Genomic DNA, 55,463 nt, shown 5'->3' on the forward strand with positions numbered 1-55,463 from the left:
AAAGGAAAAAAGGGTATTTCTCCTGACCTACTAGCCTGGTCCTCACTGCCATGAATTCTCAGAGGAACAGAGATGCCCATGGAATTCAGCTGGCTTAAGCAACAGTTAGAACTGGACATGGAACAACAGACTGGTTCCAAATAGGAAAAGGGGTACGTCAAAGCTGTATATTGTCACTCTGCTTATTTAACTTATATACAGAGTACATAATGAGAAATGCTGGGAGGATGAAGCATAAGCTGGAATCAAGATTGCCGGGAGAAATATCAATAACCTCAGATATACAGGTGACACAATCCTTATGGCAGAAAGTGAAGAAGAACTAAAGAGCCTCTTGATGAAAGTGAAAGAGGACAGTGAAAAAGTTGGCTTAAAGCTCAACATTCAGAAAACGAAGATCATGGCATCTGGTCCCACCACTTCATGGCACATAGGTGGGGAAATAATGGAAACAGTGTCAGACTTTATTTTGGGGGGCTCACCGCAGGTGGTGAGTGCAGCCAAGAAATTAAAAGACACTTGCTCCTTGGAAGAAAAGTTAGGAACAATCTAGACAGCATATTAAAAAGCAGAGACATTACTTTATCAACAAAAGTCCATCTAGTCAAGCTATGGTTTTTCCAGTAGTCATGTATGGATGTGAGAGTTGGACTATAAAGAAAGTTGAGCACCAAAGAATTGATGCTTTTGAAATGTGATGTTGGAGAAGACTCTTGAGAGTCCCTTGGACTGCAAGGAGATCCAACCAGTCCATCCTTAAGGAAATCAGTTCTGAATATTCATTGGAAGGACTGATGCTGAAGCTGAAACTCCAATACTTTGGCCACCTGCTGTGAAGAACTGACTTATTGGAAAAGACCCTGATGCTGGGAAAGATTGAAGGTGGAAGGAGAGGGGGACGACAGAGGATGAGATGGTTGGATGGCATCACTGACTCAATGGACATGAGTTTGAGTAAGCTCCGGGAGCTGGTGATGGACAGGGAAGCCTGGCGTGCTGCAGTCCATGGGGTTGCAAAGAGTCAGACACAACTGAGCGACTGAACTGAACTGAACTGAATGAACAAATGAAGCTCAACCCTTGGCTCTGTGAAATAGCTTCTAATCAAAAACAACATCATCATTGAATCTCCTACCTCAAGCTCAGAAAATTTCAGTAGAACAAGTGCTCACCAGTAAAAGGGTTGAATAATTAAATCTATACTCGGTCAAATAAAAATTATTTGTCTGCTAAGGCTAGGGCTTCCCTGGGAGCTCAGATGGCCAAGACTTGTTCTGTGATGCAGGACACCTGGGTTCAATACCTGGGTCCTTTTTATTTTTATTAAGGTTAAGGGAGTGCAGTTGGATTAGTTCCTCCACTTACTTGCACAAATACACATTTGCTCTTAGTGTCTGAGGGCTGCTGACACTATGGACACCTGAGGACACAGATCAGGAGAAGAGGAAGTCACCTCAGAGTAACAGGGTCCTTCACACAAACACTACAGGGGAGAGGAAAGGGATTCTGGGCAATGAATTTTTTCTCAACAAGTAAACAGGCCCTCCATAGAAAGGAGATTTTCAAGTCCTCAGGATTCTGAAGATTGAGCCTGCTCTCAGGGAGGGTATACATCAGGTTTGGAAGCAGACCCTATCACTCTAGAGGACAGGGTGAGTCTCCATGTCATCTTTCCCTTACGAGGTGCTGCTGGGAAAATACCATTGTCCTACATTTAGAGTCTCCTCATCCATGTTCCCTGAGAAGAACCAGGATTCTGGTGGAATTATTGGCTCAGTCTGTGGAGGAAAACAGGTCTCCAGTAAGAAAATGGTGGAAAGAAAGGGTGATGTCTGTAACAGTCCTGACCTCAAGGAAAAAGGGACTGTCTGTAACAGTCCCTGACCACAACCACAGGGACCTGCAGGAAATTGTTCTAGAAAGAACGGATACATGGAAGAAGATCTTGGACTCATAATAATCAGCCTCTTCTATAAATCAAACACTGAAGAAAACCCATCATTTGTTTTAAAGAGCTTAATTGCCAGAGTGATCTGGTAAATTCCTAATAAATATGGAAACCACAGAGCTGAGACAGACTAGATTCCCATGTAAAGTATAAGGGGAAAATGGAGCCAAAGGTCAGGGCTACAAATGTGTTCCTGGATAAGAGGAGAGCAACATTTATGCATGAGAGACAGTGAGCAATAATGTGTGTAATTACAAAAGTACATCTGACTTAAGACAAAGACTTTTCTCAATTCATTGAAAAATTTCCATTTGGCTGGGAACATTTGAAGTTATTGGGAAATAGATAATAGTTTAGATTGTTTTCCTTGATCATACTGTGAATACATAAATGAAAATCAAAAAAAGGAAGTAAAAGTGTAGAGAAATGACTAGAAAATGAAAACTACCATGTTCCCTATTTAATGGCCTTGCTTAGAAAGCCTGGCATCAGAGAACCTACCTTAAGTTTTCACCAGACGCCGTCTCAGCCAGCCCAGCAGCAGCCGCATCTTCCCCATGGCCTTCGTGCTCTCTCTACTCATGGCCCTGGTGCTGGTCAGCTATGGCCCAGGAGGATCCCTGGGCTGTGACCTGTCTCAGAACCACGTGCTGGTTGGCAGGAAGAACCTCAGGCTCCTGGAGCAAATGACGAGACTCCGCCCTCGCTTCTGTGTGCAGGACAGAAAAGACTTCACTTTACCCTAGGAAATGGTGGAGGGCAGCCAGCTCCAGGAGGCCTAGGCCATCTCTGTGCTCCATGAGATGCTCCAGCAGAGCTTCAGCCTCTTCCACACAGAGCGCGCCTCTGCTGCCTGGGACACCACCCTCCTGGAGCAGCTCCGCACTGGACTCCATCAGCAGCTGGACCACCTGGACGCCTGCCTGGGGCAGGTGATGGGAGAGGAAGACTCTGGCCTGGGAAGGACGGGCCCCACCCTGACCGTGAAGAGGTACTTCCAGGGCATCCATGTCTACCTGAAAGAGAAGGGATACAGCGACTGCGCCTGGGAAATTGTCAGAGTGGAAATCATGAGATCCTTCTCTTCATTAATCAGCTTGCAAGAAAGGTTAAGAATGATGGATGGAGACCCAAGCTCACCTTGAGATGACTCTCACTGACTAAGATGCCACATCATCCTTGTATACTCACCTGGGGTCATTTCAGAAGACTCTGAATTCTGCTTTAGCCACCAAATTTATTGAATTAACTCAGCCAATACATGTCAGTAGTAATAAGCAAGTAGATACAAAAGTAATCAAGTATGGGGATATTAATCCATAAATGATGACTGCCCTGATGTTATTTATTTATTCTTTATTTAGTTAATGTAATATTTTATCTCATATTTATATTTTCATATAAAAGATGTGTATGTTTACACTGTATCAAAATTTAGAAACTATATTTCCCTATTTCATTAAAATTGTTATTTATTAAATAGTTATCAAGATAAATTTCTTGGGTTTTTATTTTGAAAACCTAAATCCTATTCTGTCTACATATACCTATCATAAAATAGTATTTGTTCACTTTATACTGTGAAACATTTCTATAATTTTCTAGGAAATGTTTGTCAAAAGGTGGAATTTTGAGAATCTTCTGTGGGTGCAGTTGTTAGGACTCTGAGTTTTTCCTCCAGGGAGCCTCGGTTGAGGAACTAACATCCTATAAGCTGTGGAGGGTGTCAAAAAAAAAAAAAAGTTAGAAAGGAGATTATGAAATTGTAGAAAATGGTTAGTCTTGATGTCACAGGTGTAACTAATTTGTACCCACTCATTAAAGAATGGTTGATGCACATATCTGAGGGAAGCAGTCACCTCCTGCTAGGAAGCTGATGCTATATGGTGCTGACTGGCTGCTCCTGACTCCTATTACTCGGCCTCCCACCTTCTCCTCAGTACTGCCTGCCTTGCTGAGCAATTCACTCCCTTCCACAGTAACTTCACTGCCTCCACACACGAGCTCTGTTCTGTGCTGGTTTCTAGCTGCATGGTGTAGTCAGAGTGGAAGCCACAGGAAGAGAGCCCAAGTGAGAGGAGAGTTCTTGCCTGGAGAATCCCAGGGATGGGGGAGCCTGGTGGGCTGCTGTCTATGGGGTCACACAGTCAGACATGACTGAAGCGACTTAGCAGCAGCAGCAGAAATTCCAAAACCTCTGAATCCCAGCTCTGCTATTTACCAACAATGTGACTCTGAAAAATCTCACAAACACAACCCGTCAGTTTCCTCATCTTTAATATGGGGACAATAAGAGTAGTTTTCACAGGATTACTGTTTGGATTCAGTGAGTCCATATCACACAAGAGGCATCACACGCTCCTGGCAGAAATCATTAGGACCGTGAGAATCACGGAGTGGCTGCCCTCAGGGAGGAAACAGGACAGCTGCTCTAAGACAGCGACTGGAGGGCAGCATGGAAAGGTGCTGGCCCCTGACAAAGGTATTTTCTTTTCACCTTGGGTGCTAGTTTCATAGTGTTTTCAGTGTGAGAACTTTCCTTTGCTGTATGTTGAAGAGCATTCCAATTTCTGGGTTTCATATCTCTAAAAGCACTCCTATGAGTTCATAAAGAGCTCTTTGAGAAAGATGAATTAGTAGAAAATGCTTAGAGATATCATAACAATCCAGAAAATCAAACACATGCAGAGGCAGGAAGGAAAGAGCAGGCAGTCTGAAATGTATTTCTGCCCTCCAGTCCTACGCTGTAAAGGTTGGATCCTAGTTTTCTTTTCAATAAAGTCCCTTGTCCATACTTGCTGGCAATGTCACCTCTTGGAGCCTCTGCATTGCTGCTGCTGCTGCTAAGTCACTTCAGTCATGTTCGATTCTGTGCGAACCCATAGATGGCAGTCCATTAGGCTCCTCTGCCCCTGGGATTCTCCAGGCAAGAACACTGGAGTGGGTTGTCATTTTCTTCTCCAATGCATGAAAGTAAAAAGTGAAAGTGAAGTCACTCGGTTGTGCCTGACTCTTAGCAACCCCATGGACTGAGGCCTACCAGGCTCCTCCGTCCATGGGATTTTCCAGGCAAGAATACTAGAGTGGGGTGCCACTGCCCTCTCTGCATTGCTACTGAAAGGCAAAACCCAACAAAGAGTTCAGAAACCAATTGTTACCCTTCTCATACTAAAGATGTGAGAAACATTATTAATGAATGAAGTGTGATTTTCTGAAACCCCCAGGGGACTCACACCGAGGGGCGCCTTCCAGGATTGCTGCTGCTAGTGCCCTTGTCCCCACGGCAAGCCCCTGCTGACCCACCTCCACAGGAGACTCCACCTTTAGCAGGCAGGTCTGCTTCAGTCTCCTGTGGGGTCACTGCTGCTCAGTTCCCCTGCATCTTGGTGCTCGCAAGATTTTGTTTGTCCCCTTTGAGAATGGAGTCTCTCTTCCACTCAGTATTGTGGAAAACTTGTAATCAAATATCGCTGGCCTTTAGAGTCAGATTTCCTGGGGATTCCCAGGCCCTTTGCTGGATTTGCAGACCTGGAAGCCTGACCTGAGTCTTAGATCCTTCACAACAGTGAGAGAACTTTTTTGGTTGTATTGTTTTCCAGTTTGTTGGTTTCCCAACGGGCAGGTATGGGATTTATTTTTATTGTGCTTGAGCACCTCCTACCATCTCATTATAATTTCTTTTTTGTCTTTGGACATGGGGCACCTCCTACCATCTCATAATTTCTTGTCTTTGGACATGGGGTACCTTTTTTGGGTGGGCTCCAGAGTCCTCCTGTGGATGGTTTTTAACAGCTCCTTGAGAATTCAGTGCTCTTGCAGGAGATGTGCCCCCAGCCACAGAGGCATGGGGAAGGCAGTCTTGTGCTCCTTGTAGAGCTGTAGTCCTGGGACTCAGTTTCACTGAAGCGCTGAGTTTGGCGATTCCTGGTCTTTAGGAGGATGGCAATGGTGATGATCACCATTCTCCAGGGCTGGAGAACATCACCCTCTGTGTCATCAGGGAAGGGGTTGGCATCTGGTGGGCTTGGCGATGCTGCAGGTGTTGGGCTGTGCCAGCCTTTATCCAGCTGTTCCCAACACCTGCCTGCAAATAAGATCTTTAAATAGGGCAGAATTGTCATTTTCTGCACTTTTGTCAATATTATTTTCATGGAGAAACTTTTCCCTTGTATTCTGGGCATCAGAGAATGTCACAGCTTCGATGATCTTTTGTGTTATTACACTGGAAATGAAATATACTCATGGAAACATCTCAATCAAAAAGGAGATATTCATCTATATGAGTCAACTCAGCTTGAAATAAAAACCCGAGGCTCAATCTAACTCTCTTTTTAGTCTAAAGGAAAACTCAGAGGTGTGACTACATAGTCTATTTTGATAGTTTAAATTGCACAAAATAAATTTAGGCACAACTTTCTGCATTTCCTTTTTAAGGTCTAATACATAAGGTTTGAATTCTTCCACAGTGATTTACAGGACCATAGTCCTCATTTTCTGATGGTCCACAGATAACAGTCTGATAGATAGAGTGCCTGATGAACTATGGAATGAGGTTTGTGACATTGTACAGGAGACAGGGATCAAGGCCATCCCCATGGGAAAGAAATGAAAAAAAGCAAAATGGCTGTCTGAGGAGGCCTTACAAATAGCTGTGAAAAGAAGAGAAGCAAAAAACAAAGGAGAAAAGGAAAGATATAAGCATCTGAATGCAGAGTTCCAAAGAATAGCAAGAAGAGATAAGAAAGCCTTCTTCAGTGATCAATGCAAAGAAATAGAGGAAAAGAACAGAATGAGAAAGACTAGAGATCTCTTCAAGAAAATTAGAGATACCAAGGGAACATTTCGTGCAAAGATGGGCTCGATAAAGGACAGAAATGGTATGGACCTAACAGAAGCAGAAGATATTAAGAAGAGGTGGCAAGAATACACAGAAGAACTGTACAAAAAAGATCTTCATGACCCGGATAATCACAATGGTGTGATCACTCATCTAGAGCCAGACATCCTGGAATGTGAAGTCAAGTGGGCCTTAGAAATCATCACTACGAACAAAGCTAGTGGAGGTGATGGAATTCCAGTTGAGCTCTTTCAAATCCTGAAAGATGATGCTGTCAAAGTGCTGCACTCAATATGCCAACAAATTTGGAAAACTCAGCAGTGGCCACAGGACTGGAAAAGGTCAGTTTTCATTCCAATCCCAAAGAAAGGCAATGCCAAAGAATGCTCAAACTACTGCACAATTGCACTCATCTCACATGCTAGTCAAGTAATGGTCAAAATTCTTCAAGCCAGGCTACAGCAATACGTGAACTGTGAACTTCCTAATGTTGAAGCTGGTTTTAGAAAAGGCAGAGGAACCAGAGATCAAATTGCCAACATCCGCTGGATCATGGAAAAAGCAAGAGAGTTCCAGAAAAACATCTATTTCTGCTTTATTGACTATGTCAAAGCCTTTGACTGTGTGGATCACAATAAACTGTGGAAAATTCTGAGAGAGATGGGAATACCAGACCACCTGACCTGCCTCTTGAGAAATCTGTATGCAGGTCAGGAAGCAACAGTTAGAACTGGACATGGAACAACAGACTGGTTCCAAATAGGAAAAGGAGTACATCAAGGCTGTATATTGTCACCCTGCTTATTTAACTTCTATGCAGAGTACATCATGATTGCCGGGAGAAATATCAATAACCTCAGATATGCAGATGACACCACCGTTATGGCAGAAAGTGAAGAGGAACTAAAAAGCCTCTTGATGAAAGTGAAAGAGGAGAGTGAAAAAGTTGGCTTAAAGCTCAACATTCAGAAAATGAAGATCATGGCATCCGGTCCCACCACATCATGGGAAATAGATGGGGAAACAGTGTCAGACTTTATTTTTTGGGGCTTCAGAATCACTGCAGATGGTGATTGCAGCCATGAAATTAAAAGACGCTTACTCCTTGGAAGAAAAGTTATGACCAACCTAGATAGCATATTCAAAAACAGACACATTACTTTGCCGACTAAAGTCCGTCTAGTCAAGGCTATGGTTTTTCCAGTAGTCATGTATGGGTGTGAGAGTTGGACTGTGAAGAAGGCTGAGCGCCAAAGAATGGATGCTTTTGAACTGTGGTGTTGGAGAAGACTCTTGAGAGTCCCTTGGACTGCAAGGAGATCCAACCAGTCCATTCTGAACGAGATCAGCCCTGGGATTTCTTTGGAAGGAATGATGCTAAAGCTGAAACTCCAGTATTTTGGCCACCTCATGCGAAAAGTTGACTCATTGGAAAAGACTATGATGCTGGGAGGGATTGGGGGCAGGAGGAGAAGGGGACAACAGAGGATGAGATGGCTGGATGGCATCACTGACTCGATGGACGTGAGTCTGAGTGAACTCCGGGAGTTGATGATGGACAGGGAGGCCTGGCGTGCTGCAATTCATGGGGTCACAAAGAGTCAGACACAACTGAGTGACTGAACTGAACTGAACTGAACTGAATACTGAACATGGGTTAATTCACAGTTTCTTTATTCTGTCACCAAAGTGTGCTGATCGCACACACATGTGACAATGTGCTTGATGATGTGCATTCCAGAACAGTCAGGCACGAATGGTGACTGCCCTCCTGGGAGCAGGGAAGAGGACATCAAGGCAGGATGAAGAGGAAGGAGGCAGCACATGCTCAGAGCAGCTGAGGGCCAGTACTCAGAGCTGATGAAGAAGAGGGAGGGAGCAGCAGGAAGTTCTATTCTCACACAACCTGGGGCTCCTGAGTGTAGCCGTTCCAGACTTTCACTTCCTCTTCTAAAAGATGATGACAACTTTAGTAGCAGCCACAGAGGACATTCATTACTTCAAATAATACAGTTTGCAAATTAGGCTGAGAATATGAAACTTAGTGAATGATAACAGTCTTTCATACCAATATAACCAATTCAGTTCAGTTCAGTTCAGTTCAGTCACTCAGTCATGTTTGACTCTTTGTGACCCCATGAGCCCCAGCATGCCAGGCCACCCTGTCCATCACCAACTCCCAGAGTCCACCCAAACCCATGTCCATTGTGTCGGTGATGCCATCCAGCCATCTCATCCTCTGTCGTCCCTTTCTCCTCCTGCCCTCAATCTTTCCCAGCATCAGAGTCTTTTCAAATGAGTCAGCTCTCTCCATATCAGGTGGCAAAGTATTGGAGTTTCAGCTTCAACATCAGTCCCTCCAATGAACACCCAGGACTGATCTCCTTTAGGATGGACTGGCTGGATCTGTCTCTCTCCTTTTCATTTCCCTCTTTTATCCTCCTGGCCACCTCTGTCTACTTCCTCCCTCTCCAAGGGACTCTCGAGAGACTTCTACAACACCACAGTTCAAAAGCATCAATTCTTCTGTACTCAGCTTTCTTTATAGTCCAACTCTCACATCCATACATGACCACTGGAGAAACCATAGCTGTGCAAGGAGACCCAACCAGTCCCTTCTAAAGGAGATCAGTCCTGGGTGTTCTTTGGAAGGAATGATGCTAAAGCTGAAACTCCAGTACTTTGGCCACCTCATGTGAAGAGTTGACTCATTGGAAAAGTCTCTGATGCTGGGAGGGATTGAGGGCAGGAGGAGACGACAGAGGATGAGATGGATGGATGGCATTACCAACTCGTTGGATGTGAGTTTGAGTGAACTCTGGGAGTTGGTGATGGACAGGGAGGCTGTCTTTTAATTTCACGGCTGCAGTCACCATCTGCAGTGATTTTGGAGCCCAGGAAAATAAAGTCAGCCACTCTTTCCACTGTTTCCCCACCTATTTGCCATGAAGTGATGGGACCAGATGCCACGATATTAGTTTTCTGAATGTTGAGCTTTAAGCCAACTTTTTCACTTTCCTCTTTCACTTTCATCAAGAGGCTCTTTAGTTCTTCTTCACTTTTTGCCATAAGGGTGGTGTCATCTGCATATCTGAAGTTATTGATATTTCTACCCGCAATCTTGATTTCAGCTTGTGCTTGCTCCAGCCCATTGTTTCTCATGATGCATTTAACTAATAGTAACCTCTTTACTCCACTCTCAGTCCAACCAAGAGAAGTTTTGCCCGCAAGTCTCTTAACACTGCCAAGGGTCTGCATGTTGAGGCTCAAGTATTAATTCTAGGAGAGGGACTGCCTGCATGGCTCTGAAGGAACCCAGGAGCCCACGTTTCCTCCCTTTTGATCAGTGCCTGGTACATTATGGAGGGAAATACCACAGTACTTTAAGTTCTTTGCAGAGAAACCAATTCTAGGAAAGTTGTCTAATAAAACACAATTGCTCTGCTAATAAATGAGATAATAAGCAGTCCCTTTCCTCAGTCTCAGTATGTTTTAGACCACTTCTGATGCGACTTTTTAAGCTACAGATTATGTTATACTTCAAAATCATACTGAGAGAAAAAGAAATCAGATTTGTCATTAGGAAATTTTTCGTAAAGAAATTTTTTTTTTTAGAAGAAAAAAAATGGGGGGGGGCGGTCCTAAGATGGTGGAGGAATAGGACGGGGAGACCACTTTCTCCCTCACAAATTCATCAAAAGAACATTTCAATGCTGAGTAAATTCCACAAAACAACTTCTAAATGCTGGCAGAGGACATCAGGCACCCAGAAAAGCAGATCATTGTTTTCAAAAACAGGTAGGAAAAAATATAAAAGACAAAAAAGGAGACAAAGGAGGTAGGGAGGGAGCTGCATCCCAGGAAGGGAAACTTAAGAAGAGAGGTTTCCAAACACCAGGAAACACTCTCCCTGCCGAGTCTGTGGTGACCCTTGGAAGCACAGAGGCCAACATAACAGGAAGGAAAAATAAATAAATAATTAAAACCAACAGATTACAAGCCCAACAGTAACTCCCCCGCAGAGAAGCAGTGCAGACGCCTGCATCCACCACTAGCAAGTGGGGGCTGTGCAGGGAGGCGCAGGAGGCGCAGGCTGCAGTGCTTTGTAAGATACGGGCTGGAACGCCCTGCGGGTAACCAGAGCGAACTAACTTGGGCTAGCAAACCAGACTGTGGGATAGCTACCACGCAAAAAGCTCGAACATAGGACACCACCAGGACCGCGCACAGAACAAAGGATGGAACAGAAATAGCCGGCTGCAGACCATCCCCCTCTGGTGACAGGCAGCCAGAGCCTGGAAGGGGGCAATCGCAGCCCAAGAGAGACATTACCTACCAAAATGCAAGCAGGCTTCTTTGCTAACTAAGACTTATGGGGGTTCTGGACAGTCATCATCTGCCTAAGAAGGGACACCAGCAATAAACCCAGAAAACTGAGCAGCAGAGACGGGAAAGGCGATAAGTCACAGCAACTGCACTCGCCAAACACCTGAGCTACTTGGACCTGGGAAGGGCACAAAACGCAGGCCCAACTGAATCTGTACCTCTGAGGGCTACCTGAGCGCCAAGCCTGAGTGGCTTAGACCGAGGAGGTGCATGCAGCCTAGGGCCAGCCTCAGACGGTTCCTGGAGGAACGACGTAGAGCCTGAGTGGTGTGTGTCGCGAGCAGGGGGAGGCCCAGCGGAGCTGAGACACTGCGAGCACACGCCAGTGTTATTTGTTTGCAGCATCCCTCCCTCCCCACAGCACGACTGAACAAGTGAGCCTAAAAAAAAAAATAATAAGTGTCCACCACTGCTCCCCCCCGCCCCCCCATTCCACCATGTCAGGGCGGAAATCAGACACTGAAGAGACCAGCAAACAGAAGTTAAACAGAGGGAACCGCCTTGGAAGTGACCCCACACTGCCCACAACATCAGTGAAAGGCCCAGATATATCTTTACTATTTTTACGATCACTCTTTTTGTTGTTGTTGATGATATTGTTGTGTGATTGTTTTTCCTTCTTTTTCTTCTTTTTTTTTAAATTTTTTAAATTTTAAGTCCTCTATTTCTCCTTTAATTTATGTTTTTATAACCTACTATTACTTTTCCAAAAAAAAAAAAAGACCCTATTTTTAAAGCAAACACTGTATATAGTCTTTTTGTGGTTGTTGCTGTTTTTAAAAAATTCTTGTGTCTTTTTTTTTCTTCTCCTTCTTCTTTTCTTTAATATTGTATTTTTGAAAATTCAATCTCTACTCTAGATTTTTAATCTTTGCTTTTTGGTATTTGTTGTCAATTTTGTACATTTAAAAACCCAAACTTCACGACTCAATTTTACCTGAGAGCTAGATTACTGGCTTGACCACTCTCTCCTCCTTTGGACTCTCCTTTTTCTCCACCAGGTTGTCTCTGTCTCCTCCCTCTCCCTTCTCTTTTCTGCCCAACTCTCTGAATCTCTGTGTGTTCCAGATGGTGGAGAACACTTAGGGAACTGGTTACTAGCTGGATCTGTCTCTCTCCTTTTCATTTCCCTCTTTTATCCTCCTGGCCACCTCTGTCTACTTCCTCCCTCTCCTCTTCCCTGTATAACTCTGTGAACACCTCTGAGTGGTCCAGACTGTTGAGTGGACATAAGGAAGTGATTACTGGCTAGCTTGCTCTCTCCTCTTTTGATCCCACCTCATCTCATTCCAGTCACTTCTAACTATCCCCTCCCTCTTCTCTTCTCCATGTAACTCAGTGAACCTCTCTGGGTGTCCCTCAATGTGGAGAAACCTTTCATCTTTAACCTAGATGTTTTATCATTGGTGCTGTATAGATGGAGACGTCTTGAGGCTACTGTAAAAACAAAACTGAAAACCAGAAGCAGGAGGCTCAAGTCCAAATCCTGAGAACATCAGAGAACTCCTAAATCCAGGGAACATTAATCGATAGGAGCTCATCAAACATCTCCATACCTACACTGAAACCAAGCACCATCCAAGGGCCAACAAGTTTCAGAGCAAGACATACCACGCAAATTCTCCAGCAACACAGGAACACACCCCTGAGCTTCAATATACAAGCAGCTCAAAGTTACTCCAAAACCACTGATGTCTCATAACCCATTACTGGTCACTTCATTGCACTCCAGGGAGAAGAAATCCAGCTCCACCCACCGGAACTCAAACACAAGCCTCCCTAACCAAGAAACCTTGACAAGCCACTGATACAACTCCACCCACAGTGAGGAAACTCCATAATAAACAGAACTCCACAAATTCCCAGAGTATACAAAGGCCACCCCAAACTCAGCAATATAACCAAGATGAAGAGACAGAGGAATACCCAGCAGCTAAAGGAACAGGAGAAATGCCCACCAAACCAAACAAAAGAGGAAGAGATAGGGAATCTACCTGAGAAAGAATTCCAAATATTGATAGTGAAAATGATCCAAAATCTTGAAATCAAAATGGAATCACAGATAAATAGCCTGGAGACAAGGATTGAGAAGATGCAAGAAAGGTTTAACAAGGATCTAGAAGAAATAAAAAAGAGTCAATATATAATGAATAATGCAATAAATGAGATCAGAAACACTATAGACGCAACAAATAGTAGAAAAACGGATGCAGAAGATAGGATTAGTGAAATAGAAGATAGAATGGTAGAAATAAATGAATCAGAGAGGAAACAAGAAAATGAATTAAAAGAAATGAAGACAATCTCAGAGACCTCCAGGACAATATGAAATGCTCCAACATTCGAATTATAGGAGTCCCAGAAGAAGAAGACAAAAAGAAAGACCATGAGAAAATACTTGAGGAGATAATAGTTGAAAACTTCCCTAAAATGGGGAAGGAAATAATCACCCAAGTCCAAGAAACCCAGAGAGTCCCAAACAGGATAAACCCAAGGTGAAACACCCCAAGACACATATTAATCAAATTAACAAAGATCAAACACAAAGAACAAATATTAAAAGCAGCAAGGGAAAAATAACAAATAACACACAAGGGGATTCCCATAAGGATAACTTCAGATCTTTCAATAGAAATGCTTCAGGCCAGGAGGGAATGGCAATACATACTTAAAATGATAAAAGAAAATAACCTACAGCCCAGATTACTGTACCCAGCAAAGATCTCATTCAAATATGAAGGAGAAATCAAAAGCTTTACAGACAAGCAAAAGCTGAGAGAATTCAGCACCACCAAACCAGCTCTCCAACAAATGCTAAAGGATATTCTCTAGACAGGAAACGCGAAAAGGGTGTATAAACCCGAACCCAAAACAATAAAGTAAATGGCAATGGGATCATACTTATCAATAATTACCTTAAACGTAAATGGGTTGAATGCCCCAACCAAAAGGCAAAGACTGGCTGAATGGATACAAAAACAAGATCCCTACAATAAATGAATATAGTAAAGTTGCAGGATATAAAATCAAGACACAGAAATCCAAATCCCTTGCATTCCGGTACACTAATAATGAGAAAGTAGAAAAAGAAATTAAGGAAACAATTCCATTCACCATTGCAACGAAAAGAATAAAATACTTAGGAATATATCTACCTAAAGAAACTAAAGAACTAGATATAGAAAATTATAAAACACTGATGAAAGAAATCAAAGAGGACACTAATAGATGGAGAAATATACCATGTTCCTGGATCGGAAGAATCAATATAGTGAAAATGAGTATACTACCCAAAGCAATCTATAGATTCAATGCAATACCTATCAAGCTACCAGCAGTATTTTTCACATAGCTAGAGCAAATAATTTCACAATTTGTATGGAAATACAAAAAACCTCGAATAGCCAAAGCAATCTTGAGAAAGAAGATTGAAACTGGAGGAATCAACTTGCCTGACTTCAGGCTGTATTACAAAGCCACAGTCATCAAGACAGTATGGTACTGGCACAAAGACAGAAACATAGATCAATGGAACAAAATAGAAAGCCCAGAGATAAATCCACACACCGATGGACACCTTATCTTCGACAAAGGAGGCAAGAATATACAATGGAGTAAAGACAATCTCCTTAACAAGTGGTGCTGGGAATACTGGTCAACCACTTGTAAAAGAATGAAACTAGATCATTTTCTAACACCACACACAAAAATAAACTCAAATGGATTAAAGATCTAAACGTAAGACCAGAAACTATAAAACTCCTAGAGGAGAACTTAGGCAAAACACTCTCTGACATAAATCACAGCAGGATCCTCTATGATCCACCTCCCAGAATACTGGAAATAAAAGCAAAAATAAACAAATGGGATCTAATTAAAATTAAAAGCTTCTGCACAACAAAGGAAACTATAAGCAAGGTGAAAAGGCAGCCTTCGGAATGGGAGAAAATAATAGCAAATGAAGCAACTGACAAACAACTAATCTCAAAAATATACAAGCAACTTATGCAGCTCAATTCCAGAAAAATAAATGACCCTATCAAAAAATGGGCCAAAGAACTAAATAGACATTTCTCCAAAGAAGACATATGGAGGGCTAACAAACAATGAAAAGATGCTCAACATCACTCATTATCAGAGAAATGTAAATCAAGACCACAATGAGGTACCATTTCACACCAGTCAGAATGGCTGTGATCCAAAAGTCTGCAAGCAATAAATGCTGGAGAGGGTGTGGAGGAAAGGGAACCCTCTTACACTGTTGGTGGGAATGCAAACTAGTACAGCCACTATGGAGAACAGTCTGGAGATTCCTTAAAAAACTGCAAATAGAACTGCCTTATGACCCAGCAATCCCACTGCTGGGCGTACACACCGAGGAAACCAGAATTGAAAGAGACACGTGTACCCCAATGTTCATCGCAGCACTGTTTATAATAGCCAGGACATGGAAACAACCTAGATGTCCATCAGCAGATGAATGGATAAGAAAGCTGTGCTACATATACACAATGGAGTATTACTCAGCCATTAAAGAGAATACATTTGAATCAGTTCTAATGAGGTGGATGAAACTGGAGCCGGTTATACAGAGTGAGTAAGCCAGAACGAAAAACACCAATACAGTATACTAACACATATATATGGAATTTAGAAAGATGGTAATGATAACCCTGTATGTGAGACAGCAAAAGAGGCACTGATGTATAGAACAGACTTTTGGACTCTGAGGGAGAGGGAGAGGGTGGGATGATTTGGGAGAATGGCATTTAAACATGTATACTATCATGTAAGAAATGAATTGCCAGTCTATGTTTGATACAGGATACAGGATGCTTGGGGCTGGTGCACGGGGATGATCCAGAGAGATGTTATGGGGTTGGAGGTGGGAGGGGGGTTCAGGATTGGGAACTCATGTATACCCATGGCAGATTCATGTCAATGTATGGCAAAACCAACACAGTATTGTAAAGTAAATTAAAGTAAAAAAAATAAAAAGAAGAATGTAATCAATCTGATTTCGCTATTGACCATTTGGTGATATCCATGTGTAGAGTCTTCTGTGTTTTTGGAAGAGTGTTTTTGCTATGAGCAGTGAGTTCTCTTGGCAAAACTCTATTAGCCTTTGTCCTGCTTCCTTCTGAACTCCAAGGCCAAATTCGCCTATTATTCCAGGTATTTTTTTACTTCCTACTTTTGCATTCCAGTGCCGTATAATGAAAAGGACATCTTTTGGGGGTGTTAGTTCTAGAAAGTTTTGTAGGTCTTCATAGAACTGTCCAACTTCAGCTTGTTCAGCATTACTGGTTGAGGTATAGACTTGAATTACTGTGATATTGAATGGTTGGAAATGAACAGAGGTCATTCTGTCATTTTGGGGATTGCATCCAAGTACTACATCTCAGACTCTTTTGCTGACTATGATGGCTATTCCATTTCTTCTAAGGGATTCTTGCTCAGAATAGTAGATATAATGGTCATCTGAGTCAAATTCACCCATTCCAGTCATTTTTAGTTCACTGAATCCTAAAATGTCGATCTTCCCTCTTGCCATCTCATTTGACCACTTCTAATTTGCTCATCCACTTCCAATAGATGAGGTTATGAGGAGGGATTCCTTAAGCATGGGATTATTGTCTTTATGAGACTCACAAGACACTTTGCTTCCTCTTTCCTCTCCACCATGGAAGGACAGAGAGAAGCTGGCAGTTTGCAACCCAAAAGAGGTTTCTCACCAGAACTCAACCCTGCTGGTACACTGATCTCACACTTCAGCCCCCACCATTCTGACAAACTTCTATCACTGATGAGCCACCCTGTCTTTGGGATCTTGTTAGAGCAGCCTGAATTAAGACACAGGTCATGGCACATTTAGCTCCTGCAATACACTAGTTGAAGCTGTACGTAAATATTTCATGTTCAAAGCACCCATGACAGAGAAGAAATTGTCATGTGTGATTATTCTCAGTCACCTTCTTAATAAAAGGAACTGATAATCTGTGCTCATAAATAAAGACCATAGAGTCTGGATCAAACAGAGAGGAATGATGGCCCATCTTAAGGACATTAAAAGTATTTTGAGAGGAAAAAAAACAATCAAGAAATATGAAGCAACAGGAAAGAATGCTCTGCCTTCAGGTTCTTCCTAGGGGATAATGGGAAAATATAATCAAAATAATTTTTAATTTTTTTAATTGTATTTTTTAAGGCATTTAATCTTTTAGCCAATTGTTCCCTATCCAATGCTTGGTCCAGATATTTGCATCAGCCAATCTTTTAATCAGTAACAAGTCAGAGAGGGGGAATGACATTAACCAACTTGCTTAACTTCACGTATCAGTAAGAGTCAGTAAATTTCAGCATCTTGACAATTAAAATATTTTCCCTTAATTCCTGAGTTTTCCTGCATCTTTTGGTTCCATGTTCTAAATTACTTTTTTTTTCTTTTCTTATTATCTGTGATAGGCCAAGAAGATTTTTTTAAATTTAGTCTGCGCAGGGATAAATATCCTTAAAACAGGAAATCACAGCTCCCCAGTCCTTGGCCCTGGTGCTGGCCACCCTCTGACTCAGCCCCAGGACATCCCGGACACCTTCCAGAGGTCCCATTACCACTGCCAGATTCCCGTCTCTGAGCTGTCACTGGATCACACCAGAAGGGATACGAATCTGTAAAATAGACTCCAACTTGCTGACTCCCCATCTGAAACCCCTCAATAAGTGGAATTCCTCCTGGAAAATAAAGCACAAAACTCTAGGGGTGGCTCGGAAAATGCAAGGTTCCATGCTTCCAACCAGAGAACACTGTTGCTGGCACACCTATGACAAGGTTCCCTGTAAAAAAGAAAGGTTTTTCCCTTGACAGTAAGTCAGCACAAGAGGCTCACTGAGGATGCTATGCCCTGGTTGTCTGCAGAGCCCAGAACTGTAAACTCTCCCAAGTGGGTATTTCCCAAAGGAACCCAAGAAAAAGACCTTCTCCCTTCTGCAGCTGCCTGGAGAAGCTTACCATTCAGGGTTCAATGGAAGGAAATCTTACTGTTATTTTTAAGCCACTAAATCCTGTTTGACTCTTTGCGACCCCATGGACTGCAGCACACCAGGATTCCCTGTCCTTCACTATCTCCTGGAGTTTGCTCAAATTCATAACCACTGAGTTGGTGATGCCATCCAACTGTCTCATCCTCTCTCGCCCCCTTCTCCTCCTGCCCTCAATCTTCCACAGCATCAGGGTGTTTTCCAGTGAGTTGGCTCTGTACATCAGATGGCCAAAATATAAGGCTTCCCTGATAGCTCAGATGGTAAAGAATGTACCTGCAATGCGGGAGACCCGAGTTTGATCTCTGGGTCGGGAAGACCCCTGGAGAAGGGAATGGCAACCTACTCCAGTATTCTTGCCTGGAGAATTCTATGGACAGAAGAGCAACTGGCTGGCTAGAGTCCATGTGGTTGCAAAGATCAGACATGACTGAGCAATTAACACTTATTTATTGGAGTTTCTGGTCAACAGGAGGGTCCTGATGCTCCTGCGACAACTGAAGAGGGTCTCCCCTTCCTCCTGCCTGCAGGACAGAAAAGACTTCACATTCCCCCAGGAGGCACTGGGTGGCAGCCAGTTGCAGAAGGCTCAAGCCATCTCTGTGCTCCACGAGGTGACCCAGCACACCTTCCAGCTCTTCAGCACAGAGGGCTCGGCCGCCGCGCGGGACCAGAGCCTCCTGGACAAGCTCCGCACTGCTCTGGAAAAGCAGCTCAATGACCTGCAAGCATGTCTCAGGCAGGAGGAGGGGCTGCGAGGGGCTCCCCTGCTCAAGGAGGACTCCAGCCTGGCTGTGAGGAAATACTTTCACAGAGTCACTCTCTATCTGCAAGAGAAGGGACACAGTCCTTGTGACTGGGAGGTTGTCAGAGCAGAAGTCATGAGAGCCTTCTCTTCCTCAACAAACTTGCAGGAGAGATTCAGGAGCAAGGACTGACACACACCTGGTTCAACACGGAAATGATTCTCATGGACCAACAGACCACCCTTACTCCAGTGGTGCCATGTCAAGGACTCTAATTTCTGCTGTCATCATGGCCTGAATTGATTCAGTTTGTCAAAGGTTTACAAGAATATTAAAGGATAACATGCTCTACTCTACAGGAACTACTCCCTCACAGATACTCAAGCTGATCTATCTGCTTATTTATCTACATGGACATTTATCTACTTAATATTTATTTATCTATTTATATTTACTTAAATTATTTTGTTCATATAATATTATGTATGTATACTTAAGGGAAAATACATATTTTATATTTAGTCAGCTTATAATTTTTCTTATCATTAAATTTTTACTATTAAAAAACATCCTTTGCTTTTTTCTTTAAAAAAGAAACACCAAGCGGAATTGTACAACTTGATTAAAGAATTTATTTTACAAGTCCTTGACCCATTTTTTTTATATGCAGATTAGAATGAAAAATACACTTCCTTTAGCCAGGTTGCGTGTTGCCCTCAAGACCTAGATACAAACGTAACTAATTCAATCATTTTTGTAACTTTGATTTTTTAAAGGAAATTATATCAAATCAATAATCAGTTAATGCATATTAAAATGTTAACTATTTTAAAAATAGTACTAATTAGTAGCAGAAATGAATATCAGTTAGGTTGAGTTCTACAATAAAAGGGAAAAATTGGAATACTGCCAGTAGAATATGGACCAAGCTGTGAGAGGATATAAAAAGTTAACTACTATAGGTAATTAGTAAACATATCACTGCAAATGCCCATTGGATATTGGAGATGACAATTTACAAGCAATTCCATTAAATAGAAAGCATGGAACAGAAAAACTGATCAAATGGGAAAAGAGTATAAAATGAGAAAAGGACTTAAAATTGAGTCTTATGACCTCAACCTTAAAAGGGAGGGAACACCACAAAGGATTCTTGTCAACTGAAAGAATACTGGCAACATGACTGCCGGGAGTTCAATTTTTTGAGTGGACTTACTGAGGATTCTAGCCAAGAGGAGAGAGTCTATGCAGCTCTGAGGAACTGCTTCAAAGTTTTAGAGGGGTCAGTATATAAATGTGATTGTGGTAAAGGGGTTACACGCCATCACTTGGTAGAAGGTGGCTGAGAGTCAGTAGGAACAGGTATCTCCATGAATGACTGTAGTGCTCTTCTACCTATGAGAAGATGCAAAAACGGTTCATAACTTTTTCTCAGGAAAATTATCTAACTCTCTGCTGGTCTGTTGTGTTAGTTTCCCAGAGCACAGAGTGCCTCTTTCCTGATCTTCACCCTGAACTTCTATCAGAGCCTGCTGGAGGCCAGGGAACACAATGGGTAATGACTTCATTCCTGTAGAACAAGATGCCAAGTGACGTTTTAGCTGTCATCTTAAAGGAGAAAAGTCAGAGTTCATGTGGCTAGAAATTGATGCTCTTCCTTTGTTCTTAAACTCACAAGAAAAGTCAAGAATTTCAAATACAAAGATCCCAGGGGTCAGCTCTTATAGGGTTAATAAAGTGATTTTACTATATCTCATTGAAGAAATCACTCATAAAATCTTAGATTTACCACCTCATGGCTTGTGGGACATCATTTTTCATACCAGGGACTGAATCCAGGTCACAGTGTGAAAGGGCCAGATCCTCACCTGTAGGAAAGCCCCTCATTTATTTTTTTTTTCAATTAGCAGAAAAATCTATTCCCCTCTAACTACCCAATAGCAATTTTGTCTGTTCTGATTAGATCTTAAAGAGATTTCTCTAGACTTAAGACCACCTCCCTTACTGCCCCACAAAGCCATTTAGCATTTGCAGGGGCTTAAGGACTTTTGTCATCTCATTTTCCTCCTTCAACTTATTTTGTTGGTTTCCCATTATCATGTTCATGTGAACCCTTCACTCTTTTTAATGGGCTTGTTCAGAAATATCATTGTAAAGCTCCTTAGGTGTACCTTTGTATTTGGTACATTGGGAATAGTTCAGTGCTCCAGATTGATATTTCTCTCCAGTTGTATAAATGGTGTGATCCAAATAGGGTTAATGAGAGAACTGAGTTAATACATTAAAGAGCTTAAAATGGCAAGTCCATTAGTAGCAAACAAAATTCAGTTATTACTTGTTAATATTATGATTACTATTACCCAAATTAACACAAGGATCCTTGGAATTACCTGATTCCATTTTATTTAATTCTAGCTTTCACAAAGCATCTCCTCATTGTTGAGCGGATCTATCACCAGGACAGATGCTCAGCAAGGCTGGTCCCCACGATTCTGCCAGAGAGGGTTAGCGTTCACCAGCTGAGGCTCTGCTTATCAGTTCCTTGTGAGCTGATGGCTGTGACTTCTTCTTTCTCTCCTGAAACTGATCTTACATGGATTAAATGAAAGAAAAATGAGGCCACTGATCTTGCAAAGCAAAGGGCAGTCAATGGACCCAGAACTTTTCCTTCATTGAGTTTCTGGCAGACGCAGCTCTGTCCCAGCCTTTCTGTTGTTCATACTGGCCTCATCCTTCCCCTCTGCCTCAGCATGTCCCCGGCTGTGGTGCACTGAAGTTTGCTAACTCAGAATATGTCATTGTGTCAGGGGAAAGCCATTTCCCTTTTTTCATATTCATGACATTTAGATTGACATTTGGTTTTTTTTTGGTCTACATTTGTTTTCTCATCTCGAATTTTACTTTCTAGGAAAGGTGCAAAGAAAAACAAAAAAATCTAAAGTCTTGAAAATGATAGAGTACAGCCCCTCTGGCTTTCTTTACTTCCTTTTATTGTTCTCACCTCATCATGAATTAGGACTAGAGCAGGAGCAGTGAGACTAGTCTTGCCTAGTGTGTCAATATAAATTAAAATCACTTCAACTGCAGAATCACCCACAAGCAAAGAACGAAGGCTATTTCCCTCGACTGAGTAGCGTGAGTCTCACTGCCCTGCATTCTCAGAGGAAGACAGAGACAGAGGAACAAAGAAGCCCAGTGGAATCAACTGACTGAAGGAGCAGCTGAAGCTCACTGGGTTCTGTGACATAAACTTCTGATGAGAGACAGCAACACCACTGAATCTCATTCCTCCAACTCAGAAACTCTGAACATCACACGTGTTCAAAAAATTAAGAGAGTAGAATGATAAAAACTACACTTGGTAAAATGAAAATTATCTCTCTACTAAACGTAACATAATGGCAGTTGGATAATTCCTCTGTCTTCTTGCACAAACGCAGCTTACTCTCAGCATGTGGGCAATACTGACACTTAGGACACTTGGGGATATGGGCCAGGAGAAGAGGGGTCACCACTGGGAACGCGGGTCCTTCACACAAACATTCCAGAGGAGAAGGTGGGGGTTTAGGAAGACCATCTATTTTCCCAACAAGTAAACAAGTCCTCCACAGAAAGGAGATTTTCGCATCCTCAGGCTGTGGTGAGCCTGTCCTCAGGGAGGGAGTCCAGCAGGTGAGCAAGGGGACTCTGTCCCCCAGAGGACAGGGGGTGGCGCCATGTGATCTCTCCCTGAGAGTGAGGTGCTGCTGGGGAAACACAATCATCCTGGAATTAGTCTCCTCACCCATGTTCCCTGAGAAGAACTAGGATTCTTCTGGGGGTATTGGCCCAGCCAGTGAAGGACAACAGGTCTCCAGTATGAAAATGGTGGAAAGAAAGCGTGATGTCTGCAATAGTCCTGACTCGATGGTTCCCTGAAGCACAACCACATGGACCTGCAGGAACGTGTTCTAGAAGGAAGAGAAACATGGTGGGAGCTCATGGACTCATAATATTCAGAATCTTCTCTAAATCAAACACTAAAGACAAACATCATTTATTTCAAAGAGCTTAATTACCAGAGGGAACTGGTAAATACTTTATAAATACAGAAATACAGAGCTGAGGGAGCCTGGTTTCCTATGTAAAGTAAGAGGGAAAAGTGGAGCCTAAGATCAGGGCTGCAGATGTGTTCATGGACAAGAGGAGAGCAGCATGAGAGACAAAAAGCAATAATGTGTGTAACTACACACATACATCACTCCTGAGCTAAGAAAAAGACCTTTCTCATTTGATTGATAAATATCCATTTGGATGGGCACATGGGAAGTTATTGGGAAATACACAAAAGTAATAGTTTAGATTGATGTCATTTTATTTGGTCATATTGTGAATACATAAATGAAAATCAAAAAAGGAAGTGAAAGTGTAGAGAAATGACTAGAAAATGAAAACTACCATGTTCCCTATTTAATGGCCTCGCTTAGAAAGCATGGCATCAGAGAACCTACCTCAAGTTTCCACCCGACGCCGTTTCAGCCAGCCCAGCAGCAGCCGCATCTTCCCCATGGCCTTCGTGCTCTCTCTACTCATGGCCCTGGTGCTGGTCAGCTGTGGCCCAGGAGGATCACTGGGCTGTGACCTGTCCCAGAACCACATGCTGGTTGGCAGGAAGAACCTCAGGCTCCTGGGCCAAATGAGGAGACTCTCCCCTCGCTTCTGTCTGCAGGACAGAAAAGACTTCGCTTTCCCCCAGGAGATGGTGGAGGGCGGCCAGCTCCAGGAGGCCCAGGCCCTCTCTGTGCTCCATGAGATGCTCCAGCAGAGCTTCAACCTCTTCCACACAGAGCGCTCCTCTGCTGCCTGGGACACTACCCTCCTGCAGCAGCTCCGCACTGGACTCCATCAGCAGCTGGATGACCTGGACGCCTGCCTGGGGCAGGTGATGGGAGAGGAAGACTCTGCCCTGGGAAGGACGGGCCCCACCCTGGCTGTGAAGAGGTACTTCCAGGGCATCCATGTCTACCTGCAAGAGAAGGGATACAGCGACTGCGCCTGGGAAATCCTCAGAGTGGAGATGATGAAAGCCCTCTCGTCATCAACCAGCTTGCAAGAAAGGTTAAGAAAGATGGGTGGAGATCTGAACTCACCTTGAAATGACTCTCACCCACTAAGATGTCACATCAGCCTTGCACACTCACCTGTGGTCATTTCAGAAGTTTCTGATTTCTGCTTTAGCCACAAAATTTACTGAATTACTTAAGCATATATTTTGTAGTATTAAGCAAGGATGTTAAAAACTTAGCTCTAGGGTCATCAGTCCTTAAGCGATTATTTCCCTGAGTAATTTATTATTTATTTATACTTGTTCTTGTCATATTTATATTTTCATATAAGGATATTTGCCTTCACATTGTATTAAGATTTATGAAATATGTTCAGCTTTCCAGTTCATTAAATATGATTTTTTTATTTATTAAATTATTATCAAACTCTTTTAGTTTTCTTTTTGTGTGTGTGAGATCAAATTTATTCTGCTCTCTTTTAGTGGATGGCATTTCCAAACATATTTTTACTGAATGATTGAATAAACCCAAAAATGAACTAATCCAGCAATGAGCATTTACGTAGAAAATCCTGTGTTTTGATGAAAGAAATCTCCACAGGCGAAGATCTCCACTGCCTCACTGGAAACATATTTGTGCAGTGGTCTCTGTGTAGAAATCCAGACCCTGAGTCTGTTTATTCTTAACACCTAAATTCAATCTTCAGTATTCTAAACAATAGTGAGTAATTGATGGTAACACTTATCTACTCATTCATTCATTCAGTTCACGTCACATGTATTGAGTATCAAAGTGGCAGATGGTGGAACTGCCTTAAGAAACACTGATAAATAAATCTAATTCAGTACCTTCTATGTTCAAACTTTCAGTCTCATAGAGAACGATACATAAAAATAATGTATTTTTTTAAAATTTCAATTATATTAAAAAATATGAAAAGGAGTAATGGAAAACTGGGTTCTCACATCAGAAGATACTTACAGGTAATTTTCAGGGAAAAAAAGAGGGATACCTTTGCTATGGTACTTGCTGCTGCTGCTGCTAAGTTGCTTCAGTCGTGTCCGACTCTGTGTGATCCCAGAGACAGCAGCCCACCCGGCTCCTCTGTCCCAGGGATTTTCCAGGCAAAAACGCTGGAGTGGATTGCCATTTCCTTCACCAATGCACGAAAGTGAAAAGTGAAAGTGAAGTCTTTCAGTCCTACGTGAGAGGTATGTAATTGTAGAAGCCTGAATGGCTGTTGGCCAAGTGGGTCTACAATAAACAAATGCCACGGGTATAAGTGCTGATTTGAAATTCTTTACTGTACGTCTTGGAGAGGGAAATGGCAATCCACTCCAGTATTCTTGCCTGGAGAATCCCGTGGACAGAGGAGCCTGTGGGCTGCTGTCCATGGGGTCGCACAGAGTCAGACACGACTGAAGCAACTTAGCATGCATGCACGCATTGGAAAAGGAAATGGCAACCCACTCCAGTGTTCTTGCCTGGAGAATCCCAGGGACAGAGGAGCCTGGTGGGCTGCCATCTATGGGGTCGCACAGTCGGACACAACAGAAGTGACTTAGCAGCAGCAGCAGCAGCAGCAGCGTTGTGAGTCTGGTAATAAGGACATGGGGATGGATGTGGTCGCTTATAAATAGAATAGACAATGAGAAGAGGACCCTCAGTATTCAAGGGTCAGGCAGAGGAGAGTCTGCAACAGGCACTGAGGCAGGGGGCAGGGCAGCGAGAAGGACACAAGGATGACCAGGGGAGAGACTACTGAAGGGAAGGCATGTGCTTCAAAGACACAGTGGGACCTGCAGGGTGGGTGAGGACTGAACTGTGCCAGCGGCCCTAAAATATACGCCACCAGTGACTGTAGCAGGATCTGGTTTAGCAGAATTAATGGGGCAGAAAACAGATGGGAGTAAGTGAAGTGGAAGGGGGATTAAGGGTGCTATGTACAGATAACGATTTTGCAAACTTGTTTGTGAAGCAGAGGAGAGAAATAAGGTGGAACTTTGAGGAAAGTGTAGCTTACTATCTCTGTGCATGTTTTTTTATGTTTTTGCAATATGTGTTCTGAGAGTTATTTTGAAGAATGTAGGAAATGACAGAAACATGAGTATTTTAAATATTTTACTATTTTAAATCACTGTTTGGCTAACATAGCAACTTCTCATTTTTGTAAATAGTATCACTTTGTGGTGGACTTGTCAGAGTGGAAAGACAGAGAAGCGCATGCAATGATGAACCATTCATTATTTCCCTCAAGAATCATTATGCTAAATTTATGCCTTATTCAACTCATAGTTTTAGTTCAGTCATCAACATATTGCTTTTGTGACTTGACATATGATAAGCTTTTGTAGTACTGTACAGAGGATAAATGTATTTTTCAGTTTTCCTATTCTAAAATCCACACTAAAAACATAAATAGACATCTGATGGGTATCAAGGTCATGTGCAATCATGGCACTTCACACACAAAGATGTCTGCCAAATAGTAAAAGATATAGTATCAAGTGACAATGTATGTTGTGCTAAAATCTAAAGGATTTTGGCACAAAGAGATTATACACTTTCATACAGTTTAATTTGGCAGGATGCTATTTTAAACCAAATGGTAAAAGTTTATAAAGCTCTACTAAAACCCTCCATAAACCCTTCTTGAAATAAAACAGCTTGTTTGGGGAATTCCCTGGTGGTCCAGTAGCTTAGACTCCGAGCTCCCAGGGCAGGGGGCCTGGTTTCATCCCTCGTCAGGGAACTAGGTCTCACAGGCGAAACTAAAGATCACACTGCAAGGATGATGGAAAACCTTGCAAGCAGTAACTAAGACCCACCACAGCCAAATAAATAAACAAAATAAAAACAAAACAGCTTACTCATAGGAGGCCTACCATGTTGCTTACAACAAATGAAACACAGTAAGTTTGAAAGTATGTTGCCTGCACGCTTAGTGGTATTCAACTCTTGCTTGAACTCTTTGTGACCGCATGGATTTACCCACCAGGCTCCTCTGTCCATGGGATTAGCCCACCCAGAATCCTGGAGTGTGTTACCATTTCCTCCTCCAGGGAATCTTCCCAATCCAGGCACTGAACCCCTGTTTCCTGTGGCTCCTACACTGTCAGGTGGATTCTTTACCACTGAGCCACCTGGGAAGCCCTGAAAGTATGTTAATAAATGTAAATGCTTGGGATAGATATGAATGCACTTTCTGAACTTGAACATAAATGGGAAAACAGGAATTAGAAATTGGAAATGCAGGAATAACTGGATGAAAGTATCAATTATTATGGGCTATAAGCATATTTTTAAAGTTAGATTATAGATGTCCTGATTTCAACTTTGAAATTTAGATATGAATATGAAAATCTAAACTAAGTGCATTCACATTTTGAGTATTTAACAAAGGAACTTTATTTTCATGTAAATACATCTGATATGCAAAAAGCAGCCACTGACTTGGCTCTTACGTATTTTGATGATTTAGGTTCTGCAGAAATTCATTTTAAGTGGTTTCAGTCAAGATGTGGGGTTTTTTGGTGGTCAGGTGGTAAAGAATCCCGCTGCAATAAGGAGACCTGGGTTCAATCCCTGGGTTGGGAATATCCTCTAAAGAAGGGAATAGCATCCATTCCAGTATTCTTGCCTGGAGAATTCCGTGAGCTGAGGAGCCTGGCGAGCTACAATCCATGGTCTTGCAAAGAGTGGGACATGACCGGGTGACTAACACACACACACACACACACACACACACACACAAGCAAGATGCAACATCAGTAATTTGTAATATAAAATCAGTTTTGTGTTTGTATCTTCCCAAGTGACTCACAAATTCGATTTAGTACATTCTTAAGCAAAATCAGAAGTGACCTTGAAAATTTATAGCAAATACTAGTCACAGTGGGATGCTGCAAAAGAAATTCCAGTGAGCTGAAGTTAATTAAAAATTCTTTAAAACCACAAAAAATGTCAAAATAGCAATTCTTAATAATGACAAGATAATTAAAGAAGCATATTTTGAAAACTGATTAGTTTCCTTTTATTAGAACGAAGAAAAAAGTATAATGAATTCTGGTTTGGGTATAAATAAAACATGTAAATTTTTAAAGGTGCTGTGAATTTGAATATTAATAATTGACAGTGTATAATAATTATGCAGCTATTAATAAATAATAGCGTCAATATTTAAAATTTCAATGTTAATCATTAATAGTATTTTAAATAATAGTTTCAATATTTTAAATGTTGCTGTGCATTTTAATGTTAATAATAGTTTATAATAATATATGGTTATTAATATTAATAATATTTGCAATAATAGTTTCAATATTTCTCCAACAATTTAAAGCTGTAGGAAAAATAATCCATTAAAAATCATAAAAGGAAGCCTATAGAAACAAAGCTTACCTCTGCCTCGGGCTCCAGTAAGTTTGAGCCGCGCATCAGCCGTGTCCCTAAGTCATTTCACTCGCAGGACTGGGGGACCCCATTACTTCGTAGATACCTGTCCAGATTGTAGATGCCTGTCCCCTTTCCCTGAATTAGTCTTTCCCCCCAGAAACAACCTTGAATCTGAAAACATACCACGACATGCTCTGATTTCAAGCCATCAGTCGCAGCATCAACAGGCACGGTGTAAACCGCTCTGGCTTAAATTTCTTCCCGGGAAGGGGAGGGTGAACGCAGGAGCCGGTGCAGAAACCAAAGGCTCTGAGCGAAGCCGCGGCAAAGCTGCCGTGGGCAGTCGGGCCCGAAAAGGAAATTTCCTCACGGCTCCGGCGGCTCCACGCGCTCCCTGAGCCCCGGCGGCGCCTCGCCCGGGGCCGAGGCTCCTGCCGACGGGGACTCCCGGGTTCTCCCGGTGGATCCCGCGCTAGGCTTCGCGGCGCTGAACCTGGAGGCGGGTCCCGCTGGGTGGGCGGCGCTGTCGGTGCGTTACGGCTAAACGGGTGCGCCCCCCCGGCCGCTGGGGCGCAGCCAAAGGAGCTTTGGGCTCACTTGAACCGCAGCAGCGCGTGCCATTTCTCCGTGGTCCACTGAATCACTGAGCGGAATGGCAAAATCTATTTGCTAATGGTGCTAGTGATACGTTGCTTCAGCTTCTCCTAGGCTCAAAGCTGTGAAAAGCAGAAAATCCTCCGTTTTGAGATATCAGATCAATCACGCAAGCATGACAGGACCGGCTTTCATTTTCTTTTTTTTCACTACAACTAGGCAAGCCACCTGTGTCTACCATTGGATTCTCAGTCTGTTCCAGATCTTAAACCTGTTCCACTCAGAAAACTACAGTATAGTTTGGAGTAAGACCTGCTTGTTAAATTACTCTCTAGCCAGTCTGGAGCTGGAGCAGAAGATGAAAATAGACAATCTTCTAACTTGTCCTTGCTTGGGAAAGTTGTCCCAAAAGAGCCTCCAAGGAGTCAGCAGCTATTTAGAAGGGGAGGACTATAGCTGCCTTGCCTTGGAGATTGTCCAAAGAATGAGTGAAGTGTGCTTTCCCCATTGAATAAATTTCACAGAAAATTCAGAGAATAATAAAATGATTCTCATAATTCTCTAATCAATTATGTTAATACTACTGTTTGTCAAATCCAAGCAAGCAATCTGCATTGTATTGTCTGTATCGGTTACAAAAAATCTGAAATTCAAGGCTTTATATTTAAAATACATAGGGTTTCCAAAAAAAGAAAGTTTCAGAAATGTAAATGACTTACGCTATTTTTTTTAACTTATGCTTCTTTAAATAACCTCGTTATAATAAATCATTTATCTTTTTTGTTTTTTTGGAAGGTATATGCTGTCCCTTGTGTCGACTTTAAAATTATTCATGTCCTAAAAATTGAGAGTTATGTTTTATTCAATGGGAAATTTTAGGACTTCAAGCCTGGGAGACAACATCTTAAGTCATCCTGAGAGGACTGCCCCGAGGAGGCATGGGAAAGACCCAGGTTACCTAGAAGTTTTGCAACAAAGGGCAGGTAGTCTGAACATCAAAAGATTATCCTGAACTAAAATTAGATATGCCCAGTAAAGGAATTTAGCAGTTTTCTATGTATGGAAGATGCAAGAGTCTGGGCTGACCGGAATCATTCCTTTGCTCTGCACCGTGGCTGTCTGGGGCCAGTTTCTTGTGTTGACACATCCTGATCTTCTTTTCCTCAGGGCTCACTGTAGGGAGTGGCTACGGTATGAGGGCTGCTAGATGGCATGTGTTCTCCTTCCAGAGTTCCCTCAGGGCTCACAGGCTCCTGGGAAGGGCTGCAATCACTGATGACTGTAACATCCTTGTTTACTAATATGGCACGAAATATTCCATTTTTTACTAGAAGCTGAGATGTAACTTTTCATGGCAAACTTTCTTCATTATTTTGTTATAGACTTTGGTCTGTTAAGGCAATTAATATTAGCTGCTCAAACAGAAAAACATGAAAATAACTGCATTTTGAGCACAATAGAGGTTTATATTCCATCCATGTTAACACCTCAGTGTAAGCATTCCTGACCAGATGGTTCTCTCCCAAACAGTGAATCAGGGACACTTCCCTACAATGCCTTTGCTATCAACAATATGTGATTTTAAATGTCTCTGTGGTGTTGGGTTTATTCCTCTCCTTGGTAAAGGGAAAAAGCCTGATGGAGTACATGGCTGTGTTTTCAAGGGCCAGACCTGTGCAAGGAAAACATGACTTCCAACCATGTTCAACTGGCCAGAATTCATTCTCATGACCATTCCTCACTGTAAAGAGACTAGGAACGGGAGTCTAATTTTGTGGCTGGTGGGAAGAAGATTCAAGCTTGCTGAAGAAGAACCCTGTTCATTTTTAAACTATGTACACTAACTATGTTTTTAGAAGAAAGAGCTAATTTTCTTGCTGGTGTACATTTTACCCAAGAAATTCTGACTGCAGATCTGATTCCACAAATTAAAACCAGGCGAGGCATGTGAGAATGAGAGAAGAATGCACAGGTATTTACAACATTGTTGGCCCTGTGGTTCCTGAGGGCATAGGTTAAAGTTGAAACACACCTGCTTCTGGGTTGAGAGCACGTGTGTGCGTGTGCTTAGTCACTCGGTCATGTCCAGCTCTTAGGTGGGGTCCTTACAAATCAGTCTCTGCTGGCTCGTAGCCATGCTGATTACCCTACAGCTCTTCTTTACCATTCATTCGACCTCTCAGCAAGGCCCTGGCAGAATGCTTCTGGCCTATTATTAATTACTTGCAAGCTGTAGGCTAAGAGCTTATCCATTCATCTCTGCTCCCCGCGCAATGTATAAGGGTAGAAGCGGTTAGTCAGGATGGACTACCTTGAGTTTCAGTCTTGACTTCATCACTTGGTAACTGTGTGGCCTCAGGCAAATTACTGAGTATTTCTAAAGCTTTTTGTCTTTCTGGAAAGTGTACATAATAAAAACGATACATCTACATTATAGAAGTGTTGACGTACACTTTACAATCAGGTGAATTTACAGTAAGATGGAAAACGAGAGTAGAAATCCGAACCCTTCAGGAGCTCGGCAGCGTTGCTGTCACCAGTGTTCCTGCTTTCGTTTCCCACAGGCTGGAGGCTTTAGGAACTGGACAAGGTAGACGGTCACTGTTGCCAGCATTCTTATCCTCAGGTTCTGTGAACTTTCGTTTCTAAAAGTCATCTGTCTCTGAGCCCATCAAACAGGACTCGTAGAACCTTAGAGACAACCAGACGTGAGTAGGAAATTGTTACTGATGAGAAAATACAGACTCAGCTTCAGTGATTTTCTTTATAGCTCAAATGGTTCGAAATAGTACTCAGAATTGAATCCAGGTCTTCCTGACTTCAAATCCAGCACAATCTTGCCGCTTGATCTGCTGCCCTTCTATGGTGGGAAACACAAGCAAGTCTCCTATACTGTGGATGATGTGGACAACAGCTTTCAACACAGGCATTTTGTTAATGTGACCGCAGCCTTGGAGTCCAGATGAGGACTGATACTATAACCGGGAAGAATTAATTTTAAATTTGCACTGGATCTGCTTCTGTGACTTTAACCCATTTTTATTATTATAAACATCCATAATGGCCTGCCTCAGGGAGATAACCTGACCCTGCCCATCTGTGAAAGACTAACTGTAAGGAAGTAAAAGGAACACATTCCCCTGCCTGGGGCTTGCCATTCTAGGGGACATTTGCAAGTGTGCAGAGTTAAAAGTCTTTTTACTCTGTTTCCTCCCTTGCATCTCTGTTCCATAAAAGAACCTGGCATCTAGGCCTAAACAAGATGTTTATTTTGAGGCACTAGCCTCCCATCTTCTCTGGCTGCCGGCTCCCCCATTTAAGTCTCTTCCTTGCCTTAACACTTCCTCCCTCGGATTCGCTGGCCTGTTGTGTGGTGAGCAGAGCAAGCATGGATTCGGTAACAATATGAAATTTAGACCTACCGAAGATCCTTGACAAGGGTGGTGTTGTGCCTGATTCTTCCAGCTTAATAGCACACATGAATGGGACTCAGGCATGAAAAATGAAAGCCTAGTTATGTTTCTCCCCTTGATATCACTGAGTAGGTGAAAGGTTTCATCATCCTACCATCTTCCAAGCTAGAAGTATCACTGCCATCCCCCTCAGTACCCCTCAGATGCACCTGGGTCACCATATCCCAGAAGACAGGTCACCACATTCCAGAAGCAGAAGTCTGCTCAAATCCTGACACGAATCTGAACTCCGGGTCAGCAGAACTGTGGAAGAAAGGGCGGCTTGCTCACTCATCATAGTCCTGTCTTTTCCGCCTCGAGTTCTACAAAGGGACGGGAGCTCAGGCTGGGCTAGGCTAAGACGTCATCTCAGGAGAGGGCTGTGGGGCAACCTCTTGGGGAAGGAATGTCAGCAGGTATAGGTATAGTCAGGTCCAATTTCCTTGAAAGGGGCCTGGAAACTGAGCTCCAAGAAATGGAGCTGAAACCTAGTTTTCTGTAGTCCAGAGATTTGGAATGTTTACAGGAAGGTTGTTGAATTTGGCTGGAAAAATTACATTTCTAGCCTCATCATGAGCTACTCATATCACTGTGTATTTTTTTTTTTTCCCACAGTGAATTTTCTTCTGGCTCTGAAAACTGTGGTGCTTGTGATCATGACATAGCTCCTGTGAGTCCACGGAGAGAAAAAAATATCCAGTGAGCATATGGTTTCAAGGAATTCTTTCTAAGAAAGAAATTATCAGACTTCTCTAGTGGTACAGCGGTTAAGAATTCACCTCCCAGTGCAGGGGACATGGACTGGATCCCTGGTCTGGAAGATCCCACAGGCCCTGAGGCAACTAAGCCTGTGTCCCATTGTTATGCCCAGAGTCCGAGTCCCCAAAACTGAGAGAATAAGACGTCCACAGCAATGCAAAAGCATAAAGGGGTTTATTACTAGCTCGAGCCAGGGCCCTGGCTACATCCAACACAGTGGAATAAGGCCAGAGCCCCAGCTCTGAATCACATTTACTTTTATACAGACGGTTCTTTGTTCCTGTAACAGCATAGCTGATTGGTTAAACCGTATGCGCGCGCGGGACTTTTAACCTTGCATCCCTATCTGGATTGGCTCAGGTCTGGCATAGGCGGGGGGCTAACGGGGATTTTTTCTGATTCATCAAGCTACACTGCCTGCGGGAGTTCCCAGTGCCTCAGCTTTCCTAGAGACTAAACCTCAGGCCTAGCCTGCCCCTTAGAGCCTGTCCTGGCTTCAGTTTGGTCCTAACACCATAACTACTGAGCCCGTGCTCTACAGCCCGTGAGTCACAAGAGAAGCCACCACAGTGAGAAACTTCCTTACCACAACAAAGAATAGTATCCCTTGCTGCAATTAGATAAAGTCCAAGCACAGCAGTATGACCCAGAGCAGCCAAAATATTAATTCAAAAATTAAAAAATTGTATATTTAAAAAGAAAGAAATTATTAATGTGCAGAACTTGCAGGTAATTGATCATAGAGGTGGGGGAGTAAATTTGCATTGCAGAATTCAAGGATCCTTTGAGAAAGCAAAAAACAAAAACCCAGTGCCTTCATCCCAAGAGTCAGTTATTACAGCTTGTCTTTACATGGTGCTAGACACAATGTAAGTCAGTGCAGGGATAACATTTACAAATAAATTGTTAATTAAATATGTGTCTCTTTTTTGGTTTAATTTATACAAATATGCCAGTTATATAAGTAAACCTACTTTGGAGTAAGATGAATATGTGCACCCAAAAGCATACTTGTCACATCACTAGGATCACTACTATGAATAAGAATTTGTTTTGCTTTATTTCTACTTTTTTTTTTCTTTTTAATTAGTAGGACATCAAAATGTTCTTTGCGTTCTAATTTCCTGCCTTCTTCTGAGCTGAAGTTCCAGAGACCAATATAGCCAGGCTCTAAGCCAGTATTTGACTCCATCCCATAGGTGGCAGTAAAACTCCAATTTCATATCTTTTGTCCAGGAATGCATTACTCACTAGCCAAGCAAGACTCCAAAGCTGAGGGCCTGGAGCGCAGGGAGGAGGTTTGCCTAAATCTTCCTCTCACTGCTTTAGCTTGCTCCAGTCCAATGCTGGATAGTGGATCCCTAAAGAGAGGCCATGAAAGGCTTCCAGGAACAGATGGAGAGCATGGTGCCCTGCCCTTATGCTCGCCCTCAGACCTAACTTGATTCACCTGCTTTCTTGGTTAAAGCTCACAGGGTAGCCATCAAAAAAGAGTAGTTTATGTGACGCTCTGGTAGATCTTCTAGTTGTTTCCTTAACTATATTTATGGCTGGATGCAGATTCAGTATGTCCTAAAAAACAGGTCAGAAGCTGTAATCATTAATGATAGCCAACAGTATCATCATCATTCAAAAAGATTTTGATTCTCAGGATGAGAACTGTCTTTAGAGTAAGTTTACAAGCTAGATAAGAATACCAGACTCATTGCTATATCTTCATATGCTCCATCTTACAATGAGAATTGTTTAAGTTGATTATGGCCTTACTGACCACAGGACTCCAAAAAATTTTCCAGTCATCACATTTGAAATACATGGCATTAATTTTGCCTACTGCATTCAACTTAGCATCATGACTTACTACTGCTAAGTCGCTTCCGTCGTGTCCAACTCTGTGCGACCCCACAGACGGCAGCCCACCAGGCTCCCCCATCCCTGGGATTCCCCAGGCAAGAACACTGGAGTGGGTTGCCATTTCCTTCTCCAATGCATGAAACTGAAAACTGAAAGTGAAGTCATTCAGTCGTGTCCCACCCTCAGCGACACCATGGACTACAGCCTTCCAGGCACCTCCATCCATGAGATTTTCCAGGCAGGAGTACTGGAATGCGGTGCCATTGCCTTCTGTGACCATCATGCTAAGCACATTCAAAATTAACATGTTTTTATTTTCTTAAATAAACCGTCAGTTTATTTTCACTAGTCTTTTAGAACCTCTTGTCTGTTTATACTTGAACATAAATTCATGTGCATACCTATTCCCATCATGTCTCCTATGAACACTTACCCTATTGGCTAAAAGCAAGAGCCCCAATAAGAACTAGAAGGGAACAGTAAAATCGGTTAAAATTACTTTTTAAAATGTATTTATTTATTTTTAGCTGTGCCATGCAGGTTCTGGATTTTAGCTTCATGACTAGGGATTGAACCCAGGCCCACAGCAGTGGAAGTCCTAACCACTGGACACCAGTTCAGTTCAGTTCAGTCACTCAGTCGTGTCCGACTCTTTGTGACCCCATGAATCGCAGCATGCCAGGCCTCCCTGTCCATCACCAACTCTCAGAGTTCACTCAAACTCCTGTCCATCAAGTCAGTGATACCATCCAGCCATCTCATCCTCTGTCATCCCCTTCTCCTCCTGCCGCCAATCCCTCCCAGCATCAGAGTCTTTTCCAATGAGTCAACTCTTCGCATCAGGTAGACAAAGTATTGGAGTTTCAGCTTCAACATCAGTCCTTCCAATGAACACGCAGGACTGATCTCCTTTAGGATGGACTGGTTGGATCTCCTTGAGGGCATGGGACTCTCAAGAGTCTTCTCCAACACCACAGTTCAAAAGCATCAATTCTTCAGCACTCAGCTTTCTTCACTGTCCAACTCTCACATCCATACATGACCATGGGAAAAACCATAGCCTTGACTAGACGGAGCTTTCTTGACAAAGTAATGTCTCTGCTTTTGAATATGCTATCTAGGTTGGTCATAACTTTCCTTCCAAGGAGTAAGCATCTTTTAATTTCATGGCTGGTGTCACCATCTGCAGTGATTTTGGACCACCAGGGAACTCCCCCAATAGGTTAATTTTTGCAGTTTTAATTTTGTAATTTTTCATTCAAAACACAAGAGAAACTCTAAATTGCTTTCAAAACTATACTGGGTTTAAATCAATGGCAATGGAGAATTGAAAGGAGTATGACAAGTGTCAAAAAAAATATGTAAAAGTGCTTCCCTGGTGGTCCAGTGCTTAAGAATCTGCCTTGTAATGCAAGGGACACTGGTTTGATCCCTGGTCCAAGAAGATCTCACTTGACTCAAGCCACTAAGCGCGTAAACCACAACTACTGAGCCTGTGTCTAGAGTCTGGGAGTCGCACCTACTCAGCCCATGAGCTGCAACTACTAAAGCCTGTGCACCTGGAGCCCCTGCTCCTCAACTAGAGAAGCTGCTGCAATGAGAAGCCCAAGCACCACAACTAGAGAACACCCACACAGCAACAGAGACCCAGCACAGCCAGATAAATAATAAAACAAATTAATTCAGTAGCTTTAAGAAAATGTAAAAGTAATATTAACAGTAAAGCAGAAATCAATGCACTTAAGACCCAAATATACAGCACTCAAGATAATAAATACAAGCTACTTATGAATGAAAACATCTGTTGATTGCCTTAAACATAAACCCCACTATTACCTTGAAGAGGAAGAAAAGCCGAAATTCAAAGAATACTAAATACTTATTAATACTAAAACTACAACAACAAAAAAGATGGGCAAATACAGAGCAAGAAAATATAATGAAGGATGTAATTAGAGGTGGCAATGTTAACGTCAATGAGATCTTGATAAATAATTAATATCAATATTAATGTCATTAACATCCAGGACAATTCAATTAAAACATGTTACATTTGAGAAAAAAGGTCAATATACGTGGAAATGCAATTCGATCTATAATTAAATTTTAAAAGCATGGAACTAAATTTCAAATATTATAGGAGATTTAGTGGGAAAAATGTAGCAATATGTAGTAATGCAAACAGAAACATGGTAGCAGTGAAATTTACTCCAGTGCTATAAGTTGGTAAAAAATTACAGAAAAATAATAGAGAAAAGAAGGCCTGAAATATGATGTAAAAGACTATAAACCAGAGGTTTATATACAGGGCCACTATCACCTAGACTAGGAGATACAACTTCTACCAAATACTCATAAATCACCCATGAAAGTTATCACATATTAGACTACCCAGAAAATATCTAAAATTCCTCCAGAGCAAACATTATAAGTTGCATGCTCACATCAGAATGCCTGCAATTAATATTAAAAAAGGTAGCATAGTGGTAAAGAGTCAGACACGACTGAAGCGACTTAGCAGCAGCAGTTGCAGTGGTAAAGAACCTGCCTACCAATGCAGATAGACATAAAAGACCTGGATTCCATCCCTAGGTCGGGAAGATCCCCTGGAGGAGGGCACAGCAACCCACTCCTGTATTCTTCCCTGGAGAATCCCTTGGACAAAGGAGCCTGGCAGGCCATCAGGTCGCAAAGAGTCAGACACACTGGAAGCAACTTGGCACAAAAGCAATCATTTAGAGATTTTAAATCGTCCTGATAAATTATGGTCAAGTCAGAATTAAAAAATGAAATGAGAAATTTAGTAAGTAATGGAAATTCAATCACTATTCTTCAAATTTGCAGAAGCAAAGTTGCAAATTCACAGCCTTGAGTGTGTGCATGCTGAGTTTCTTCAGCTGTGTCTGACTCTTTTGTGATCCCATGGACTATAGCCTGCCAGTCTAGCTAGTCCTTGCCACTAGCGCCATCTGGGAAGCCCAAATTGGCAGCTTTAGGAAACATGAATTGAAAATAGATTGGCCTCACTCATTAAAGGGCTTCCCAGGTGACTCATCAGTAAAGAACTAGCCTGACAATACAGGAGATACAGCAGACGCCAGTTCCATCCCTGGGTCGGGAAAATCCCCTGGAGGAGGAAATGGCAACCCATTTCAGTATTCTCGCCTGGACAATTCCATGGACAGAGGAGCCTGGCAAACTACAGTCCACGGGGTTGCAAAGAGTAGGACACTACTGAGCAACTGAGCAGGCACGCACACACTTGTTCAGTCAGTAAGAGAATTCACAAAACAGTCAGAGAAATAGGAAAAGGTAACATTCATTAAACGTTCCCTCTGCACCTGGGACTGTGCTAAACACTTTACAGGAAGTATTTCTATCTTCTGAACAACTCTCCCAAGCCATTAAACAATAACTGGTTCTCTTTAGCATGTCCTTTGATACCCTCATTTACTGAGTACCTACTATGTGCAAGAACAACAGACCATAGGTGCTATGAAGTAGTAGAAATGTGATTCAATTACAGCCAGAACTTTCCCAAATCTATACACATTCCAGTGTGACAGAATTCAAAATCAGATTAATAAACTAATTCATCATGATTAAAAGCAAGAGAGTTCCAGAAAAACATCTATTTCTGCTTTATTGACTATGCCAAAGCCTTTGACTGTGTGGGTCACAATAAACTGGAAAATCTGAAAGAGATGGGAATACCAGACCACCTGATCTGCCTCCTGAGAAATCTGTATGCAGGTCAGGAAGCAACAGTTAGAACAGGACATGGAACAACAGACTGGTTCCAAATAGGAAAAGGAGTACATCTAGGCTATATATTGTCATCCTGCTTATTTAACTTCTATGCAGAGTACATCATGAGAAACACTGGGCTGGAAGAAGCACAAGCTGGAATCAAGATTGCCAGGAGAAATATCAATAACCTCAGATATGCAGATGACACCACCCTTATGGCAGAAAGTGAAGAACTAAAGAGCCTCTTGAGGAAAATGAAAGAGGAGAGTGAAAAAGTTGGCTTAAAGCTAAACATTCAGAAAACTAAGATCATGTCATCCGGTCCCATCACTTCATGGGAAATAGATGGGGAAACAGTGGAAACAGTGTCAGACTTTATTTTGGGGGGCTGCAAAATCACTGCAGATGGTGATTGCAGCCATGAAATTAAAAGACGCTTACTGCTTGGAAGGAAAGTTATGACCTACCTAGATAGCATATTCAAAAGCAGAGATATTGCTTTGCCAACAAAGGTCCGTCTAGTCAAGCCTATGGTTTTTCCAGTGGTCATGTATGGATGTGAGAGTTGGACTGTGAAGAAAGCTGAGTGCCGAAGAATTGATGCTTTTGAACTGTGGTGTTGAGAAGACTCTTGAGAGTCCCTTGGACTGCAAGGAGATCCAACCACTCCATCCTAAAGGAGACCAATCTTGGCTGTTCATTGGAGGACTGATGCTGAGGCTGAAACTCCAATACTTTGGCTACCTCTTGCGAAGAGTTGACTCACGGGAAAAGACCCTGATGCTGGGAGGGATTGGGGGCAGTAGGAGAAGGGGAGACAGAGGATGAGATGGCTGGATGGCATCACCAACTCGATGCACATGAGTTTGGGTGAACTTCGGGAGTTGGTGATGGACAGGGAGGCCTGGCGTGCTGCGATTCATGGGGTCGCAAAGAGTCAGACACGACTGAGTAAGTGACCTGAACTAATCTGGATCTTACTTTCTGATAAGATCGACTTTGAAGGAAACTTTGCTAGGCTTCTTTTAAAAGGTCTTCTTTCTCCTGCCTCTAGATACCCTCTTGGAAGAGCTAATTAGGCGTGAAAGATACCTGAGTTTTATATGCATGGATCTCGCATTTGGCTCTGCTGCAGAAATTTATAATTTGGTTTCATTTACCCTCTTCAACTGAGAAAATTTCTGAGCACTTACTCTGTGCCAATCATTATGCTGAACTCTGACTATATCAAGATGATTAACCTCCAATGTTACCCTCAAGAAGAGTAAAGTGTAGCCACCACTCCTGTCCAGGTGTTCAAGTGGTTAGAATGACTTGCTGCTTTTTGGGCACCTCTTTGTCTTAGCCAGTACCCTTGTCCTAGCTGTGTCCATGCAATGGTTGTTGCTGTCTTTCAGTCACTAAGTCGTGTCCGACTCCTTGGGATCCCATGGACTGCAATCTGCCAGGCTCCTCTGTCCACAGGCCTCTCCCAGCAACAGTACTGGAGTGGATTGTCATTTCCTTCTCCAGGGGATCTTTCCAATGGTTAAGCAGCCATTTTTTCATGTGCTACATTTATATAATTTTCATATTGTTAACTCTTGCTTGGCATTTGTAGTTTCAATTTGTAAAAGTGGTCCTAAGGATCCTGCAATCCTTTCTCTTTCCACTTTGAGGTTTGTTGACAAAAAAAGGGAAGAGAAAATGTAAGTGAAAAGAAGAGGTAGTATATTTCCTCTGTGATTTTTCAAGATATCAGATCTTTCCTCCTTCATTGAACATTGCTGTAAAGTAAAATTAAGTTGTGATCAAATTGCCAACATCCGATGGATCATGGAAAAAGCAAGAGAGTTCCAGAAGGACATCTATTTCTGCTTTCTTGACTATGCCAAAGCCAAGTGGTGACTGTGTGGATCACAATAAACTGTGGAAAATTATGAAAGAGATGGGCACCTGATCTGCCTCTTGAAAAACCTGTATGCAGGTCAGGAAGCAACAGTTAGAACTGGACATGGTACAACAGACTGGTTCCATATAGGAAAAGGAGTATGTCAAGGCTGTATAATGTCACCCTGCTTATTTAACTTCTATGCAGAGTACACCATGAGAAATGCTGGACTGGAAGAAACACAAGCTGGAATCAAGATGGCCAGGATAAATATCAATAACCTTAGATATGCAGATGACACCACCCTTATGGCAGAGAGTGAAGAGGAACTAAAAAGCCTCTTGATGAGAGTGAAAGAGGAGAGTGAAAATGTTGGCTTAAAGCTCAACATTCAGAAAACGAAGATCATGGCATCCGGTCCCATCACTTCATGACAGATAGATGGGGAAACAGTGGAAACAGTGTCAGACTTTATTTTTCTGGGCTGCAAAATCACTGCAGATGGTGACTGCAGCCATGAAATTAAAAGACGCTTACTCCTTGGAAGGAAAATTATGACCAACCTAGACAGCATATTAAAACACAGAGACATTACTTTGCCAAGAAAGGTCCATCTAGTCAAGGCTATGGTTTTTCCAGTGATTATGTATGGATGTGAGAGTTGGACTATAAAGAAAGCTGAGCACTGAAGAATTGATGCTTTTGACCTGTGGTGTTGGAGAAGACTCTTGAGAGTCCCTCGGACTACAATGAGATCCAACCAGTCCATCCTAAAGGAGATCAGTCCTTGGTGTTCATTGGAAGCATCGATGTTGAAGTTGAAACTCCAATACTTTGGCCGCCTGATTTGAAGAAATGACTCACTGGAAAAGATCCTGATGCTGGGTAAGATTGAGGGCAGGGGGAGAAGGGGACGACAGAGGATAAGATGGTTGGATGGCATCATCGACTCGATGGACCTGGGTCTGGGTGGACTCCAGGAATTGGTGATGGACAGGGAGGCCTGGTGTGCTGCAGTTTATGGGGTCACAAAGAGTCGGACAGAACTGAGCGACTGAACTGAATGCACAAAGGCAAATGGAAAGTAAACACTGATATTGGGGGGGAAAGTGATATAGTCTTCTCTGTGCAAATGACAAAATGTCACTTAACTACAAATCAGGGATGAAGAGCTCTACAGTGTGACAGATTTTAGACCACCCCATGTTGTCATGGTCTTTGTAGACCAGGACCTGGGGACTGGACTCAACGAGAAGAGGGATGCAGGGAACCCAAGTCTCAAGTGAAACAAGGGTGCCTTATTTGCAGAAATGCATGTTTATATATCTTCATACAAGGCAGCTTTAGGCAGTAAAAAAAGATTGAGCAAAAACAAAGCCAAGCAAATAACAATCTTCAAAGGGCCAGAAAGCATTCAATATCTTGAGGAAGAGGGGCATAACTGAATAGATTACATTTAATTAAGGTCACTGAAGGGAGTCACTGAAGGGATCCAAGCAGGTGCCCGCACTCATGATCTCAGTCGTGAGAACTGCGCGCAGCTCTGCTCGCTCCTGTTTTCCAGGAACTAATAAGGAACAGAGAATCCTTGAGAAAGGGCACATAAAAGAGAAGAATAACATATTGGATCCCTTAAAGCTGAACGTCCCCCGACACCAAGTGAGATTGTTTAGCTGCAGACAGAGCCAGAGCAGGGCAGCAGGCTCCAAGGCAGAGTGTTCACCTAAAAGGCTAGTTGTCAGCTTTGCTAAATCTAAGAATCTATTTATTTGTCTCTGTTTTTCACTCCCTATGGAGGTTATCAGATTCTGAGGATATAGTCCTATTAACTCACACTGAAAAGAGACTGGGGTACAGACTGGACAGCCACTTCATTCATGTGTGAGAGGCCAGCTGTTATCTGGAAACTACTAGATGTTAGTCCTTTGGACAGGGCGCCAGGTTCGCATAAGAGATGAGATCAGAAGTGAGCTGAGAATTAAAGGAAGGGAGGAGGTCATCTCAGGGAAAGTCTATCCAGTGCCCATAGCTGGATGTGTGAATTTTGCCCCACACGGGAACGGCTAAATAATGCCTGTTTATTTGCATTGTTAGAAATACGTGAGGCCATCCAATCATCACGACAAGCCAGTGGAATAGACAGGATTATCACTTCCATGTAACTGGGGAGAAAGCTGAGGCACTGAAGGTCATAGAGCCAACGCAGACTGGAGCTGGGCCATCACCCAGGCAGCCCTGCCCCCGTGCCCATGTCTCACCCTGGATCCAGCCCTCTCCTCTGACAATGTGCCTCCTGTCTTAGAGAAATACTCAGCAAGTTCTTACTTCCCAATTCCCATTCTTCTCTATCACAAAAGTGCCATTCACCATTCCAAAGATATTACAATCATTACAACAGTACAGTTGAAGAGGATACAGTTCCCCTTACACTTGCTCACTTCCAGTCTTGTCTTTTAGATGGTGTTGTGTTGAGCTCTACACAATCTGTAGAGCTCCTGGTCTGTAGGAGCTCTGGATGTAGGAGATCCTGGTTTGATTCCAAGGTCAGGAACACCTGCTGGAGAAGGGATAGGCTACCCATTCCAGTATTCTTGCCCTTGTGCCTCAGCTGGTAAAGAATCTGCCCACAATGCGGGAGACCTGGGTTTGATCCCTGGGCTGGAAGGATCCCCTGGAGAAGGGAAAGGCTACCCACTCCAGTACTGTAGCCTGGAAAATTCCATGGAGTGTATATATAGTCCATGGGGTCTCAAACAGTAAGACACAACTGAGCAGTTTTCACTTTCACTTAAACTGGACCTTTGGTCACTTTCACTGGACCTGTTCGCATCCAAGATATTATTTTTAGAAATTATCCTGAAGGATAAAGCATCCATTTAAAATTTACTCTTACTACCTTTTGTTGAGAAGATGATCATTTTCAGACGCAGTCTTCAAATCCTACATCTACTCACTCTTAGAACTGGCTCTGGGCCAGAGTGAGGACTTCCCTGGAGGCTCAGTGATAAAGAATCCTCCTGCCAATGCAGGAGACATGGCTTTGATCCCTGATTTCGGAAGATCCCTTGGAGAAGGAAATGGCAACCTACTCCAGTATTCTTGCCTGGAAATTCCCGGGGACAAAGGAGCCTGGTAGGCTACAACAGTCCATGGGGTCGCAAAGAGTTGGACATGACTTAGTGACCGAACAACAACAACTTGCTGGACACTCCAGATGTGGCATTACTGCCTTTTAGTCTATCAGGGCAATCAGGTGTCACATAATCAGATAAGTTACTTAATTCCACTGTACAGAGTAGAGCTAAAGGAGATGCTTAAGATTAATGAGAAGTAACAAGGACACGGAACAGTACAGTGGTAAAATACCACTTATATAATTAATCATGACTTAGTAAATTAGGTAACCTCTCTGAGCTTTCAGTTTCCTTATTTGCAAGTAAGTCCATCAGTTGTGTCCAACTCTTTGCAACCCCATGTACTGTCTGTCTCCTGACAGGCCCCTCGGTCCATGGAATTCTCCAGGCAAGAATACTAGAGTGGGTAGCCATTTCCTTCTCTAGGGTATCTTCCCAACTCAGGGATTGAACTCGGGTCTCTTGCATTGCAGGCAGATTATTTACCATCTGAGCCACTAGGGAAGCCCTCCTTATTTGCAATCATATTAACAGTTATAGCAATTATCTCAAAGGGAAGTTGTAGAGATGAAATGAAGTGTCTGTAAAACTTCCCTGAAAGGTTGTGTATAATTAAAGGTTGCTACCATTAATATTATTAAAAATAATCTGTATCTTACAGATTCAATAAAGATGTATCATTAGAAGTTTCGAAAATCATTGCAGCCTCATTCTCCCTGAATATGTGGCAGGATACCACCTCTCAGGGAATATATAAGGAGATGAGACTGTATTGCACAATGACGGAGGCAACTGTAGTTGGTAGAGAAGAGTGAGACTCACATACACAGGCAAACTCAAAAATTTTAGGGAAACCAGCACCTAAATGAGTGGCCAGAAGATTATAGGTGCACCATACTTTCCTTTTAACAGATCATCTCAGTGATATTGTTCTCCAACAATGTCTGCAGTGAACTTTAGAACAATTCAGTTGATAGTTTTTAAGGTATATATATAATAAACATTTTTACAGAAGGGACAAAAGGGTCAATAAGGAAAAATAAGAAAAATCAAAGTCTTTTATATTGAATATTTCCTTCTGACCCGGAAAATCCACCCTATATTGTACGAATGTTTCTCCCTTCTCTGACCTTAACTAGACTCTCCTCTCCAGGAACAACACAGGAGGTGGGAGAAAAGCGTTATACTGCTGTGTAGATATCTCAGTGGCACACGTGATTTGGAGTCTCCCACCTAGGCACTCACGGCAATAAATGCACATTTTTCATTGGCTTCATTAAAAAAGAGTAGAAAAGAAAAGGGGGAAAAATGGCAAAACAGAGAAAATCAAAGTTTCAATACTCAATGTTTAAAATGCACCCATCTCCCAAAGTCCTCAGAACTTGCTGATACCTCTCCTTCAGGCAGTCCTGCAGAGTCCCCCAACTTCCCAATGGTCCTCCCAGTTTCTGTGCTTTAATTTACAGAACGTGCTCAGAATGGTACCAGACACTTCCTAAGTGCTCCTTACGTATTAGCTCTTCTATTTGAATCTGGTTAGATTATTTTCCGATGTTTTTGAAGATTATTTTCTGATGTGGTCAGGAAGATAAGGCAGTTCCCAGAGAGCTGTTCAGAGACAGATTCCTGCAGGTCACCCACCACACAGTGAGAGGAGAAATAGCCATTGACTGGGATGACGAGGCCAAGCCTGTTGCAACAATACCGAGTTCTAGACGGAAACATTCCTACATGGCACACAGGCCAGCTGTCCACAAGGACTCAACCCACCCTCACTGGATTCTTGGTTCTCCTGGAGTTTAGGAGCTCAGAGTTTCAGCCAGGAAGACACAGGCGTCTGGCAGGCAGTCAGGAGGATCCTCTGCTCTGAGCACTCAACTCAGCCAGGAGGCCAGGCCAGAGGGGATTCCCAGGCTGGATCCTGAAATCCCTTTTGGCAGCTTGCATTTATTTAGTTTCCTTTTCACTTGTTGCATCAACTTCGATGCTATTTTTGCCTTCTGGGGTTCATTACGCAATCTCTGATGATATAACAATATTCAAGTCACTTGTCAGTTTTATAGTATGTAGAGGCCTTTGCTTTGGGCTATTTCACTTTAAAGAAGATTCAGAAACTGCCTCAGAGACAGGAAACTCACCCAGAACCCACACCAGGAGACCTGCCCTCATGTCAGCAGGGGCCCAAGGAGGCTTGTTCAGCAGCTGCAGCCAATGTTGTCCTTTTAACTCTCTTCTCAACCTTAGGTTGGCCCGACTCAATGCAGCCCTGACAATGATTGTGAGAATTAAATGAGTCCAGCTCATAGGACGGCCTGGGATCTGAAGGGAAAAGTAAATGCAGGCTTGATGCAGACGGGCAGGCTGTGAAAGGGCCAGTCTGAGTGTCCAGCAGCAGCGGGTCTGGCAGCAAATAGTGAGACAAGGTGTGGGCTGCTCCTGCCTGTTCTGGGCCGTCGACCCTCTGATGGGAGCATTCTAAGGGTGACGGGATGCGGAGTGTAGGATCCTCTGGTTGGTTATGTTCTGGAGGAGTTAGAAGAGCTAGGCAGAGAGGGTCCCCAGCAAAGTACCTAGTTCCAGCTTGATCCTCAAGTGAGAAGGACAAACACTGGGCAAAGAGTCTAGTCCAAGGCACATGAAAGACGTGCAGAGCGTAAGGAAAGGGAAAACAAAGTGAAAGTGAAAGGCACTAAGTTATGTCCTGCTCTTTGTGACCCAATGGGCTGTATACTGTATAGTCCATGGAATTCTCCAGGCTCGCAGAATACTGGAGGGGGTAGCTGTTCCCTTCTCCAGGGAATCTTCCCAACCCAGGGATCGAACCCAGGTCTCCCTCATTGCAGGTGGATTCTTTACCAGCTGAGCCACCAGGGAAGCCCAAAGGGAAGGGAGAAGAGGCTGCAACCAGAGGCACTTAGATCCCTCTGCATGCTGTCCCTCTCCACACCAGATGGGAGGCCTGAGGAGGGGCTCTGGGCCCACCAGCTGTTGGCTGTGAGCACAGGGCAACCCCCGCCTGGGCAGAGTCAGCCTCAGGTGCTGACAGAGGGCGAGAGCGAGGCCGCAGCTGGAAGGTGGGAAGACACGCTCTTCCCTCAAGCTGGAGACGGACTTTCCATCGTGGTCCTGAAGCTTCACAGGAGCTCTCTAGGTTGCCAGGCAAAATGTCTCAGTCCAGTTTGGCCTATTTTTAAATTTGTATAAATGGTTTATGTTTTGTTTTTTTTGTTTTTTTTTGAGTTGAGGTTCTTTTACTCACTACTATGTTTGTGCATTTAGTTGTGTTTCTTACATTTTATTGTTAGTAACAACTGTAGTGTAAGCATAAGTAACATATTTATTCACGCAATTATAAGCGATATTTGGGTTGTTTCTAGTTTGCCACTGTTATGAATATTGTTGGTCTGAATATTCTTTACTTATATCCTGATGCAGATTTACATGATTCTTTTCAGGTTAATTAAGAGTGGATTTCCTGGGTCATAGGCCATGCATATTTTCAGCTTTCCTAGATAATGTTTTTGAAAGTTGTTCAAATTAACACACCAAACAGCAGTTGCTCCATATAGTCATTACACTTGATATTTTAGGTCCTTTAACTTTTTAATTTATAGGCAATGTACTTGTTTATCTAAAAATTTTAAAAATCAAACCCAAAATGTTTATATAGTGTTTGTAAAACTGGCCAGAGGGGAAATAAAGAACAAAATTAGTTATTTTCATATGTGTGTGTATATGAAAATGCAAGGAAAACTTAATAGCAAAGTTTTCTATCTCTACTTTCTATTGAAAGTTGCTATTTAAAAAGTAGCAAATGTCATGAAAAAATTTCATTAATACTTGCAACATTAATAAAGCATAAGTATATTGGAATAAACCTCAGAAAGGATGTGTAAGACACATAATCAAACTAGCAGCAAAAATTTATTGAGAGACAGTTTTAAAATAGTTCAAGAAAATGGAAATATTTGTTTTTCTTTATGACATGGTTAGGAAATGTTTGCTAAGTAAAATTTGTTCACTAAATAACTGTTGTTTCTCAGGAGGAGGTGGCCTTGGCAGTCTCCTATTGCACGCTCTGATTTCCCTCCTCACTGAGGGAAGATATGGATAAATAGCTCCTTTCCACCTCATCACATGCTTACATGCCCCTTGCTCCCTTACAAAAAGAGAAGTTGCTTAATTCTCATTAGTGATCAAGATACTGTCTCACTGTAAAAGGAAAAACTGTTATATTTTTCACTGGCTTCTGGGCATCTAATATGAATCACAAATGAACTTATGGACTGGTCAGTTCAGGTGCTCACTCATGTCCTAGTCTTTGTGACCCCATGGCCTGCAGCACACAGGTTTCCCTGTCCATCAACTCCCGGAGCTTGCTCAAACTCGTGTTCATCGAGTCGGTGATGCCATCCAACCACCTCATCCTCTGTTGTCCCCTTCTCCTCCTGCCTTCAATCTTTCCCAGCATCAGGGTGTTTCCAATGAGTCAGTTCTTTGCATCAAGTGGCCAAAGTATTGGAATTTCAGCTGAGGTTAAATATGAAGATAAAGTGACCTGTCAAAGCTACTTTAAAAAAACCCTGAAATCTACACTTTATTAAGATTTCCTTATTCCACCACCTACCCATTCACCCCTGCTGGTTGGAGTAAGTTCATTTTATTTTATTTATTTATTTAAGGCTATGAGAACTGTGGGATCTTATTAACTAGATTCTCAACCAGAGATCCAACCTGGGTGCCCTGCAGTGAAAGCATGGAGTTCCAGCCACTGAAACTCAAGGGAATTCCAGATGGCCTTAGTTTCTACCCAATATTGTTTTTCTGCTTTGGGATGCTATTTAGAATGGTACATTTTATTAATTTCCATGTTTCCTTAGGCACCTCGAGGCTGTGACAATTTCTCAGTAATAGACTTTTTATGTTCTTATCAGTGGTATCATTTTGAAATGTCAATTTCCAAGTTTTTATTGCTAGTGTAAAAAGAGGTGATTGATTTTAAAGTTGAACTTCTTTTTGGTGCCTTGTTAAATTAAAATTCTAATAGTTTATATATTCTTTTGTATTTTTGTATGTACACAATTATATCATCTTTAGATAGAAAAAAATTACCTGAGACAGTCAGCAAGGTATTGGAACAGGCCTCTCACAAAGAAAATATCCAAAATGGTCTAACATATGGAAATTGTATGGAACTTTAGAAACAATTAGGCAATATGAGTTACATGATGTCTTGATGTAATAAGACATCACTATGCTTCACTAGAATGGCTAAAATTAAGAAGACGGGCAACACCAAGTGTTGAAAAGAAAGTAATGCAACTAACATCCCATTCTCAGATACTGAGACTATAAGTTGGTGCAAACATTTGGAAAATATGTTTGTACATCTACTAACTCTGAACATATGCACACTCTCTTACCCAGTTACTTCATCCTAGGCCATATACCCAGCAGAAGGCTATAAAAATGTGCACCAAAGGAGAGAAACAAGGATTTTCACCGCAAAATTAATTATACTGACAAAAATCAAGTATAAACTCCATGAAGGCAATTGAAAGGTGGTATAAACTCCATAAAGGCAACTTGAAAGAGACTGATTAAGAAGCAGTTCATAAACACAATAGCAGGGCATGGGAGGAGGACCAAAGGGAAGAAAGCCGAAAAGAGAATTCTTGTTTACAATTCTGCACCCATCCCCTTCTTCCAGTTCCTCCCCCTGGTCTTTCTTTTCAGTCTCTGAAGAGATGAGAGCACCTGGGCAGGATTTCTCCCTGCTTCAGTTCCCAACAACATCTGTGCCCATTCTTCTGTCCAGGGCACAACCTAGCAGCACTCTGCCTGAAGGCTTCTCGAATTAACTACACAAGGCTACACTCTAGCATTCATGACTGTTCCCGAATACATTCTGAGCTGATTTTCCACCATTGATCCCCTTGATTCTTAGCACATCAACTCGTCCACAACTTGAAGCTCCTTCTGTGTGGTCCCTGCAAACTCGGGAATTCTCCTGGCTCTCTGATCAAGCTGCTCCCTCCATCTTGAGCTGTGCTGGCCACCATGACATCAACCACAAGAGGCCAACTGACCACTTCACTAGTCCAATCTCAGCTGTACTATGACTGTAAAAGTATGCACTGTATTTTGAAGGAACTATGAAAAAGATGAATGTAGCTATCTCATTATTGAATTTTATATTGGCATGTGTTGAAATGATAACATTTGGATATTTCATGTTCAATAAAATACACTGTTAAAATTAACCTCACTTGTTTCTTTTTCCTCTTCTGATGTGGCTACTAGAAAATTTTAAATTAAGAAATTAAAAAAATTTTTTTTAAATTTGATGAAATTATATTTCTTCTGAGCAGTGCTGAATACATTCTCTGGTAGCATATTGGAAAATCACATAAAGGATAAAAATAATGTTATCCTTAGTTTCACAAGTCAACCTTAATTCCTATTAAAATGTTAGTATATTTCCTTTAGTTTATTTTTTTCTATATACTTTTACATAGTTGCATTGTATCTACAATTTTATGCCCTGCTTTTGAATATAACTAGGTGCTTTTTATTTTCTAATAATATCCAAAAAATAAATTCCTTATAGAAAAAATTTAAATGTGAAAAAAGAAAGGGTAAAGAATTACAGGTAACATTTATTCAATTCTTTCAAACTAAATTATGAAAATCCCTAAGAATCCTATCTCAGAGATATTCTTTCATTATGAGGAAAAGTTCATGTACAAGCAGGTCCAAAGGTACAAAGTGAGGAGCCAAGGAATTTTCCTGCTTGCTGCATCCTTACCCTAGTGTGCAAACATCAGATATTTAGATTATTTGAAGTATGTACAAAATAAATATGCATCGGGCCTCAGTAATTGTCACAAAGGATCCCTATAAGAGGAATCATGGACTTTAAGGCATGGTCTGTGTAACATTCATTTGCCTGCATAGAGATATTCCTTAATCTTTACTTTTTACTTATATCTGGAATAGTTTGAGATTGTCAATAAAGCAATAAATTTTGGTTGATAAAGTTATGCAATATCTAGCTGCTTATGGTTGAGGAATACAAAATATTTCAGATCAACTTAGCTTATATCCATTCTACTTTAGATATAAAAATATATTTTTTTCTAAAATCATAAACTCTTAGACAATAAAGACACTTTCACAGAATCTAATAATATGAAAAAACAAAGACAAAGATCTTTTCCCAATGAAAGAAACCTGCTGTAATTCAAATTGACTAAGCTATTTTTTTTAGCATTTAGCAATTCACTGAAAATCTACAGAAACATTAGAAATTCTTCCAGACTGTAGGAAAAGCTAGGAGCTTAAAAGAACAAGAGTTTTAGAGGTAAGTGATCATTTAAATGACACGGGGGGAAAAAAGGAGAAACGAAACTGGGAAATTCCTCTCAAGAAGAAAGGAGAGCCATCCTGTATAAGTAGCCCACACTCAAGGAGGAAGGACATTCACTCTGCAAACTCCTGAAGACTCAGCTTCAGCACCTTCTAGCAGAACAGGCAGCCCTGGGCCTGATTTCACCATGACCTACCGGTGCCTCCTCCAGATGGTTCTCCTGCTGTGTCTCTCCACCACAGCTCTTTCCAGGAGCTACAGCTTGCTTCGATTCCAACAAGAGCGGAGCCTTGAGGTGTGCCAGAACCTCCTGTGGCAGTTACCTGCAACTCCTCAACATTGCCTGGAGGCCAGGATGGACTTCCAGGTCCCCAAGGAGATGATGCAAGAACAGCAGTTCCGGAAGGAAGATGCCGTATTGGTCATGTATGAGATGCTCCAGCACATCTTCAATATTCTCACCAGAGACTTCTCCAGCACTGGCTGGTCTGACACCATCATTGAGCACCTCCTTGAGGAACTCTATGGGCAGATGAATCGTCTGGAACCAATCCAGAAGGAATAATGCAGAAGCAAAATTCCACTATGGGAGACACGACCATTCTTCACCTGCAGAAATATTACTTCAACCTCAGGCAGTACCTCAAGTCCAAGGAATACAACAGGTGTGCCTGGACAGTCGTGCAAATGCAATTGCTCAGGAACTTTTCTTTCCTGAAGAGCCTAACAGGTTACCTCCGTGACTGAACATCTCCCACCTGTGGCTCTGGGAAGGGACAATGTGACTTTGAGGTGAGCCTCTTCAGCAGCAGAAGCTCTTCAAGTAAACTGACAATGCAATGCACTGATTTCAATGGACAGTTAAAGACTAAGCTGTTTTTAAATTGATTTATGCATTATTTATTTATTTAAACTTTTATATGAGAAATAAACTATTTATGAAACAAAAGTCAATGTGGCAGTTTCAATGTCAACTTGATTTTCGTGACAACACAGATTAAAAATTACAGAGCACCTTGCAGACATTCATTGCCAAACAAGCCTGCAGAGTAGTAGCGTTTCTGGCCCCTGCCTTTGAAGAATTTTAAAATACAAGGAAGCCCTGTGGGAATGTCCGAGTTATATGCATGCTCTCCCTGTATCCACACAGTCTACCCGCGCTTGTCTTGTTCACGTCTTTAAATGTACCAGACGGCTCATGCCAGAGGGCCCCTCTATATGATGTGGGCTGTTTTGTCTCTCTTTCTTTTTCAGTTGGGGTAAAATGTACACCACCTTTACATTTGAGAGTCTTACAAGGTAAGCCTTCTTAAGCCAATAAAATTTGGCAAATTCCACCTAATTTATAAAATCCTTACTAAAGTAAATGAAAAATTCTGACCTTCTAACTGTCCTCAGTTGCTTGTACACTCCAACCATTATTTCCAACAAGGTAGTCCTCAGAGGTTTCAGGAAACATGAGTCAAAAATTACTTAAGACTGTCTTGGGGGTCATTAGAAATTGTCAAACATGCTAATTCACTCAATTAAAAATAAGTGAAAAGTCATCTTGAAAATATTTACTTTACATCCATGAAAGATAGAAAATAAAACGATATTAAATACTTGTTTTAGCTACACAGAAAATATAGTTTAAATAAAGTTGAATAAAATGCTACTGTTATATACAAAATATATTTTAATATTCTATGCTTAATAGTTAAAATACCTTCTATCAATTTATTACAAAATTGGAAACGGTGAAATATTTCATTTAAAATAAGTATATAGTTCAATATAAAATTAATTCAAAAAAATAAAGTGCTGATGCTATTTAAAATATTCCTAGTTTTCAGCTATTCAACACTTACTCCCCACACTTCAAGGCCCAATCTTTGAAAGACCCTGAAATTCCAGAGCATTCCAGGGGCACACACTTCTTTGGTCCCTGACCCAGGTGGTGGCCGCGTTCCTTCTCAGCCCCAGAAAGTCCCCAAACCGTCCCATCCTTATTTGTCTCCTGGCCACCGCTGACTTCTCCTCTGGCTGCAACGCACTCCCAGGGTCCCAGAGCCAGTCTCATCGCCTTGGCTGTTTCTCACGTTGTCCAAAATGGCTCTAAGCCTATAGCCTCACTGACTCCCCCTGGCTCCCCTTTGTCCTCAAGGTCCTCCCATCGTCCCATCTCTCACAGTCTCACCTCCTACTGCCCGGTTTAACTTGGTCCACGCCGCGGTGCCACCGCCCCAAGCCGATTGTCTCATCACCTGTGCTCGCTTTCACTTTGTCTGCAAAGCCATCCCATCAACTCAAAGCCAAAAGCCTCAGCGCTGCCACCGTGTTTCACTGTGTGCCTAATGCCTTTCCATCCTGCCACAGGAAATAGTCTCGTCCCCACTTCCAGGGTCCCCTGTGTGGACCACACCCATCGATCGTCCGGTGGTCTCATCCCTCCGCAGGGTTTAACTTTGTCTCAAAGCTGTCCATAGTCCCACCACCAGTAGTTTTCCGCCACAGTCATGTTTCACTTTGTCCGCAACGCAGACTCCTCGTCTCAGAGCCAAGCAGGGCTCCCCTGTGTGAGAAACGCCCGCCCGTCGCCCCACAGCCAATAGTCTCATCGCTTCCGCTGTGCTTCTCTTTCAGCGCAAAGCCCTCCCATCGTCCGACCGCGAATAATCTTACCCACCGCGGCATCTAAAGTGAGGCAACGCCGCCCCCAGTGCCCACAGCCTCTTTGTCTCTTCGCGACGTCAGCTTTCACTCTGTCCGCAACACTTTCCAACCGTCTTATCTGCAACAGCCTCACCCACCGCCCACCCACCCGGGATTTCACGTGTTGCAGGACTCTGTCCCAGCGTCCTATCGCCAGTATTCTCATCGCCTCCGCTGTTTAACACATGCCGCAAGGCCTCCGACTTCTCAGGGCAAACACCGATAGTTTCATCGTCATCTCAGGGTCCTCCTTTGTCCGGAACGCCGTCCGACGGTCCCATCGCCAAGGTCTCATCTCCCCTGCAGGGCTGAAATGCACTCTATTCGCAACGCCTTCCCATCGTGCCATAGGGAATGCTCTGCTAGCCACCAACGAGTTCTCTTTTGTCTGCGATGTTCTGACATGGTCTCATCGCCCATAGGCATCGTCCCAAAGCCAATAGTCTCAAAGCTGTCTCAAAGCTATCTCAACGCCCCTGCTGGCTTTCGTTTTGTCCCCAACGCTATCTATCCTCTGAAAACCAAGACTCCTTGCCACCGCCCACTTCCCCTTTTTGCCCAACGACCTCCCATGGGTCCCAGCGCCTACAGCTCATAGGCAAAAGCGGTGTTTCACTTCAACTCCAAGGACATCGCCCAAGGTCTCATCCCACCGCCGTTTCACTTTGTGCCATAACGCCTTCCATCGTGCATAGCAAGAGTCTCCTGGCCAGCGCCAGGCTCCCCTAAGTGACCAACGCCCTCGCATAGTCCCCGTAGACAAATGTCTCATCGCCGATGCTGGCCTTTCACTTTGTCCGCAGCGCCGTCCACTCTTCTCAGAGCCACCACCACTTTCCCCTTTATGCCCAACGTCCGCCCGTGGTCCCCATCGCCTGTAGGCTCCTGGCCGCCGCCAGTTTCCCCTTTGTGCACCACATCGCTGTCCTGCCTTCCCATCGCCAAGAATCCCATCTCCCCCGCGGGTGTTTCACTTTTCTTCAAAGCTGTCCCATACGCAGATCTCCAAGGTCTCATCCCCACCGCCGGGTTTAAATCTGACCTCAACTCTTGCCATTGTCCCAGGGCAAATAGGCTCATCGCCACCGCCGGGTATCGCCCCGTAGCCGATACTGTCATTGTGGCCACTGTGTTTCATTTTGTTCCGAACTCCCTCCCATAGTCCCACCAGGGAATAGTCTTGGCTCCACCGCGGGATTCGACCCGTCCATCCCGACCCCTACTCCGCCCCCCAGTCGTGGTAAAGCCAATAGTCTCATCGCGGCCACTGTGTTCCACTTGGTGCCCGAACGCTCTCCATCATCCCACAGCAAAGCGCCTCCTAGCCACCGCGGGATTCGACCGTGTGAGCAACGCCCCAGCAGGTCCCACAGCGAATAGTCTCTGAGCCGCCGCGCTCCGTGTGCGCAACGCCCAGTCCCCCGTGTTTCACCTGGTGCACGACCCCCTCCCATCCTTCCACAGTTTATCCTCTTTAAGCCAACGCGGGATTCCAGCGTGTTCGCCGCGCTCCCTCCCCCACTCGCCCACCCCATATCTGTGTTTCCACTAGGTCAGCCAAGGCTCATATAAAAGCCGGCACCAGTCAGTAC

General features: G+C 42.8%; 4 protein-coding genes and 1 pseudogene across 4 annotated transcripts; all 5 read left to right on the forward strand.

The window, feature by feature from the left end:
- LOC102180220 lies at window positions 2,471–3,093 on the forward strand (annotated as a pseudogene).
- On the forward strand, window positions 6,738–7,421 carry LOC108636657 (the record flags this gene model as incomplete). Its single annotated transcript, XM_018052847.1, has 1 exon — window positions 6,738–7,421. A coding segment is annotated over exon 1 (684 nt), but the record flags the coding sequence as incomplete, so codon positions are not given.
- LOC102181299 (interferon alpha-H-like) lies at window positions 17,476–19,147 on the forward strand. The gene is made up of 2 exons (XM_018052760.1): window positions 17,476–17,510; window positions 18,682–19,147. Exons 1-2 carry the CDS (start codon window positions 17,476–17,478, stop codon window positions 19,145–19,147), a joined length of 501 nt encoding a protein of 166 aa, XP_017908249.1.
- Window positions 23,480–24,089, forward strand: LOC108636623 (interferon omega-1-like). The gene has a single exon (XM_018052809.1). It carries the CDS (start codon window positions 23,502–23,504, stop codon window positions 24,087–24,089), a length of 588 nt encoding a protein of 195 aa, XP_017908298.1. The 5' UTR covers window positions 23,480–23,501.
- On the forward strand, window positions 51,208–51,968 carry LOC102189208 (interferon beta-2). The gene is given in 2 exon segments (XM_018052810.1): window positions 51,208–51,737; window positions 51,740–51,968. Coding segments are annotated over 2 exon segments (558 nt in total). The 5' UTR covers window positions 51,208–51,364; the 3' UTR covers window positions 51,925–51,968.

Source organism: Capra hircus, chromosome 8 (assembly GCF_001704415.2).
Source record: "Capra hircus breed San Clemente chromosome 8, ASM170441v1, whole genome shotgun sequence".
NCBI lineage: Eukaryota > Metazoa > Chordata > Mammalia > Artiodactyla > Bovidae > Capra > Capra hircus.

Coding starts and splice junctions, on each gene's coding strand:
- LOC102181299 (XM_018052760.1), top strand. CDS start 17,476: ATGACATTAACCAACTTGCTTAACTTCACGTATCA. Junction 17,511..18,681: donor TTGCTTAACTTCACGTATCA/GTAAGAGTCAGT, acceptor TCTGGTCAACAG/GAGGGTCCTGATGCTCCTGC.
- LOC108636623 (XM_018052809.1), top strand. CDS start 23,502: ATGGCCTTCGTGCTCTCTCTACTCATGGCCCTGGTGCTGGTCAGCTGT.